The sequence below is a fragment of the Euphorbia lathyris genome, chromosome 10, assembly GCF_963576675.1.
Source record: "Euphorbia lathyris chromosome 10, ddEupLath1.1, whole genome shotgun sequence".
Classification (NCBI taxonomy): domain Eukaryota; kingdom Viridiplantae; phylum Streptophyta; class Magnoliopsida; order Malpighiales; family Euphorbiaceae; genus Euphorbia; species Euphorbia lathyris.
In genome coordinates, this window is record NC_088919.1 from 67,353,723 (window position 1) to 67,425,811 (window position 72,089).

The following is a 72,089-nucleotide window of genomic DNA, read 5'->3' on the forward strand; positions in this document are numbered from 1 at the left end:
TAGCAGGGAGTTACGCCATAAGACGAACAATATAGGTACAGATAATCAGGCATCTGGACTGTTTGCTAGCGGCAGTAAGAAAAGGGTAACGGTGGAAAGAAGAAGTCTAAGAAGTCGTTCTCAAAGGCTCCCAAGCCAGACGACACATTTAACTACTGTAAAGAGAATAGACATGGGAAAACTGATTGTCCAAAGAAGAAGAAGAAATCAGAAAATCAACCAGGTTCTGCTGTTGTAGCAGATGGTGACACCAGCTCTGAAAACGATATTGCTCTAGTTGCTGATGGACACACTCATCACTCTAATGTGTGGGTTCTTGATTCTGGAGCATCTTATCATATTTTTCCAAGTAGAGAGTGGTTTTCAACTTATAAGCAGGTAGATGGAGGTAGCATTTCAATGGCTAATAGTCATGTTTGTAAGGCAGCTGGAATAAGCTCGATCAAGTTAAGGACACATGATGGCAAGTTCTGCACGTTGAACAAAGTCAGGCATGTTCCTTTGATGATGAAAAATCTGATATCTCTAAGTCTGCTAGACAGCAGGGGTATCAATTGGTCAAGAAAAGATGGAGTTTTACATGTCTGTAAAGGTTCTGATGTGATTCTGAAAGGTGTGAAGCATGGTACTTTGTATTTTTTGCAAGGTTCCACTGTTACAGGTTCAGCTGATGTTGCATCGTTAGAGATTCACCAGGAAGATATGACAAAGCTATGGCATATAAGACTTGGTCATATGGGTGAAAAAGGGATGCAAATTCTATCAAAGGATGATCTTCTTGGTGGTCATAAGGTCAAGAGTCTGGAGTTCTGTGAACACTGTGTCTTTGGGAAACTACATCGCAGCAAGTTTCCCAAGGCTATTCACATAACAAAAGGCACTCTTGATTACATCCACTCTGATTATTGGGGTCCATCTCGAGTTGAGTCTTTAGGAGGTCACATGTATTTTGTGTCTCTGATTGATGATTATTCAAGGATGACTTGGGTCATCATGATGAAGCATAAAAGTGAAGCTTTCAAGCATTTCAAGCAGTGGAAAACATTGGTGGAAAACCAAATAGGAAAGAAGATAAAGAGGCTGCGAACTGATAATGGTCTAGAATTCTGCTCGTTTGAGTTTGATCAGTTCTGTAAGGATGAAGGGATTGCTCGGCATCACACAGTTAGGAATACACCGCAACAGAATGGTGTAGCTGAACTAATGAACCAGACATTACTAGAGAGAGCGAGGTGCATGTTCTCTAACGTTGGGTTAGATAGAAGATTTTGAGCTGAAGCGGTGAACACAACATGTTATCTGATTAATCGCGGATCACACACCGACATACAGCTCAAGACGCCTACAGAAATGTGGTTAGGAAAGGTTGCTGATTACTCAAATTTGAAAGCTTTTGGGTGCACAGTTTACTATCATGTTAATGAGGGTAAGCTAGAGCCAAGAGCCAAGAAGGGAGTGTTCCTAGTTGGATTGAGATCATGGGTTCCTAGTTGGATTGGGATCATCGGTTCCTAGTGGGATTAGGTTAGATTGGGTATTATAAATATCCCATTATGTAAACCTAATCATGTAATCTGTTTTTTCTGCCTCCTAATAAATACTATTCTCCTTCTGCCCGTGGACTAGCCAACACAACGTTGGTGAACCACGTAAATCTATATTTTTCGATTGTTTATTATTTATCTTTCATTAATTTCGCACAACAAATTGAATTTATATACGAGAGGCGCCAAACAAATATAGTGACACATAATTTAGCGGTTTGGCCTATTTCTCTTTCTCAGATAGAAACTTTAATTGAAGATTCCCCGACATTTATTTTATTTTTGTTCGGTCAGATTGTGTGTTTTTTTTTAAATATAAGTGGCTTGTTTAAAAAAAAAAAACAAACAAATACGAAGTTAATGTACCACACGAGCATAATTTAACAAAATTGGTGGAATTTATTGTTTACATTAATGGTATAACATAGTTTTATTTTGTGAATGACAAAAAAAGAAAAAGACCAAAAAGCAATAAGTTTTGCTTTGTAATAAAACATATCACATTTCTATATATAAACAAGCAGAATCACATTTTCTTTCCACTTTTTATTGGTGCTTCTATTAATGGCCCTGTTTGGTAAAGAGCGTTTTAGGATAAAAAGAGCGGTTTTGACCAACTTTAGAGGTTTGACCACTGAAACCGCTAATTTGAGTGTTTGGTGGAGAGAGGTTTGGGAGAGAGTTTTGGGATGAAAACGCTAATTTAGAAAAAGCTCTTAAAATGAGTTTTTTCAATTAGCGTTTTGTAATATTAAAATTAATGGACTTCTTTAACCCTAATAGATAGACTCCCTCTTCTCCTGCGCCAAAATTAATGCCCTTATTCGTCTTTTTGCACAAACCGCTATTATCAATCAACTAATTTTTACCAAACAGGTCTACACAAATAGCTAATCAAATCAGCTAGTCAAATCAGCTAATGTAATTAGCTAACAGCTAACAGCTAATGTAATCAGCTAACAGCTAACAACTAACAGCTAATTCCCAAACAGGGCCAATATCATATCTATTTTATAGCCTTGAACGAATAAGAAATAGTGGACCTTTAATAATAATAAAAAAAATTATACTTAAAAGTTTAAAATAGAAATTTAAATCTATTTTATATCTAAAATATTATATTATTTAGTTCTTTTTAGGATATAATGTGTATTATAACTACATTTATAATAAAAAAAATTACTATATATATATATAGTTAAAAGAAAATTGGACCCCTTTTCGTCCTGACGGCACTCGTTGCCTATACCCAGGGCCGGCCATGTATCATATATTATTATAAGGATTGGATACAGTGCAAAATACTCTCAACATTCATAGTCAAGAGTAATTTTTACCTATAACGTCTAAAACGATATAATTTTATTCTTAACATTGATAATTAAAAGCAATTTTACCTCTAACGTTAGAAAATTGGGTCAATTTCGGATATCATTCCATATATTTTGTTCCTATATTCTATATCAGTTGTATATTAATTGTAACTAGTTTTTTTTTTAATTTCATAATATAATTGGAGATTAATATTTTTAATTTCGACAAAATATATTATGTCTAACTTGTACATAATAAAATATAATTTTTTTTAATTTTTTTTTCATGTGTATACATATGTTTGTGATTTGTTACTGATGAATGATAAAATGATGTACATATGCAGTGGAGATAATAAAATTCATGACTGAGAAGACATATTTTGATGAATTATTTATCGAATTGATCCAACTTGACAATGTTAGTTGCTCTTGGTTGCTAACATTAGGAGTAAAATTGTTTCAATTTAAGCGTTAGGAGTAAAATTGCTCTTTATTGTCAATGTTAGGGATATTTTGCATCTTATCCTACAAGTATTCATCCAAAAATAAAATAAGGGTTAATTTGGTCATTGAAATTGGTAGAGTTAGGCATTAATTCAGTCCTGAAGTTGATAATATTTGACAAATTAGCTAAAATTTGATAAATTTTTAGGTATTAAAATTGATTGTATTTGGATTAATTTGTGAAATATTGAGTTGACATCTAAACATCAATTTGGGCTAAACTGGCCTAGTTTATCAGTTTCGGAAGCCAAATTGACCCTTAATTCAAAAATTGAACAAGTAAATATTATGGCTTAATACATCATTTTCCACTCAACTTGTTTAAAAAGCTTGATTGACTTCTGAATTTTCAAAATTCTGATAGCCCCTTCAACCAGCTTAAAATGTCCCAATAACAATTTCAACTTACTTAAAATATAGACAATTAATCACTCGATTATAAATAAGTAAACTACATATGAAGTTTTTACTTACTCAACTGTAAAACTTGTCCTCCTGATTTAGAACTCCAAACCCTAACCTTCGTTGTTTTACTTTTCTAAGACACTTTTAATATATCTTCAATATGCAGTTTATTTTTTTGCAACTCATTGATTAATTAATTACATTTTAAGCAAGTTGAGGAGGTATCAGCATATTTTACAAGTTTGAGGGGGCAAATGATGTATTAAGCCAAATGTTATTCATTTTTAACTTTCTTTAATATTTAAAGCAAATAATACTTCCCACTTCCTTATCACTCAGCTTGTCTGCTTTCTGAAGCTTTATGTCGGAAAGACAAAAGTACCCTTTACAGGTAATGTGAAATGAATCTAGTCATGGATTTTGTGTAAATTACACCAATGACCGCTGTGCTTACTTATTTTTACGATATAGCCACTGAAATTTAAAATATAAAAATAAAATATTAATTAATTTTTACAATTTCTAATATTGTGACTACTAAATTTTAACTAATGTCTCTAATTTAAGAGCTAAAGTTATTTATAACGACATTTACTATTAAACTACATTTTTTATATTTCAAAATTACAATTTCTGAAGCTTTATCTGATTAAAAATTCAGCTTCTCACATAACTAAACAACAACTAAATGATCTCCAACAATTAAAGTTACTTAGAATATCATTTTTTTTTATTTTGAGGTTGAAAATATAATTTTAAAGCGTTAATTAAAGTTTATTAATTATAATATTAAAAAGTGTAAAATTATTACTTTTTGTTAATAAACATGGATGTTAGAGAAGGGTTTAAGAGCATCTCCAATGCAAGAATCGTTCAAAGTTGTCAAAATTTAACGCATAATCTTAAAATATATTATTTTATTTTCTCTCTTATCCACATAACCTTTGGCAACTTTTTCTTAAAAGAGTCCTCAATATTAAGCAACTCTAAAAGTTATTAATATAGTCATGCAAATCATTATTTTATATATAATTTATAATAAACATTTTCATAAAATTACATCAAATTGTAGGCAACTAAATCATTTTTTATATTAAAAAATAAAAAGTGCCAAAGTGGTGCTAAAAAAAATTGTCATAATCATTTAAACAACATTTGTTACTATAACACACTGACACTTTTTCAAGCATTATTGCATTGCAGATGCTCTAATACATCATTTGTCTTCTGAATTGCATTATTACTATAACACACTGATACATTTGTTACTATAACACCCTTCTAAACACATTGCATTGCAGATGCTCTAATACATCATTTGTCTTCTGAATTGTCCAAAAAACTTGATTAGCCATGAACTTTCAATGTGTTTGATAGTCTCATCAACTTGTTTAAAATGTCCCGATAGCCCATCAATTTACTTAAAATTTATCAATTAACTACCAATTGTAAAAAAAAATAATCTGCATATGCAAAAGGTGTACTGTAAGTACCTTAGAATGAAGCTTACTTTTTTTTACAACCGAGTAATTAATTGACTACATTTTAAACAAGTTGATAGGTTATTATGATATTTTAAGCAAGTTAGGAAGACTATCCTTTTTTTTAAGTTGTGCGCAATGCACTTATATTAAACAAAAAAAAATTACATTAACAATAAAAAAAACCTTCAACCCACCTCACTCATGACTTCTGGGATCATAGGTAAGCTCTCAACCAACAGACTAAAAGTTTCACCGCAACTATCCGAACACTCTGAAAGTTTAGGTCTCAATCAAGCTTTTGTGGACAATGATGTATTAGGGAAACTAGCAAGTAGCAGTGATATATTGCAGAATACTACATCTATATACACTATCCATTAATTACCTTTTCTTTTGGTTGGTTGTTGTGGATTTTGGCCTAAAATTCCCCACATTTCCATCTTCTAAAACTGTTCAAAATTCAATGCTTCACTCCATTTTTCAAGGTTCTACCTTTGTTTTCCTTCTCTGAACATTCCTTTTCTTCTCCATTACCCATTATTGCCCACAAGCTCCATGATAATTCCACCTAAAAATTTCAGATGGGTGTTTCTAAAAAACTCCATTGATGCTAAAAGGAAGCTCCTTTACTGATATGAAGAGAAATGCAACTCCACAGATCTACTTCCATGATAAAGCTTCTTCCTTTAACTCTTCTTTATGTTCTTACTCTGGTTTGGAGTGAAACAAATCCAAGTGATTTTGCAATTCTCAAAGCATTCAGAGATGGGTTAGAAAATCCAGAGCTCTTAGACTGGCCATCATCATCTGATGATCCATGTGGGGAGCTATGGAAACATGTTCATTGTGTTAAATCTAGGGTTACTCAGATTCAAGTTCAAAACATGAACTTGAAAGGCCCTTTACCCCCAAATCTCAATCAATTAACCATGCTTGAAAACTTAGGGTTTCAGAGGAATCAATTCAATGGGGTTTTACCTTCATTCAAGGGCTTATCTAGACTTCAATATGCTTATTTGGATTACAATCTTTTCAATTCAATCCCATTTGATTTCTTTGATGGATTAACAAGTTTACAAGTTTTAGCATTGGATAATAACCCTTTTAATGCTTCTACTGGATGGAGATTCCCTCAATCTCTTCAAGATTCTTCTCAATTGACTAATCTTTCTTGTGTTTCTTGCAATTTGGTTGGTTCTTTGCCTGATTTTTTGGGGGAATTCTCATCTCTGCAGAATCTGAAGCTTTCAGGGAATAATTTATCAGGGGAGATTCCAGGGAGTTTTAAAGGAGGTATGTCTTTGCAGAATCTATGGCTAAACAATCAAAATGGAGGTGGATTGAATGGGAGTATTGATTTGGTTTCAACCATGGAATCTTTAAGTGTTCTTTGGCTTCATGGGAATCAATTTACAGGTAAAATTCCTGAGAATATCAGTAATTTGACTCTTTTGAAGGATCTTAATCTGAATGGTAACAAATTAGTTGGATTTGTTCCTCAGAATTTAGCAAATATGGCATTACAACATCTTGATTTGAACAATAATCAGTTTATGGGTCCAATTCCTAAGTTCAAAGCAGTTAAAGTAACCTGTGATTCAAACCCTTTTTGTTCATCAACAATTGGGGGTTTTTGTGCCCCAGAAGTTATGGCTCTTTTAGGGTTTCTTGATGGATTGAATTTTCCCCCAAAACTTAGTTCTTCCTGGATTGGAAATGATCCTTGTTCATCTTGGATTGGAGTCACATGTGAATCTAATAGGGTTTATTCAATTGCTTTACCTAATTATAATCTTACTGGTAATTTGAGTCCTTCAATTGCAAAGTTGGAGTCTTTACATCAAATTAAATTTGGGGGAAATTACCTTTCTGGTTCAGTTCCATCAAATTGGACTAATTTAGCTTCTTTGAAGCTTTTAGATCTTAGTGACAACAACATTTCCCCTCCGTTCCCACGTTTTTCTCCCGCTGTTAAGGTCATTATTTCGGGGAATCCTTTGTTAACCGGTGGAAAATCGAAATCCGCACCTTCCCCACCCTCCTCGGATGATAATGCTTCATCTGGGACTACTCCAAACGCACCCGAAAACCCATCTTCGGACTCGCAAAACATAGGGGTTACTTCTAGTGAACAAAAGAGTCCGAAGAGGTTCACTCTAGTTGCGATTGTGGCTCCGATTGCGAGTATTGCGGTTGTGGCTCTTCTGATCATTCCTTTATCTGTTTACTATTGTAAAAAGAAGAAAGAGGTTGTTCAAGCTCCGAGTTCCGTGGTGATTCATCCGAGGGATCCATCTGATTCAGATACTACAGTTAAGGTTGTTGTTGCGAATCCTGGTTCGGTAACTGGGACTGCGAGTGGGAGTGGTTCTGCAAGCAGAAACAGTAGTGGCATTGGTGAGTCTCATGTAATTGAAGCAGGGAATCTAGTGATATCAGTTCAAGTACTTCGTAACGTTACGAACAATTTCGCCCCAGAGAATGAGCTGGGACGGGGTGGGTTTGGAGTCGTTTATAAAGGGGAACTTGATGATGGAACGAAAATAGCAGTAAAAAGAATGGAAGCTGGTGTGATTAGTAGCAAAGCTGTGGATGAATTTGAAGCGGAGATTGCTGTTCTTTCGAAGGTTAGACACCGACATTTAGTTACGCTTTTAGGGTATTCGATTGGAGGCAACGAGAGAATTCTTGTTTACGAGTATATGCCTCAAGGAGCTCTCAGTAGGCATCTTTTTCACTGGAAAAAATTCAACTTGGAACCTCTTAGTTTAAAGAGGAGATTAAATATCGCGTTGGACGTTGCTCGGGGAATGGATTATCTTCATAATCTAGCTCATAGAAGCTTCATTCACAGAGATCTTAAATCATCAAATATCTTGCTTGGTGATGATTTCCGGGCTAAAATTTCAGACTTCGGATTGGTGAAACTTGCTCCGGATGGTGACAAAAAGTCCGTGGTAACCCGGCTCGCTGGCACTTTCGGATACTTGGCTCCGGAATACGCTGGTAAACATCCTTTTCTCATTCTTCCAATTTCGGATTTCGTATCAAAATCGTGTTATCTCGTATATATGTTTCATATGGTTATATGATATAAATGCTAGAAAAATGATAATCTTGTCAATCATGTCGTGTCAGTCGGGTCTTCTCTGTAAATCGTGTAAGAAATTGTTATCTTTTGGTAAACATGCTTTTCTCATTTGGTAATTTTGAGTTTCGTTTCAAAATCGTGTTCTTTCGTATATATGTTTCATATGGTTATTTGATATAAATGCTAGAAAAATGATAATCGTGTCAATCATGTCGTGTCAGTCGGGTCTTCTCTGTAAATCGTGTAAGAAATTGCCTCCCCTAATTGTTATACTTGGCTCCGGAATACGCTAGTAAACATGCTTTTCTCATTTGGTAATTTCGGATTTCGTATCAAAATTGTGTTATCTCGTATATATGTTCCATATGGTTATATGATATAAATGCTAGAAAAATGATAATCGTGTCAGTCGGGTCTTCTCTGTAAATCGTGTAAGAAATTGCATTCTCTAACTATTATAGTTTGGGGTAAATTACACCTATGGCCACTGAACTTTATCTATTTTAACATTGTGGTCACTAAACTTCAATTCTTAACGGTATGATCACTGAATTTTACACTTTTTAACACCAGTGGCCACTCAACTTTAACTAACTCCTCAAAATGACCATTAAAGACCTCGAAATGAACATATTCAAGAATTGAAGTTATTGAGAACAACATTTACCATGAAACCACATTTAACGAAAATTTTAAAAAATTAAAGTTACTTAGAATATAATTAACTCTTCGAATTTTTTATTTTGAGACTGTCAACGGCCATTTTGAGGCGTTGAGTGACCTCTGGTGTTAAAAAGTGTAAAGTTCAGTGGCCATACCGTTAAGAATTGAAGTTCAGTGGCCACAATATTAAAATGTATAAAGTTTGGTGGCCATGGGTGTAATTTACCCTTATAGTTTGCAAAAACGCAATCTTTTATTCTCTTTTTTCTCTTCTTAAATCTCTAATTACATATGTTGCACGGACTCTTCGTTAGTAGTATTTCCGCATTTTGTATCAGTTTCCGTTTCCACTATGGTTTCATAGTGTCCGTTTCCAAACGGAAACAGACAAGAAACAGGGAAATACTATTGAAGAAGAGTTTCCGAGCAACATAGAGCATAAGTTAAACTTATTTGATCATCTTTGATGCTATTTTATAATCCTATTAACACTCACTTCCTCGTGCCACAGTGACCGGAAAAATCACGACCAAGGTCGACGTGTTCAGCTTCGGAGTCGTGCTAATGGAGATATTAACCGGAATGATGGCACTCGATGAAGACAGACCAGAAGAAAGCCAATACTTAGCTTCATGGTTCTGGCACATCAAATCCGATAAACTCAAACTCAGGGCCGCAATAGACCCGTCCCTCGACGCAAAAGACGAAACATTTGATAGTATTTTCACCATTGCTGAACTAGCTGGACACTGCACAGCAAGAGAGCCTAACCAAAGGCCAGATATGAGCCACGCCGTGAATGTACTAGGACCGCTCGTCGAGAAATGGAAACCGTTAAACGACGAAACGGATGAATATTGTGGCATTGATTATAGTCTTCCTCTTAATCAGATGGTGAAAGGCTGGCAAGAAGCGGAAGGGAAAGACTTTAGCTACGCGGATTTAGAAGACAGCAAAGGTAGTATTCCGGCAAGGCCGGCTGGATTCGCGGAGTCTTTTACGTCTGTCGATGGTCGGTAAAAACGAAAAAAGTTGTGTTCTTTTGTAGATAGTTTTTGTTGTATGTTTTGGGGTAAAATTTGATGTTCATATGCTGTATTTTTTACTGTAATTCTGATGTAATGTGTTTAGGGTTTTTTGTTCTTTGATTTGAGGAATTTTTTTTTGGTTAAATTGGTGATGTAGATAGAGAGAAAAAAGATGTTTGTGAACTTCTTGTAGATTATTTTGTTGATTCCTATTGATGAGTTTCTTGTTTCCGAACTGAATTGCTTCTCGCTTAGGAGTCGTTAATGAGACAGGGTAGTTCGTAAACTATTTGAGTTCGGTTCGGTTAAAATTAGGTCAAAGTTGGTTCGGCTTGAGCTCGATCATGCTCGAAACAATTCGAGTGGGCTCGGTCAAAGCTCGGCTCGAGAGAACTCGACTATAGACATTAACAACACATTGTCGAGCATATATAGGTTCGGTACCGGTAGGGTTTGTCAACACTCATATTCAGGCTTGAGCTCGATCAAAGCTCGAAACTATTTGAGCTCTGTTCGGTTAAAGTTTGTTCAAAGCTCAATTCGAGTGGGTTCGGTACCATTTCAGCTCATTAATACTCCTGTTCTAATATATGTTTTCATTAATGGTATTTTTGCACTTTGATAAAACGGGTAAATTACATATGTGGTGCATAACTTTTGCCTTATATCACAATTTGGTGTACAATCTTCAATTTTGCTCATAAAATTGTACAACATTTCAGTGACTTCACACTAAAGTGTATGGCCAGTAATTGTGACCAGTCAACATAAAGTCAATGCGACACGTTAACAATTTGACCTTCTCAAAAGTCAAAAGTTGACAGGTCAACGTGAAGTTAACGCGTCATGTCAATAATTTTGACTTTCAGAGAGGTCAAATTGCTGACGTGGCATGTTGACTTCGTGTTGACCTGCATAATTAACGGTTATACACTTAATGAGAGGTATTCAAAATGTTGTATAGTTTTATATGCAAAATTGAAAGTTTATTTCTGATGTGAGATTCACTCAATTCCTGCCCTATCGACACCTCTTAGGACCACTCCTTACTCAGATCTTCTACCTCGACGCCATCCGCACCAGGGCGGGTTGTTACAGGCCCACCAGCTTCCATCTTGTTCATCTCCTAATCACAAATCGTACTTGGAGAGTCAGTCGGACTCTGATACCAATTGTAACTGATAAACCATGTAGATATTTGCGTGTCAGTTTCGTGTCAACCCAAAAATAACACATTACCTACTAAGCTAAACCCAAACACTAAAATTACGTGTCGATTTCGTGTTGTGTAATCGGGTTGTATGTACTTTTACCACCTGGAGCCCCCGAGCTCTGAGCTGGTTCTGCCACTACATGTAGATATTGTCCGTTTTGGTCTAAATTCAATATCTTGCAACTCACGGCTTTAAAACGCGTTTGTATACATTGAATTCTCACCTTATTAATAAGTTTCAGTCCCTCTCTATCTATTTCATTCATGCTCTATCCTCGTCTATTAGGGCCATTCCTTACTCAAATCTTGTATTCCAGCGCCACCCCACTTCAGATTGTATCGTTCTAGATGTAATCTTGTGTTCCCACTGAATAATTGAAAAAACAGAGTGGCCATTTCTCAAGCACTTGGCAAAGCAGAGGAGACAATAAAGAGTAACGTGGAAATCAGAAACCTTCATTTTAAAGTGGAACCCACAAACTCCTATATCCTTCCAAGTTTATGGGTCAATTCAATTCAATGTAATGTTTAAATCCATGAACTGCCAAAATGGTAATAAAAGCTATTGAAGTTATCCATAAAAACAAAACCCCAAGAAGTCCCTAAATTGTGGGACAATGTCCTTCTAATTGGGGAAATGGAGGAATCACATGAATTTCTTGTCTTTTTCTACTAGATTAATGGCTGTCCATGTGCTCATTTGTTGTCCTTGAGAATGATATTTGAAATCCACCGATCATCAAATTAGATTTATAGTTGAATTACGAGTCATTTAGTGTAATAAAATAATTCGAATTAATGGTAGTAAATGATATATATGATGTGGTTGAATTCTGTAGATCATTTTAAAGGTCTCTAATAAGACAGAAACAAGATTAAAGGAGGGGTCGAAGTCCGGTTAATCTGTTCCTAGGGATGTAAATGGGGTGGGGATTCTCCATCTCTATTGGTGACCCGCCCCGACGAGGATGGAAAATTCCCGATATGGATCTCCATGGCACATGGATAGAGATAATTTTTCTCCCCGCGACGTCGATGGGGAATGGTATCCTCGCTCCATTAATCTCCGATGGGATCCCTGATTATTCCCTGTGACAATTGATTTTTTAGATGATTTAAGTACATTTCAATTAGGTGATTGGTTGTTTTCGATTTTTAGTTTTTTATGAATTGGAAAATTTGAGAATGATGGTTACTACTTGACATTATTAGCTACTATTTCTTAAACACTTTTGTCCTTGCTGGTTTTTTTCAATGTAAAGGTTGATTCCCCGTGGAGAATGGAGAACATGGATAGCATTTTTGGAACATCTGTAAATGGGAATGGGGTCCCGGTGGGAATGGAAAATGCATTCCCCCTCCCGCTCCGTTTACATCCCTGCATGTTCCGATGCCTGGGAAGAGGTAAGGATGATCATAACAGTTATCGAAGCTGTAATTTAATCTTAGTGAATGAATGAAGTAATGTACCTTTGGGAGTGTCTTATTCTATTTACAAGTAAAACCTCTATAAATTAATAATGTTGGGACCATGAAATTTTATTAATTTATAGAGGTTATTAATTTATCGAGTATAATATCAGTGGTCTGGCCCAAGTCGGGACCAGAAGAAATTATTATTTTAAAGAGGTTATTAATTTATCGAGTATTAATTTATGAAGGTTTGACTGTATATTGTGGTCTAACTATAAGAGGTAGTTATAAGCTTTAAAGTGTGTTATGTTATGTGTCACATGTTGATAGGTGAACGTGTACCCGTATATCGAGACTCAATATTCCACATGCCCATCTGATACGTGATTTATGGGATCGGACGTGATTATTGTAACGGGATGATCCTTGATGGGGTTTATGGAGAGTACCCGAGCCAAGACCCTATGACCCAGTCATACCGAGTAGGTTCTCTATGATGACTCCATGTGTTCTCTTTCTCATATGGTGATTCAGACTTCATATGTGCCACGTGAACGTGTTTAAAGGTTTAATACATATGTTATTCTGTGAACTTGAACTTCAACTGCCCCCTAAACTTTTAAAAGTTTTAAATGATCTCATATTCTTGGAGATAAGGTGTAAAAATACTTATAACGTTGATATCTAGGAGTAATTTTACTCCCGCATATAAAATGGTACAATTTTACCCCTAGCAGCCAAAAGCGATTTGACCTGTAACATTGACAAATTGCGTCAATTTCAGACATCATTATAAAATACAGATATTTTGTTCCTTATTATGCACAGGGGCGGATGTAGGGGGGTCAAAGGGGGGCCCCCTTCATCCCATTAAAAAAAAATTAAGTCCAAAAATAAGGGTTAAAGTGCAAAAATACCCCTAATGTTTTGGGTCAGGAGCAATTTTATCTCTAACGTCTAAAATGGTACAATTTTATCCCTAATGTTGGAAGCCAAGAGCAATTTTACCCCTAACGTTGATAAATTGGGTCAATTTGAGAAATAATTCATCAAACTGTCTTCTCGGTCATGAATAATAGTGTCTGAAATTGATCCAATTTATCAACGTTAGAGGTAAAATTGGTGCAAAATTGCAAAATTGAAATGCAATTGGTGCAAAATAAAGAAAAAAATGACTGTATTTTATAATAGTGTCTGAAATTGATCAAATTTATCAACGTTAGAGATAAAATTGCTCTTGGCTACAAACATTAGGGGTAAAATTGCACCATTTTAGATGTTAGGAGTAAAATTACACCTGACCCAAAACGTTAGGCATATTTGATGCGTAACAACCCGAGAATCCTGGAAATGGATGATTACGAGTCGGAAACATTATAATTTACTTTTTTTATCAAAAAAAATCATGAAAATAATGCATTACAATTGAACGATTTTGCATTTTTCGTCACTAAAAATTGAACAATTTTGCATTTTTTGTCATAAAAAATTGAACAATTTTACATTTTTTGTCTAAAAATTTTTTACGTAGAATTTTGCCCCCTGCTCCCTCAAATCCTGGATTCGCCACTGATTATGCACACCAGTTGCATATCATTTATGATTTAATAATAGAATTAGAGATTAATATTTTAAATTCGATGAACTATTTAGATTATTTTTGTCCAACTCGTACAAAATTACAGTATAATTTTTTACTTATTTTTATATTTTTTTCACGCCTATTCATATGTTTGTATCTGTTACGAATGAGTGATAAAATGATACGCATGTGAAATGTTGATAACAATCTTCATAATTGAAAACACAGTTTGATAATATTTCTCAAATTGACCTAATTTACCAAGGTTACGAGTAAATTTCCCTTTTGTTATTAATATTAGAGTAAAATTGTATCATTTTAGATGTTAATAGTAAAATTGTTGTTAGCTGTCAACATCAATGTATTTTTACACCTTATTTTTCCTTAATAGATTAATGGTTGTCTGTCTAGTGATTTCTTGTTTTTGTCAGGATAAACACTAAATTTAATCCTAACCTTTTAAGTGAATTACAAATTTAGCCCTAACATATAAAATAGTGCAGATTTAACTCTAACGTTTCTAAACAAGATCAATTTTAGCCATGCGCTATCGAAAATTTAAAAAGCACTTCAAACAAGTTTGTCGGTAAATTGAAGAAGTTTCGTACATTTTTTGTCACTATATCAATAACACAATAAATATTTTAGACAGTTTGACAAAAAAAAAATCTGATTAACTTATATATAGCAGCTTTAGGTTTTATAATTTTAACAGAATTTTTGTAATTTTATTAGTAATAAATTAAATATCTTAGACATCATTAATATTTGAAATGTCTGAAGTGACGGTTAAATACCAATCAAATCAGATTTTTTTTTTTTGCTTAATACATCAGTTGCCCCCATGAATTTTTTCAAAAAAGGTTGATTGACCCCTTAACTTATATGGTATTTTATTAGTCTTCTAAACTTGCTTAAAGTGTTATAATTAAGGTGTTGTTTGATAAAACTGAAAATTAAGTGCTGAAAAAATAAGTACTGAATTTTAAGTTGCTGAATATTATAAGTGATGAAAATATTGAATGATTTAATTTTTAGAAAAATATTAGTTGATAATATTTAACTTAAAATGTTAAGTTAAATATTTTGACTTATCAAAAGTGATTTTTAACTAAATTAACTAATTTAAGTGGTGAATAAACAATCATTATCAAACGCACTTAAATTAAATAAGTGCTTAATATTTTTAATTTAAGTGATTTAATTGGTTATCAAACAAGGCCTAAGTCTCAAATTATGTCTATAAAAACGCCATAAAAATATACAAATTAAAAAATTAATTTGTTTTAAAGATTTAAAATCACGAATTAAGCATTTACTTTTTTAAGTTTTGAATTTTTTTACGCACTTAGATAAATTGCAATGGAGGTTACTTTAAACGAGTTCAAGGGGCAAATGGATCACTATAAGCAAGTTAGGGAGCCAATATATCATTTTAAACAAATTCGGGTGGCCAATAGATTATTTTAAGCAAGTTGAGGGGGCTAACGAGACATTATGTAAGTTCAATGGGCCAATTAATTTTTTTGACAAGTTCAGAGGACTTTTGATGTATTAAGCTTTTTTTACAGCTCATAGTGTTAAGAATAAGACCGCTTGAACCATTTAGATGTTCAAAATCAAGATTCTGTTTCGATCTTTCCCAACTAGACCCTTTGGCTGTTTTTTAATCCCCTAACCGTTTAAGGTGCCTAGGTCGTATAGAAGCCACTTTGAGATCGTCTGGATGGCGATTTTTTTTTTCATTATTATTTGGGTAAAAAATTTATTAGTGCCATCATTTTTAGCTAACACATTGTTTAGTCTTTTTATTTTGAAAAACACATTGTAAGGTCTCTAGCATTTGTCATTATTTTGATTTTTTGGTTTCTACATATATAATATACTAAATTATGGGCTATTATATATATATTAGTTTGTTAAATGATCTAATTTTGTTTATGGGTCTAAGATATATATAATGTGTATGAGTTTATTTATGTGTAGATACTGAGTTGTAATATACTGATTTTATCAATTAGGTTTTCTCTATAACTAGAAGGTTATGGTCCCTAAGGCATGAGCATTCTAAATCTACAACCCCCCCATCAAGTGTAAATATGCTAGTTTTTTCTAGCCCTAAAAGACCAATCACCTAAAGTGTTTCTGATTCTCTTCAATCCGTTGCGACATGGATTTGGGTACATTTCCGCTTCAGATCTTTATGGATTAATATGAGTTTATGATCTTGTGGTTTGTAAATCTAATTCCAATAAGTAATTCCAACACTCAAATAAATTGAATTATCTTTATTCAAATTAGATATTCAGATGAAAACATATCCCATATTTAATTATTTTGTGATATATTTGGGATTTAACTGAGAATGGTTTATTAAAGACATTAACTCAGCTATCAATTAAGGTTAATTTGAGTGGTTAAAAGTTTCAAACCGCTTAAGCTAGATCTCGAGTTCAAGTCCTAACACCTAAAAGGTGCATTAACTCAACTATTGATCTCTATTATATTATTCTATAAAAAGAAAAAACAAATCTTTTGTATTAAAAGTGTTTTTTTAAGTAACAAATAATTTGGTCAATAAATTAAATTACATTTTAAAATGATTTTTTTTATGAAAATTGTGATTCTCTCAAGTTGAGTTTAAGTTAGATCTCGAGTTCAAATCCTAACACCTAAAAGGTGCATTAACTCAACTATTGATCTCTATTATATTATTCTATAAAAAGAAAAAACAAATCTTTTGTATTAAAAGTGTTTTTTTAAGTAACAAATAATTTGGTCAATAAATTAATTACATTTTAAAATGATTTTTTTTATGAAAATTGTGATTCTCTCAAGTTGAGTTTTAATTTGAGAAGTCGTGTTTAAAAAAAAAGTAAAACCTAATTGCCCTCACGCAGGATCGAACTACGGACCTTCAGTTTACAAGACTGACGCTCTACCACTGAGCTATAAGGGCAATTTTTATTATTTAATTATTAATTTTGAAATTAATGATTGAGATATATTAAATATAACTTCTTAAATGGAAATCGAGTTTGAGAGGATATGAAAATCCAATTATTTTAAACAAGCTAATAATTAGAATGTCTTCCATTCATTTATTATTAATGGATTGATTAAAATGATAGTATTAATATAATGAATATTCTTTAAAAAATATATAATGAATAAATGCTAATAATTTTTTTTTGAGAGAAAAGTTTAGGTAAAGATAGGTCTATTCATTATTAAAATAAGACAAATTACAGACCTTTAATAAAGATTCATAGTTAGTTTTTATAAACTTGTATTCTGTTTTATAAAAAAAAACAATTTATTATTCAAAGTTGGAAAACTTGTTGTGGTTTATAAATTGGAAAAATAAAGCAACGTTTACTGCTCGAGTATTGTGGTTTATAAATTGCCGACTCATTATCACAAAATAATAAGACTGCTTGAGTATGTTGTATGCCAATGAAATCCAACATATAGAGAACCATTGAATTTCGCAGGTTGCTAAGACAAGAGCCATATACTCTACCTCGTTGGAACTTCGTGCAATTGTTTGTTGTTTCTTACTCTTCTATGAGGCGAAGGAGACACCAAGGAACACTATAAATGCAATCTATAATCTCCTTGCATCTACACATCTAGCCCAATCAAAGTTAACGAGAGTTTATAGTTGCAAAATTGAAGAAGCTAGATAAAATAGTCCTTGTGCTGGATATTTCTTCAGATAACGCATAATATGATGAACTATTTAAAGATGGACATTTGTAGGATAGTTAAGGAATTGACTAAGATTATATACAACATACGATCCATATGGTCTGGTGTTTGTCACATTCAGATGGATCTGCTTCCCAATGAACTTCATATATTCCAATGCTAATGTGCATTAGACTTCTTAGAAGAAACATGTTATCTTGGATGCAAGCCTCCAGATACTCCAATGAATCAAATAGTCAGACTTGGCGCAATCTGACGGGTACTATAAATCGCTGACATGCTCGTAATTTTATTTTTGCTTCAAAAGGCTACAACCATATATTTTTTACAATTACATATACAAGTAAAAACGGAAAATAAACTTTAATATGTGTGGAAAATTGATTAATGCCATGAAGAGATATTGCATTATTGATTATGCCATGAAGAGATATTATAATGAAATCTGGTCTGAAGACAATTAGAAATCTATTTAAGAAAACTTATGACACAACCACCATATAATTTTCTCGGACGTATCGATCCAGTCACATGTGTCTATATTCACAACTGACTTAACAAATACTATGGCTAGTATGAATTATTACTATTAGAGTATAGTAGAGTTACTTTATATGTAAGGGCACTCTTGTAATTACTTGTAAATAATATAGGATCATTTGATAATTATCTCACTCTCATATAATAGTATAAATAGATTTAAATACTTATTAATAAATAAGAGAGTATTATTTTATATTTTATATTTTGTTCTCCTTCCTCACATGGTATCAGAGCAAAAATATTTTACTCTCTCACTCCTATTAAAGTTTTACTATCTTTAGAGGATCTATTCTGAAATTTTACTTACCTACACAATAATTACAGTATCTAGTGTATTGGAAACACGTGATACCTTACCTCTCACAACTGTATGCCTAAATCGATTTTCTAGCGCCTACACGCCTGGGAAATCGTTTTCTTATCTCTACAATTGCAGTTTTCTTCCCGCTTTCCTTATGATTTGCGACTTCTTTACTTTCAGAACAGTCGACCTTCAGTTTTATTTCCTTGCGATTTGTGTTTTCTTCCTTTCTCAAATTAATCGACCTTCAGTGCTTATGCTTCCTGCGATTTCCATTTTATGTTCTTTACCAGTGATTTCGATGGTCATGGTGATGTCTCTGGTTCTTCGTCATGGTGATGTCTCTGGTTCTTCTCTAAGTCCGACTGTTCGTTCTCTTCTCCACTTTCGCATGCGCGTCTTCTCCTCTGTTTTCGACTATTCATTTTCTCCAATTTAGACGGTTTTGTTCTTCTTAGTTATCATATGGACTTCGACTTCGATCGGTATTGTAGTGTTTGGTTATCTCTTCATCCAATTTATCATTTGGAATTCGATCGGTGTTTATTGCAACCAGGTTCTCTCTTAATCTGGATTCTGTTCTGATTTATATGTTAATTCTGATGATGTTCAATCTAACTATTTTTACTATTTGGATTATAGATACTGGTGCATTACACATGACTAATCAGTTTAGTCTTTTTATATTTGTTAATGCCATTAATTCAAATAATTGGGTTGATTTGCCAGATGGTTCTAAAAATGAAATTCCACATGTTGGATCTATTAACATACATTCTGATTTTATACTTCAGAACGTTTTACATATTCCTATCTTTACTCACAACTTGTTATCAGTTGGGAGATTAATTTATGACTCTAATTTTGTGCTTAATTTTTTTTCCTAATTTTTGCCTATTTCAGGACTCATGTTCTGATCATACTATTGTTATTGGCTTATTTCAAAGCGGCTTATATTACCTTACTTCTCAATCTCTTGATAAATATGTTTGTCATAAGATTGCTAATGTTCCTTCTATTTCACATGCTTTATGATAATTTTTCACCCAATGCTATCTCAACTACTTTACCTTTTCGGATGATACATATGAATATTTGGGGACCTTATAAATTTGCTACTCTCATGACTATTGTTGATGATTATAAATGTACTATTGAACATCTTGTTTCAATTAATGTAGGACCTAATTTTACACTTCAGAATGTTCTTCATATTCCTACTTTTACACATAATTTGTTGTCGGTTGGTAAATTAATACATGATTCTAAATTGGTGATTAAGTTTCTCTCTAATATCTGCTTATTCCAAGACTCGTTTTCTAATTGCCTTATTGCCATTGATTTTTTACATTCCATTCATTTTCTCATACAATCAAATTCAAGGTATTGACTATACTGAGAGTTTTTCTCTCGTTGCTAAGGTTGTTAACGTTCGGTTAATGATCGCTTTTGCTTCTGCCCATACTTGGCCTATTCACCAACTTGATATTAATAATACATGGTCTTACCTTGGATCCGGATCTTGGCACTCTGATAGCTTCTCCTGATCAATATCGTCGCTTAATCGGCTGATTATTATACTTAAATTTTGCTCGTCCTGATATCGGTTTCGCGGTTCAATAACTCAATCAGTTCATGACCACACCTTGTACTCATCATCTCGATGCCGTGTTTTGTCTTCGGTATCTTAAGGGTACCCTTCATTCTGTTTTGTTTTATGGTGCTTCCACTAATCTTCACCTTACCGCCTATTGTGATACTAACTGGGGTCGGTGTAAAACATCTCGTCGTTCTGTTAGTGGTTTTTGCATTTTTTCTTGGCACTTCATTGATATCTTGGAAGGCTAAAAGGCAACTCACTCACATTTCCACTAAACTTCAACTTGTTGATTTTTTTTTTTACTAAACCGCTATCCGCTCATTCTCTTCAATTTTTTCTTCTCAAGATGGGTCTTGTTTCATCACAACCTCCATCTTGAAGGGGGGGGGGGGGGGGGGGGGTGGGGTATTAGAGTACAGTAGAGTTACGTTGTATGTAAGGGCACTCTTGTAATTACTTGTAAATAATATAGGATCATTTGGTAACTATCCCACTCTCATGTAATAGTATAAATAGATGTAAATACTTATTAATAAATAAGAGAGTATTACTTTATATTTTATATTTTGTTCTCCTTCCTCACAATTACCATACAGTCATCGAATATACATGTTTGTGGTTATATTCATTCTCATGATTAGAATAAACTTGGGATATAGTTTTACGATTGTCAATCAATGAATTCTCTAATCATATTATATCACAAGATATAAATGAACTAGATTAATACCTTTAGTAATGTGACACAAATTGTGTATATATACAAAATGAATCAAAGTATAAAAACCAATATCTATGAACTAGGGCACACCAATAAGTGTTCGTCACATAGATTAGCTTCCCAATTAACTTCATGTATTGCAAGGCAAATATGTATTAGATTTCTTAAAAGAAACATGTTATCTTGGATACAAACCTCTAGATACTCTAATGAATCAAATAGTCTGGTTTGACGCAATCCAAAATTTACAGGTATTATAAATCGCTGACACGCACCTAATTTTATTTTTGCTTCAACAATATTTTTTTCATAATTACATGTGTATGCAAGAAGAAAAAAAAAAAGAAACTTCAATATGTGTGAAAAATTGAAAAATTGATTAATGCCATGAAGAAATGTTGCATTATTGATAAAGACATGATGATGTAAGAAATGTAAGTGTATCAAACCATATCATAAACTAATTATTGGATTTCCACACAAATATGGAAAATGACTTGTTTGTTGTTACCAAAACAAATCTTCTATTTATATATATATTTATTACTAACTAATTAGGATTCTCAATTATATATGGTGTTAAGATAAATTAATTAAATTAAAATTTGTCGGTGGTGGAGACAAGGAATATACTAAAAATAATTAAACAATGGATGATGCACTAATTAAATTATAATTTGGATGTCATGAAACCCACCAAATCCAATCTATTTTACATCACTAATTAATCAATGATTTTTTTTTTTTGAAAATGTTTATATTATCCATTAGATTAGATGGAAAAAATATAATAGCTTAAGAAATAAAACATCACATAAATACTGACTAAAGTTAATATAAGATCTATAAAAAGAAGAAAAAGACTATAAAAAAAGAAAAAAAAAACTCATAAAAGGTACAACTAATACAAACAAACGATAAAAGGTCTAGTTGCACCTATGGTTGAATCTTTAAGTGGTCAAGAAAACTCTCAAATTCATCATCCATATTTTGGAGTTTTCTTTCGGCTTTTAGCTCGATAATCCACTTCTTTATTCTGCTTTATTTTTTTCTTCATTAAATAATTTTTTTTATCAATCTACTATTATGATAGGTTTAATAGTTTCTCTTTTATTTGATTTTTTTTCTTTCTTGTATTCTCCATATATAAGTTGTAACGACTCGGTCAGAAGTGGGTGACGTCGGGATAGAAGGCCTGGGCAAGGGGCGTTCCTAAGGGATGACGATGGGGCAGGAATGAACTGAATCTCACATTAGAAATAGAGAGAGAATGACTGAGGCTTATTAGTAAGATGAGAATCTAATACATGCAAACGAGTTTTAAAGTCGAGAGGCCCAAAAGGTTGAATTTGGACCAAAGCAGACAATGTCTACATGGTATTGAACCAAGATGTTACAATTTGTATCAGAGCCAACTCTACACGTACGATATATGGTTCGGGGATGAACTATGCGGAAGCTGGTGGGTCTGTAACGATCCAATCCAGAGTGGGTGGCATCGGGGTAGAAGGCCTGAACAAGAAGCGGTCCCAAAGGATGACGATGAGGGCAGGAATGAATTGAATCCCACGTCGAAAATGGAGACAGAGTGATTGGGGTTTATTAGTAAGATGAGAATCCAATATATGGATACGTGTTTTAAAGCCGTAAGGCCCAAGTGGTTAGATTTGGACCAAAGCGGATAATATCTACATGGTATTGGACCAGGATGTTATATGAGTAGTCGTGGTCTGTCTTTCTATATGAGTGATTATAATTTGTCTCCTTATATGAGGGTTATCATATTTTTTTGCATGAAAAAATAGAAGTGCTTTGTCTACCATCACATAGATATGCCTCATTGAAAGATTATAAAATCATTCTTTGAGAAAAAGACTCTAAATTCTATTATGGGTGGAGTTTGTTTCCCGATGTTGTGCCAAAAATAGTTTCAAACACTGTCTATTATTGCTTTATCATGATCCATGATATTGAAGCAGCAGATTCAAGCTCATCAACTGTACTTTTGGATTGTAATTTTTAATTACTTATGTCGAGATGTAGTATTTTTTCTATGAATAAAACAATTATTTTTTCCAAAAAAAACACAAACGAATGATAAATCATATAACCCTCGTAAATCCAAATCCATAGAAAAATAGCTGCAATACAATCTTCATCATTTGAGTCATTCCGAATATTCGATCTGAATTATTTCTTTTACAATCACGTAGATCTAGTGATCTACACATCAACTATTTCAATTCTTGTTAAATCCAAAAAATGTATAAATGAAGGAATTGTAGCTGACAGTTGCGATGGGGCAAAAAAAAAAAAAAAAAAAATCTAATGAAGTATATGAATTTCAAACCAATAGAAATCACAAACAAAGAAAAAATAATCATCTTGTAGTTTAAGAGATTTTAATCAATAACTTTCTAATCAAAGAAAAATCTTAAAAAAAAAAAAAAAACTTCCCATTCCGTAGAAAGAAAGTTATTTTCTAATATGATAATGTAACTCAATTTGAAAAAGAAATTTCTGTTTCGGTTTATAAATAAAAGTAAAAGATCATAATCTTTTTTTTTTTATAAAATGCCACATATCATCTCATTAACTTAATAATATAAATACAGCATGAAATAAAAAGGAATAAAACCTCCATCTCATATAGGCAAAAACCCACAAAGGGAAGAAATAGACTATATAGAGCAATACATAGACTACAAAGAGCAATAAAAACTAGAAAAGATACAAATACAACAGACATAGAAATCATATCCTTCTCGTAAATCGAATCCCGTTGAAAAATCGTTGTAATCCATACTTCATCCTTTAGGCTCTTCCGGACGTTCGGATCTAAGTCCTTTCTGTTTGTGCATCCACGCAGATCTATAGATCTACGGACAAGATAAACCTTTTCCGCTCTTGCTAAGACCGAAAAAAGAATAAAAGAAAAAAGTATAGTTCACAAGTGTAGATATGACGAAAAAAGAAGTTCAAGAAGGAATATGGACTTCAAACTAACAAGAAAACTGTAAATCTAAAACTAAAAACAAAAACGAAAACTAAAATATAACCTGCAAAGTGGTGGTGGTAGTAGCGGAAAAAATTGATAAAAAGGGAAGAAGAAGCTTGAGGTGAGGAGATGAAGAGATTGAGAGGCGGTGAAAAGAACGGCTAGGGAAGAAGTGGCGGTGGTGGGTGTTGGATGAAGGAAGGAAGGAGATTTTTAGAGAGAAGTGAGAGCTTCTCTCACTTTGAAAATGGGGCCCACTTATCAACATTACACAGAAACAAAGTCAAATGGGTCTGTTATCCGGCTAACCCGCTCCGATACCTAAATCAATTTATGAAAGATTTGGATGATAATTACAATCGATAAACAAAAGTTGTAATGTAAGCTCAGGGGCGGAGCCGGAGCCCCCCGGCCACCGGCTCCGTCCTTGAATATTTGTCATTTTGTCTCGTATAGTCCCCTTTAAAATTGGTATACATTGATTTTTTTTTTTTTTGAAACATATACATTGATTTTATTTAGTATTATATTAATGTTTAAAGGTGGATGAGATGGTTAAAGATGTATTCAAAATGTCCTAAGTTCAACTCTCCCCGCTCTCATTTTACTTTAGAAAGTTTTTATTTATTTTAACTTTATTTTTCAATAATTATAAAAACACGTTACCATTATTAATTAATTTAAATGGACTATTTATTTTGATAACATTTTTGAATTCATTTTTATCATGTCTTTACCATTAAAAAAATTAATTTTTTATTTTTGAGATTCAGATAACTTAGTTTTTAAATTAAATTTTACTTTTATGAAAAATATAAAAATAAAAACGGTAAAAATGTTATAATTTTTCAGAAACTAGCATTGAACTAATAGAAAATTAAATATATTTACTATTTTCACATTGGACACTTTTAATATTTTAGCGAACACATAGTTGGGCACTTTTAACATTTTAGCGAACACACCAAAACGACGGTGTGTTTGCTAAAATATTAAAAGTGTCCAACGTGAAAAGAGTAAACATATTTAATTTTCTATTAGTTTAATGCTAGTTTCTAAAAAATTATAACATTTTTTACAGTTTTAACGAGCTGGAGGCTAAAAAAAATTTGCCCAGCCCTAACGGGTTGGACTTTGAAAATTTACCTTTAACCCCACGGCTAAATTTAGCCCCCCAAGTCTAAATTCATGGCTCTGCCACTGTGTAAGTTTAATAGAATGAATGAACTTGTGTATTTTGAGCTGAGTTTACTCTATTTATACTGATGTCGAGCTATAGAAGACAGTTATGAGTTGAGGAACAAGGTGGACTATGCGTCTCTTGTTGATAAGAGGATGTGTGCACAGATATCCCTCAAGCCCACTAGGCTCATGATTCTCGGGATCATGTGTCATCATGGTAACGACTAGATCCTTGACTGGGTCTAGTGAGGCTTCCCGAATCAAGGTTCTTGATACGCAATCGTCAAGGTTGTAAAAAATGCTAGCCGCTAGTCTGGCGGATATGACCCTCGAGGATTAATCGGGAACTAGTCGGGAATTAATCGGAGATTAATCAGATTTGTATTTTTTATATTTTTTATTTATTAATAAACAAATCGTTATATAAATTCAATTAAAATATGTATTATACTATCTAAAAATAATAATATAAAATTATTTAACATAGAAAAACACGTATATTTGTAATATATATCTTTAAAAATTAGTAAATATCAATATCATTGAAATAACTCAAAAGTGAATTATAATAAAGTTATTTTTTTATCTAAAAAACAAATTGTAATAAAAAAATAAATTCATAATAAACAATACTTTTGTTCGTCGTCGCTTAGGTGGTTCCTAGACAGTCTAAGTGGCGTTGAGGCGGTATAGGCAGAGCCCAAGCAGCTAAAAATCGCTTAGGGACCACAAAAACGCGTAGAGGGACTAATCGGAGAAAGTCGCGGTGGATTCTCGATTTCGAGCGCCTAAACGGTCCAGGCAGCCTTGGTTTTAAACAGTGGCAATCATATTACTCTATTTTACTGAAGAGATACCACGTGTTCTCTATCTCCGAGAATTAGTCTAAGCCTTTAAACGTCGCGTGACAAAGCGGAGTTATATTCGTCTGATAGCAGGAAAACTCCTACCATCATTGGAGACAAAATAATGAATGAGCTGAAAAAATAGGAACATTTCATATTGAATTTGGCATAAGATAGCATGTGCTTTGATTATTCAAAAATCAAAATCCAAATAATTGTTTTTATAATTACAAATAAATTCCAAAATTCCAATGGGTTTCCACACTAACATATTCCCTCTCATTATTTCTTGCTCATGGAAACACATGCACTGATTTTCAAGCCTTTTCAATTTTTCGATAAGCGGAACATGAACAGACTACAACTCAACTCGATTACAACTGTATTCAAAATTCAACATATCATAATTATATATGCTAAACAAAAAAGCAAATAATATTTGTACCTTTTGATTCAACTATTGTGATTTGCAGTAATATTATGATTTACTATTGTGTTTTAGATGAATCAACGTATTAATATATAAATATAATTATACTAAATAATTTATAAAAATAACATAAACTTTATTTTATCATAAATATTTATATATTAAAATTTACATAGCTATAAAAAATTATATAGTTTTGTCACTTTTTAAATTCAATTTTTATTTCTAAACGGAAGAAACCTGATCTCTTAAAATATTTATATCAGCAGCTCAACTCATGATGTTCATTTATATCAATATCATTTGAATAACTCAATGAATCGTATGATACAAAATTGAAATTTGTATGTAAACGTTTAAATGTTGAATCTTCTAATGTATTTCTTCAAATATAATTGTGCAGTGTAATTGAAGCTACGCTCCTAAAATTCTCCATTAATCATTCTAAACACCAAACATGTAAGTCCTTTTGCGATCACATATAACACTTAATCATATCATATATTTTTCAACCATAAAAACACATTTATTCATTAAACTCCATAATAAAGATAAATACCATAAATTTTATATCATACTAAAAACTAAAACATCTAAAACATCATCAAAGAGACCCGAACTTTCAGATCACAACGTGATAAAAATCTGAAAATTCATTACTCCAATTTTAAAGTAAAATATACTTGTCTGAACCTGAAGGCTACAAATCCACTAGACCAACATGATAATATCCCAAACCTAGAAAAGATTTATGAAAACAACTAATGTATACGCCATGGAAATTAATGCTTAACGTGCCTGGCCAACCTAATGCAATATCAACGAAAAACTCTCTGTTGAATCAAACTTCAATCTGAAAATCATTGAACTTTCATTTTTATTTCAATAATCACTCAAGTTTGGAGTCAATTTTAAGAAAGTCACTAAACTTTATTTTCTTTCAGTAAAATCATTAGATTTTCATTTTTATTTCAATAAAATCATTCTAACCAATTTAGACAGAAAAAATCACTACAATAATAACGTGACAACCACGTGTATGCCATGTGACAACTTAAAAATTATATTTTTTTGATAAACGTAACAGTTCCAAACATTTGAATTACGTAAATAATAAATATAATTTTTTTTTATCTTTTTTACTGTCATCTGATTACTTTGTCATACGTAAATTTAATCATTTTGAACGTAACTGTCATGCCACTGAATAGTGATTTTTTTTATCTCAAATGACTAGAATGAATTTTTTGAAAAACAAAATAAAATTGGGAAAATTACATAGAAATTTATCTTTTAAAAACTATTTACAAATAGGGCAAGTCATAATTTTGGATTATGTCAAACTAGTAAAATCAGTACTTGTAATATATTTTAAGGATTAGAATTTATAAATTAGAAGTCTCTAATATATTTTCTAGGGTTTTATCATTTATGAATTGGAGTCTAGAATTTTTAAATTATAGTGTAAAATCATTATATATAAATAATAATGACATATTAAAAATTAAATTTGGTTATATGACTTTTTTTTTTTGAAACAAACAGAAGAAAATTTATTAACCAATATCAACCAAAGAATACAGGAAATCTGGCGGCACAGAAAACCACTCGCCAATACAACTCAAGTTGGATGCTTTCCTAGCTAACATATGGGCAACGGTATTAGCGGAACGTTTAACAAATGAAATAGAGCCATAAGAAAGCTCGTTAAGAAGGTAACAACAATCTTTGACTATGACGTTATAAGGAGAAGGAGCCTCTAACGGGCGAGCCATTGATTGAACAAGAATTAAAGAATCGGTTTCGATCAACACTTTAGACCAACCACAAGACTTTATCCAACTAAGAGCTTCCCGGATGGATAAAGCTTCCACTAACGCCGGATCAGCACAAAATTCAACCCCCCTAATTTTAGCAGCGACAAATAAACCTCTATCATTCCTGACAATCACCCCGAACCTCGCCGATTCTGATGCCGGGAAAAGTGCAGCATCAACGTTGATCTTCAGAAAGTCCGCCGGGGGCCGAACCCAATGAACAGCAGCAGCCGCGACAACGGAACTCAGAGGATGAACTTCCGCCTTCGCCTTCCTCCAAGCCTCCAAAACAGCCTTTGCGTTGTTAACGAGCACCGCAGCCGGGGAATCGCGGTTATTCCAAATCACGTTATTTCTGTTATTCCAAATACTCCAACACAGAACAGCCACAAGTTCCTGTAAATCCCTTGATTTAGAACACAACCACTTCCAAAAATCCACCATGGAATGAAATTGATTACCTATATCTCCGATAGGGGATAGGCACCAAACCGACCTAGCCGTGTTGCAATGGAGGAAAGCATGAGAAGTATCTTCAGCAGCAACATTACAAATCCCACATAATTCTGATATTTGAACCAGCCTACTAACCAAAGCAACCTTGGAAGGAAGACTATGAGAGAGGATTCGCCATAGCAAGTCTTTCACCTTTGGGGGAATAGAAAGATTCCATAGTGAATTCCACATAGGGAGAGGAGGATGGGCCACCATGTCGAATGAGTTTCTCATCAATCTTTTGTAGCCGCTTTTTACAGAATAGCGCCCATTTCTCTCATCCGTCCAGTACCAAAAGTCATCATCACATCGACGACTTAAAGGAATTTTAAGAATAAGCCCAATATCTCTAGGCACAAGAAAACCTTCCATAAATTCCTTATCCCAACACCGAGATCCCTCCTTCATTAAATCAGCCACCAATTCAACCCCTAACCCAGCCAATTTATCACTTTCAATGTAAGGAAAGGTGTCATCCGGCAGCCAAGGGTCCTCCCAAATTCGTGTATTTTCTCCCGATCCCACACAACGTCGAACACCATCCTTCAACACTTGCTGCCCGCTCATAATGCTGCGCCAAATAAAACTATTTCCAGGTTCAAACGTTGCTTCCAAAAATAAGCAATTTGGGTAATAACAAGCTTTAAACACACGAGCAACGAGTGAATTTGGATTAGAGAGTAATCGCCATCCCTGTTTTGCTAATAAAGCCACATTAAACTTATGGAGTTTGCGAAAACCCATTCTACCAAATTTTTTTGGAATACAAAGTCTATCCCAAGATTTCCAATGAATACCACCCTTACCGATTCCGTTCGATTCCCACCAAAAGGCATTAAACATCTTTTCCAACCGATCACAGACCCCTTCCGGAAATTCAAACAGACTCATCGCGTAAGAAGGGATATCTTGAAGGACTGATTTAATCATCACTTCCTTACCCGCCCTGGACAGGAATCTCGCTTTCTAGCTTCTCAGTCTAACCCGTACTCGATCCTCCACATAACCAAATACCTCAGATTTGTTTCTACCAATGACCGTCGGCAATCCAAGATAGGATTCCGGTTCAGACACAACAGACACCCCTAGCGTCGAACATGTAGCTTGCTTATCGACCTCTGGACAGTGCTTACTGAATGATATTGATGATTTAGAAAAATTAACTTGTTGCCCAGAAGCAAGCTCGTAGTCATAGAGACACCTCTTGATCGCAAGGGCCTCCGCCTGGTTAGCACGAAAAAACAAATAGCTATCATCAGCGAAAAACAAATGTGAAATAGAGGGGGCCTGTCTAGCAATTACACAACCATGTATAATACCCTGCTCCTCCAACTTTGTCAAGTATAGAGATAAACCCTCCGCACAAATAATGAATAAGTACGGAGAAAGTGGATCGCCCTGGCGTAAACCCCTTTGAGGAACAATAGGACCAACCACATGTCCACCGTTCACCACTGAGTATCGAACCTTTGTAACACATTGCATAATAATCGAAACCCAAGGAGCCGGGAAACCCAATTTAAGCATCATCTGTTCCAAAAAACACCATTCCACCCTGTCATAAGCTTTAGCCATATCAATTTTTAGAGCCACAATACCTTTGACCCTTCTTTCAGATTTCTGATGAATGTAATGATTAATCTCAAATGCAAGCATAACATTATCAGTAATCAACCTGTCAGGGATAAAAGCACTTTGGGAAGGAGAAATGATATTATTCATGATATGCTTCATACGGTTAGCCAAAGCTTTCGCCACAATTTTGTAAATTACATTACACAAAGCAATAGGGCGCATGTCAGCAACAGTTTCCGATTTACCTTTTTTAGGAATCAACACAATATTCGTATCGTGAATGTTATCAGGTAATAAGCCGGAGTTCAGCCACTCCAAACAAGCCTCAGATACCTGTACACCCATAATATCCCAGAACTTTTGATAAAAGCCGGGATTAAAACCATCCGGTCCTGAACTCTTATCAGGATGCATAGAAAACAGTGCCTCCTTAATTTCTTTCCCCGAAAAAGGCTCAGATAAGAAACTACAGTGATCAGCAGAAAGTTTAGGTGAAACATTGACCAGGACATCATCCATAATGCAAACATTAGACGAAAAAAGTTTAGAAAAATAGTCCTGAATAAGGGAATCCAAACCTGAGGACCAGGACTGCCAGACTCCATTTGCATCTTTTAGCCGCTCAAAACAATTTTTCTTTCGCCTAGTGTTAGCCGCTGTATGAAAGAATTTTGAATTTACATCACCACCTTGGAGCCAGAGTTTCTTAGCTCTTTGTCTCCAATAGTCTTCCTGCTGTAACAAAGCCGTTTCAAGCTTACCCCTAAGCTCAATCATCATACCTTGGGAATGAGGATCCCCCCGCCATTTTAAACGTTTAAGCTCAGCCCTAAATTCAGCAATCTGAGCCGAAAATTTCCTCCGTAGCTCCTCCCCCCATTCATACAAAATCATTCCACATTTAGTTTGCCTAGACACAATGGTCAAGCTACCCACAGAATTCTAGGCCGATACCACTCTGTCACGACACTCCGCCTCCCGACACCAAGAGTTTTCAAAACGGAACTTACGCCGCCCCACCTGACTCATCACAACCGGCATCAGAACAAGAGCTAAATGATCAGAACACGGAGTATCTTCATTCAGAATTATTGCATCAGGGAACACCTGCAACCAACTAGCCGAGGCAAAACCATGGTCCAATTTTTCCTCAACAAAATTATTAGTACCCCGACTTTTCTCCCAGGTAAATTTAAAACCGGCCATTGGCAGCTCAATCAGATTACAGAAAGTTATGGTATCCGCAAAGCCCTGAAGTAAACTAGGTGGGTGACGTCTACCCCCCCCCCCCCTCTTATCCGATTGAAGAGTCATATCATTAAAATCTCCAATTATTATCCAAGGAAGACTATGATCGAGAGAGAGATCCTTCAACATCCTCCAAGAATCCGCACGGCGATTCCGCTCCGGGAACCCGTAGAAACCGGTTAATCGATACTCCGGCAAACCTGGCAAAGATACACGAACGTCAATGAAATTACGCGAAGAACCCAAGAGGTTTAACATACCATTTTTCTTCCAAAGAATAGCAAGACCACCCCCGTTATTAATAGCATCAATAGAAAACAGCCCATCATAAGAAATCTTTCTCCTAACAGCTTCCAACTTTTTACGATTACATTTAATCTCCATAAGAAAAATGAACACAGGATTGAATTTGGACACAAGATCACAGAAGAAACGAACTGTACGGGGGTTGCCCATGCCGCGACAGTTCCAGCTTAGAGTACTCATGCTCCCGGGCGGGTCTGAGAACCAGAACCCGCCAAAACCACGTTTTTTGATCCGCTATCACATTCCATATGCTCATTACTGTCCTGTCTACGTCTTTTAGTATCCGCAATCAACAATATATCGTTACTATTCAGATCCACTTCTACATTCCGAGCCTTAGGACCAGCCTCAACCTCCGGATGAGAAGCCAGAAGAAAACAAGACTGTGGGGGGGCAGCACTCCTACGATTCGGTGCCCGCAGCCAGCTGCCGTAAATACTTGATGCCGAATAAGCATCTTCCAGCTCAAGCAAAGCCGGGCAAGATCTCTCAGTGTGACCAAGAATGCCACAATAAAAGCAAAGGGAAGGTAATCTCTCATACTGGAATTTTAACCATGAAAATTCGCCACCAGCACGCCCAACCTTCATCTTCCTCTTGAGCGGGAACGTGATATCAATTCCCACATGAATCCGCATATAAACCCTACCAGGCCCATTGAAATTGTTCGCATCGGCCTCCAAATAATCCCCCAAATACGCTCCAATCCTAGCCGCCACAGCTTCCGACATAAAACCTCCTGGTAAATCATAAATTTGTACCCAAAAAGCGGCTTTATTCAACTGTACAGAATTGTGATCCTGTTCTGGCCAGCAAATTCTGATCAAAGGACCATGGTCCGCCCTGGATAACTCTATCCCTTTCCAATGGATGAAAGAAATCAAAACGAAATCGATTAGGACCAAGAAATTCCACACACATACCCCTAGATGGCATCCATAAATCAGCGAATTTGGCCTTCATTAGCGCCACACGGATCGGACGGCCAGTTAGTAATCTACCAATTAAACTCCATGCCGCAAATTTTGGCTGTGCATTTATTTCTCCTTGTTCAAAGACCAGTCCCGACTCTTGTTCCTCCTCCAAAATCACATCATCAAGAATCGCCTGCTCCCTTTCCATGATTAACCAGAGGAACCCCAAACCAGCATAAACAGATGAAAAGCGAAAACAAACGATGGCAAATCCCTGAGTCAGAATTAAAAATCACGTACCAAACAGGATCGAGGGCCAAACAATAACAAGAATTCCACAACCTCTCACGTACCAAACAGGATCGAGGGCCAAACAATAACAAGAATTCCACAACCTCTCATCGGACGAGCCAGAACCCCAAACAGCAAACTCGCAGACGAACAGCAAGAGCAACGGCGATTAACACAAGACCAGAGATGAAACCGAGAGTCAAGAGACAAACAGAACCAAAACAAGGACCAGAATTAAACCGCAGGCAGCCGCAGAGGATGGCGAGATCGCAAGAACCGCAGATCGCAAAGAGAAAACCCCAAAACTTTCTTAGAAAAAAACAAAAAGCGTCGCAAATGCAAGACTAACTCTTAATTTGGTTATATGACTTAGTTGTAAATTTGTACTTAATTATGATATTCATGTATTTGACCCAAAAACCAATAGAACCAAGCCCAAAGCCCACCAATGGGCTAAAAGCAGTGGCTTTTTATGGGCCTGGCTCGATATAAAACAACCCGACCCGTATAAAGAAACATTCCGACCCGAATAACCATTGATAACCCCTTCTCTCTCCTCTCAACAAGGGTTTCCATTTGCTTCTCTCTACTTTCGTCTCTGTAAAACTCTAGCTCCAAAAACTGATTCCGCCATGGTTAGTGCTTAACCTAAATCAATTTTTAACAATCATTCATTGATTTTCCGTTGATTTTGTTTTGTTTTCTTATCTGTTGTTGATTGATTATACTGTGATTATAGCCGCAAGGAGATTACATAGAGCTTCACAGGAAGAGGAATGGCTACCGCCTTGACCACTTCGAACGCAAGCGCAAGAAGGAGGCTCGTGAAGTTCACAAGCGCTCCGAAAGAGCTCAGAAGGTCTGTATCTTTTGATTATTGTTAGATTTTTAGTTTTTTGGGGTTTTTGGATTTTAATTGTTTGTTTTTCTTCTATGGTAACAGGCTTTGGGTATTAAGGGTAAGATGCTTGCCAAGAAAAACTATGCTGAGAAGGCCCTCATGAAGAAAACGTCAGTATTTCTACTCTTTTAAATACTACTGTCAGTTTTTACTGTGCTTATTATAACTATTGAGAGTTTGCAAGAGTGATTATCCATTGATGTCCTTTTAATTAGAGTCCAAATATGCTTGCTTTAATGATATTTTTTGTCTGCAAGTATGTATGTATAGGGCTGTAATCCAAAATTGACCTGCACATACTCTGCGCATTAGAAAATTGACGAGCTCAAGCTCAAATTCCTCTTCCTCGGCTCATTAGAAAATTGAGGGGCTCGAACTCAAAATCCTCTTCGCGAGCTTGTTCATAAGTTTTTGCTCGCGAGCAACTCGTTAATTTTGTTCATGAACTTCGCTCGCGAAAGTTGGTTAATTATGTTTATTTGAAATTTATTTAACACAAAACTACATATTTTTGAAACTTGCAAACCAAAGTTTTTTTGAAACTTGCAAACTAAAGTTTCCAGAAAATGACGTTTTTTTACATTTCCGCCTTTATACAAGTACTATTATTAAAACAATAATTGTACCAAGCTTGACATTTCCCCCTTTATACAAGTACTATTAAAAAGGGCGGCCCGGTCGCATTACGCGTCCCCGCTGAGCGAGGGTCCGGGGAGGGGTCCCACCACAAGGGTGTATTGGGGGCAAGCCTTCCCTTGCCAATTTAATTGGCAAGAGGCCGCTCCTAAGACTCGAACCCGTGACCTCTGGTCACACGGCAACAACGTTTTACCGTTGCTTTATTCAAAAAATAATCGAACCAAGCTTGCTCATGAACATTATAATCGAGTTTGTTCATGAGTCTGCACATGAGCTTTCTAGCCGAGTTTCGCCGTGTTCAAGCTCGGCTCATTTATAAATCGAGTCTAATATGATTGAGCTTTTATCGAGCCAAAAGCCGAGCAGCTCATGAGCAGCTCATAATGTTCATGTTATGATCTAGTTGCTTATTCTCAATTGCACAATCTGAAGCATAGTATTCAAAGGCGCGCCTGATGCAAGCTTAGCGCCTCTGTAGGTGTGACGCGGGCGATGTCAGCCAGGCGTGCGTCTTGGCTAGCCTCGCGCCTAGGCACTGTTGAAGGCGTTTTGAGCTTTTTCAGCTTCTAATGACAGTCATAGGAAATGTTTAGGATTAAGGGTTCAGATTAAATTAGAAAAAGATGGTGGTGGTGATGGTGATGAGATTGAGAACCTTGAAGAAGAATATGATGATGTGTGATGACTTTGATGATGAACTATAATGACTAAAGAGTTCACTAGTCTTGCTTGAGGAGGAGTAGTTATTATTAGACTATTAGTTAATAACTTAGTGTTTAGTTGAAGTTGAACTTTGGTCTTTAGTTTAGATTTAAATTTTATTATGAATTATAATTCTATCTTAGTAGTTAATTAGAATTTATCTCATACATTGTATGATTAAAAATGTTCTTATTTGACTATTTGTGTCATTTTAGAAATGTTAAGTGTTGTTATTTATAATTTTATATGTTATTTTGTTTTGGTGTGTCTTGTGTCGCTTGGGCACGTGTCTGAGCCTAGGCTCCAGAACCCCTCTGTACCTTAGTTCGCCTTGTGTCGCTCTGGCGCCCGCCTTTCACACCTATGATCTGCAGTGTCTTTACAGTGTGTTTAGTTTAGGTGATTTGTAAAGAGTTTACTAGTCTTGCTTGAGGAAGAGTGTTTATTATTAAACTATTAGTTAGTAACTTAGTGTTTTGTTGAAGTTGAACTTTGGTCTTTAGTTTAGATTTAAATTTTATTATGAATTATAATTCTGTCTTTCTAGTTAATTAGAATGTATCTCATACATTTTATGATTAAAATTGTTGTTATTTGACTATTTGTGTCATTCTAGAAATGTTAAGTGTTGTTATTTATAATTTTATAGGCCTAAACCATATGGAGCCCCCATAAAGTTGTCCATTTTGGTCACTTTGCCCCCCGAACTTAAGCGACAACCCATTAGCCGCTCCAACTCCCTGAAAGTGACACAACGCGCCCCCTAATGCGTTGTCCCTTAAGTTCGGGGAGCGACGTGAAAAACATGGACAACTTTAGGGGGCTCCGTATGGTTTACGCCTAATTTTATATGTTATTTTGTTTTGGTGCGCCTTGTGTATCTCAGGCACACGCCTCAGCCTTCGCCTAGGCTCCAGGACCCCTTGCGTATTTCACAACTATGATCTGCAGCGTCTTTATTTATCTGATAGGGTGTTTAGTTTAGGTGATTGGTACTTATGTGTATATGTGCTCCAATATCTAGTGTTTTCATCTTTCTGGTTACAAATTAATATCCAACTATTAGCATGCAGGAATGTCGCTGTGTTGCATTCGAAACTTACTATTATAGTATTATTTTCTTGATAAATGATCAGTACTGACCATGTAACTTTATATTATGTCAATAGATTGGCCATGCATGAAGAGTCATCATCGAGGCGCAAGGTGGATGATGATGTTCAGGAAGGAGCTGTTCCTGCTTATCTACTAGATCGTGAAAACACAACACGAGCAAAGGTTAATTGTGGTGCATATTTGCTCATACGAGTTGAGTTTTTAATAGACATGTAGAATATGAATATATGTTTGCCATCCTGCTATTTGCAGATCTTAAGTAATACCGTAAAGCAAAAGAGGAAAGAAAAAGCTGGGAAATGGGAGGTCCCGCTGCCCAAGGTTAGTTGGCATTCACAACTTTTTGGCATTCTATTATCTACATGATTTTTAATTATTGGCTTCTCATTTACTGTTATTCTTATCATTCCTGCGCAATACGACTCAATGGCATTATACTTCTTCTAATGATACTGAATGTAACTGGACTTAGGTGAGGCCTGTTGCAGAAGACGAAATGTTTAAAGTGATGAGATCTGGCAAGCGCAAGAGTAAGCATTTTGATAATTTTTCATTTGATTAAAGATAGGCCTAATAAGTATAAGAAAACACCAACTCTGATCCTTTCTTTAAAATAACAAAAGATCGAAAATCTTATTACTTCTGAATGTGAACTTCAATTTTTGTGACAATCATATCACAAGATATCGAAGTGCATATTTCATAGTTAAACTAGTTTAGTGGTATTTTACGGAGGAAACATCAAATTTGCTTTTTCTGGATTGTCAAAAGTAATTATAGTATTAATTAGGTTCCTAATTTCTCAACATTGAATCTAAATTTTTTCGCATTTTGTCACCATTTCATTACTGCTAATGATTAGGAGTATAATAGAATTTTTGTTTGAAATGTCCTTTGAAAATTTGATTGGCGACTGTGACAAATGTCGAGATTTCTGTGTGAAGTTTTAAGTATTAGTGTTTAATGGTGATGTGCTAAAAATGTAGTAAACGTTGAAATTCTTGTATGCAATTGATAAATTAAAAGTTCATGGTTGATTTGAGAAATGGTTAAAGAAAAATATGTTCGGTCATTAGGCTTACCCTAGGAAGCAGCGAAACTTCTAGGAGGTTCAAGTACTGACACTCCAAAACAAGTGTCCCCTCTTTTTCTTTTCTTTTTTAGTGGGGACACCTCGCGGACACGGATCCTAAGTTAATTAAATAGAGTATAGGGGTATTTTTTAATAATTTTACAAAAAAAGTGGGGTTGACTTGACATGTACAAAAATATATAAAAAAAGAAATATCAAAATCTAATGGAGTATTAAATAGTTTGAAGTATTAAATGTTTCTTTTTGATGAATTAATGACTTATTATGGATGTTATTTATGGTGTGTATATATATTTGGCGTGTCCCCGCTGTATCCATGTCTCATATTTTTTTAAAAATGCCGTTTGCCGCACCTGTACCCGTAGGAATACCTGTGTCGGTGCTTCCTATGGCTTACCACATGAACACGCTGTTAAGTAATTGAAATGAATGCATACTAGATTTTCTTCTTTCGGCGAGTTTTTTGATCGTGTGTATGTATTACTATTTCCTTCAGCTTTCCGTTAGCATATTATAACAAGAAAAATCAATGGAAGTATAAGCTGCAAACTGCATTTACTGTTGTTTCTCATCACACATTTATTCTCTTCCATTTTGCAGCCAAGCAGTGGAAAAGAATGGTCACTAAAGCCACATTCGTTGGACCGGGGTTTACAAGAAAACCTCCCAAGTATGAGCGCTTCATTCGTCCTTCAGGATTGCGTTTTACAAAGGCCCATGTCACACACCCCGAACTGAAATGCACATTCAATCTTGAGATCATTGGAGTGAAGAAAAATCCGAATGGTCAAATGTATACATCTCTTGGTGTGATGACCAAGGGAACGATCATTGAGGTAATATATGTATATGGTCATACACATTTACAATTCTCATTTTCAATTATCCGTGTTGAACTTTAAGTTCTTTGTGAAATTCAGGTGAATGTTAGCGAATTAGGTCTGGTGACACCGGCTGGAAAAGTTGTATGGGGTAAGTTTGTGCCTTCGAAATTTTGTTGCACATTCCGTTTAGACGTTTTATTGATTATTTCTTTGGGTTGGTGCAGGGAAATATGCTCAAGTAACAAATAATCCAGAGAACGATGGGTGTATAAACGCGGTTCTTCTAGTGTAGGAGACGAGAGAAAGAGAGAAACCGAACCATATGGATCGATGCGGATTACAAACCTGTTTAGCTTAATTTCATTAGTGTAGTTCTTTTGTGTCATTTTTTTGGGTCATTTGTGGTGATGTTTGAAGTTTGGCCATCTCATGAAATATATCCTTGTATGAAAACGTCAATTTTGCCGAGGTTATTTAGTCGTGGACAACTTTTGCGCAAGCTTTTCAAGTGTCGTTGTTAGGGATGTAATCGAGCCAAGCTTTGGCCTACTTAGCTAATTAGAAAATTGACGAGCATGATCTTCATGAGTTGTTCATGAGTAATTTGTTAATTCTGTTTATGAATTATCATCGCGAACAACTCATTAATATTTAAGATTTCTTTAATATAAAACTATATAGTTTTGAAGGTTATAAAACTGAAATTTACATAAAGTTGCATTGTTTTACATAAATATTAGGATAATTAATTTATTAGTCCCTATATTTTGATAAAAACTATTGTTTAGTTTCTGTATTTTTAAAAACACATGATAAAGTTCCTAACTTTTTTCTCGATGAACTGTTTAGTCTCTAACGTTTTTTTCGGTCAATTGTTTAGTCATTGCCATTAGAATTTTATGAAGATTTTGTTAGTCAATTTGAATTTGCGTTCTTCTTTTCTTTTATTTTCCTTTCATTTAAACTCTAATCATCTGAAATCAACTTTGAGTGTTCTTCTTTTTTATTTTCTTCTTAATCGTTCAAATTTGTAAGCATTGGGTCTGTTCTTTTTCTTGTTCTCCATACAAATAGTTTCTTCTTCTAAATTGGATTTCCTCTTCTAAAGTTTGAAGGTAAATAGTAAAGGATAATTTAGTCATTTCCAAAGTCATAAACGGTAAAAAATCTAACAAACAGACGGAATGACTAAACAATTCATTGAGAAAAAGCTTAGGGACCTTATCATGTGTTTTTGAAAATACATGGACTAAACAGAGTGTTTTGTCAAAGTATAGGGACTAATAAATTAATCACCCTAAATATTATTATCGAAAAAGATAAGTGAATCAACATGTTCATAAACATGAATTTATAAAGGAATTCACTGTGTATCATTCTCCTTCAAGAACGAATACAAGCGGACAGAGTAATTTAGAATCATGAACAATTACAAGCAAACGGAGTAATTCAACATCCATCCATTTCCTTTTTGTATCGTCTTTTGGATTCATTTCCGTTATCTCTACCCGAACCAAACTGTCTCGAAATTAACTTTTCATATAAACGAATTCATGTGGGATTATGATGATTAACACTTAAACTATTGTTTTTGTTAAAATTTAGATAAATTTAGATATAAATTCATATTTAAAAAAGCATAACACTCATTTTGACGGTTAAGCTAGAACTTCAAAATCAATTAGAACTTTAAACTATCAAAATCATCAATTAAGTTCCTGAACTAAACAAAAATCATCAATTGAGTCATTATTCTATTCTAAAATAAAAAAATGTGACTATTTGACGTGGATTGTAATGATATATGCGTTGCCTCAAAATAGATTTGGGGAAATGACTCTGAAATTGTTGAACCGAATGATTTTCGATGAGGACTCAATTGATGATTTTTGCTTAGGATGAAGACTCAATTGATAATTTTTATTTAGTTCAAGGACCTGATTGATTCAATAAAAAAAAAGGACCTGATTGATGATTTTGATAGTTTAAAGTCCTAAACTTTTAAAAGTGTCTTGATAGCCCTCTGAACTTACATAAAATGTTCAGTTTAAAGTCCTAAACTTACATAAAATGTTCAGTTAGCCCCCTGAACTTGCATAAAATGTAATCAATTGATTATTTGGTTGCAAAAAAGTAAGTTAAATTCGGAAGATTTATTTCACATGTCTTAGAATGTCATTACATAATTTAAAAAAAGAGTAAAAATGAAGTTATTATTTGCTTAACTATAAACCTTTTATTCTCTAATATTACAACCGCAATACTCCAATCTTGATTGTTTTACTTTTTTTTTTAAAATCACATGCAGTATATTTTCCGCATTTAACTTACTTTTTTTTTGCAACTGAGTGATCAATCGATCACATTTTATTCAAGTTTAGGGGACTAACTGAACATTTTATGCAAGTTCAAGAGGCTATTAGGACACTTTGAAAGTTTAAGAGGCCAATCAAACTTTTTGGACAAGTATAGAGAGCAAATGATGTATTAATCCTTATTTTATTATAAGTTTTCATTCTGGATTGATTCTGTTGTAAATTACATCGGTCACTAAAATTTAAAGTCAGTTTCAAAAGAGGCACTTAAATAAATAAATTTTACTTTTTATTTTAATAAAGTCAGTAAATTTTTATTTTTATTTCAATAAGATCATTCTAACCAATTCAGACAGAAAAAAAATCACTGAAATAATGACGTTACGACCGTGTTAGAAATAACTCTACTACGTATAACAACATCCACTTAGCAACAACGTATATGCCACATAAAAATAAATAAATGATGACACCCTTCTCATTCATCGCATTCCTTCTTTCCAGTGGCGAATACAGGATTACTAGGTTGGGGGGGCCGATTTTACATGTGCATTCGGGAAAAAAAAGTTTTTGCTAAATCGAACTTGCTTTTTTTTTTTTTTTTTTTTTGTATATATGCATGTTATAATTTGAATGGTCAAGAACCAATGTTAAGTATTAATGTACAATTTCTCAAAATTAAGCTAGATTTCAGTAAAAAAAATGGATTTAGGGAGGGCTGAACATGTAAAAAAATTAAAAAATTTGATTTCAGATGGCCTACCAGGCCAAAAAAATTAATAATTTAGATTTAAGAAGGTCTAAGAGGCAAAAAAAAAAAAAAAAAAACAGTGAAAGCCTACCAGGCAAAAAAAATTAGAAATTTGGATTTAAGGAGTACCTAATAGGTCCGAAATATTGAAATTTTGAATTTTAGACAAGCTTAACATGTAATGGGATATATTTAAATTTTTTATTAGCTCAATGCTAGTTTCTAAAAAAATTATAACATTTTTACATTTTTTTAGTTTTAGCTTTAAAATTTTAAAATTTAATTTAGATATTCAGCTGTTGGAGTCTCAAAAATAAGAAATTATTTTTTTTAATGGAAAAGACATAATAAAAATGAGTTCAAAAGTGTTATAAAAATAAATAAATAAATTAATAATGGTAACATATTTTTATAATTATTGAAAAATAAAATTTAAATAAATAAACACTTTCTAAAATAAATTGAGGTTGTGAGGAATTAAACCTAGGACCTTTAAAAAAAACAAGTGTTTTAACCATCTCATCTACCTTTAAACAATGAAATATTACTACATAGAGTCTATATAGACTATTACTAATATTAGGGAGAGCCGAAACTACCCCCCTGACCGAAAGTCGAAATGAAAGAACCATATATATATAGGGGAGGGATCAAGTGAGAACCCTCCCTTAGTTGAGGACACTTTGTTATGTGAGAACAGGATGAAACGACATAGTTTTGGTGCTTTTAATTAAAGATTAAATAAGAAAATGAGGGTGGAGGGATTTGAACCTGAGATTGGGGCATAGAAAAAGAAACATGCGCACACCATCTGCTGATGGGTCACTTATTTAGTTTGTTTATTATATAATTCCTTTATTTATATTATTAAGTGGCTCTGATACTAAAAAAATCAAATACTATATTTTTTAAATAAAAATACACTTGCTTTAATTTGTTCATTATACAATTCTTTTATTTATATATTATTAAGTGCTTTTGATGCTAAAAAAATCTAATACTATAATTTTTAAATAAAAATACGTTTGCTTTAGTTTGTTCGTTATACAATTCTTATTTATATATTATTAAGTGCATCTGATGCTAAAAAAAATCCAATACTATATTTTTTAAATAAAAATATATTATATATTTTAATAAAATTTAATATTAATATTTTATTTATATAAGAAAATATATTTTTTAAAACATACGTTATAACATATATTTTAACTTTTAAAACACGAACTATGAAGTTTAGAACATACGACATATTTTTTAGAACATACGTTATGTTTTTTAGAACATGCGTTATGTTTTTTCGAACATGAGTTATAAATTATATTATAGAACAAATGCAAAAATGATCCAGATATCTACTGATTTTTTTAGAACATTATACTTAATTTTTAAAACACAAACTATAAACTTTAGAACATACGCTATGTTATTTAGAATATGAGTTATAAATTATATTATAGAACAAATGCAAAAATGGTCCATATAATATTTTTTAAGTAAAAATATATTATATATTTTAATAAAATTTCATGTTAATATTTTATTTATATAAGAAAATATATTTTTTTAAACATACGTTAGAACATATATTTTAACTTTTAAAACACGAACTATTAAGTTTAGAACATACGACATATTTTTTAGAACATACGTTATGTTTTTTAGAACATGCGTTATGTTTTTTCGAACATGAGTTATAAATTATATTATAGAACAAATGCAAAAATGATCCAGATATCTACTGATTTTTTTAGAACATTATACTTAATTTTTAAAACACAAACTATAAACTTTAGAACATACGCTAATTTTATTTAGAATATGAGTTATAAATTATATTATAGAACAAATGCAAAAATGGTCCATATAATATTTTTTAAGTAAAAATATATTATATATTTTAATAAAATTTCATGTTAATATTTTATTTATATAAGAAAATATATTTTTTTAAACATACGTTAGAACATATATTTTAACTTTTAAAACACGAACTATTAAGTTTAGAACATACGACATATTTTTTAGAACATACGTTATATATTTTAGAACATGCGTCATGTTTTTTCGAACATTAGTTATAAATTATATTATAAAACAAATGCAAAAATGATCCAGATATCTACTGATTTTTTTAGAACATTATACTTAATTTTTAGAACACAAACTATAAACTTTAGAACATACGTTATGTTATTTAGAATACGAGTTATAAATTATATTATAGAACAAATGTAAAAATGGTCCATATATTTACTGATTTTTTTAAAACATTATACTTATTTTTTAGAACACAAATTATAAAGGTTAGAACGTATGTAACAATATTTAGAACATCGTCCTTAACATTTAAAAACATAAATTACAAAAAATATAGAGGAATTAAATAAATAAAAAATTGGAGCATGTTTTTGGATTTTTTGTTCTATTAATAATTCATTATTATGCACATTTCTTTTTTCTATTAATAATTTATTATTATGCACATTTAATCGATATTAATAAATGCATGTGTCAAATATTAAACAATAGAAGCTACATGGATAATGGTATATTAATCAGCGCGCTCCATAATAAACAAGGGAAATAATTAACTCAGTGGTAAGTAGCATGGAGTATATGTGAAGTGGTCAGAGTTCGAACCCCATGCGACAACTTGAAACAATTGGATTAAGTGAATAATAAATATCATGTTTTTCCGATATTCGTCACATACGTAACAAATCAAATCATTTTCAACTTGTCACGTCTTAGAAGCATCATTACAATTCCAGTGGATTAAATTCTTCATCTTTTACAATCAACTAGTAAACAACTGTTTTAAGCTTAGATATACTCACTTTGTTACTAAATTAAAACATACCTTATAAAAAGTTGCAGATGCCATATTAAAATTGAATCCGCAACCTTCAGCAATCCACCCGATCAATTAATTTGACCTATTGAGTCGCTTGTATCGGTGTAGCCACAACAATTTGCTGATCAGCAACCCGAAGTGACCCAATGGCCAGCCTTCTTGTCAAATCCTCCACAGAAACCTTCACTACGTCTTTCCTCCGGCCAATATCAGTAGCATACCGGCTGACACAGTACACGCCAACAGCTGTTACCGCCATCCCGTAAACATTAGTGGTGACAAGACGCAACGGTGTAGATAAAACAGCTGCGAGAGGGCCTCCTATAATGGATGCAGCTTGTCCACTCTGTCCCATTGTTCGTTGATCAACAACAAGAAGTCCGGTTTTGCAATAGATAGCGAAGTCTTCACAGTTGTTTTTAAACACGTTGTAACATCCGAACCCGTTTTCAAGTATGTATTTTGCTCGATGAACTGTTACATCGTTCCGGTCTGCGACTGCAAGTGTACAAGTTCCACCGCGTGCTTTTGCAAGGAAGAGAGCCGGGTTAACATCATATTCAAAACGATATAAGATACCACCAGCAAGGAAGCACCTCAGGCATGAGAGCATAACTCCAGTTCCGGCTTCCTGCATTGTGCAAGTGGGGCAGGGGATATGAGACCTGGAGGGTCCCGAGCTAACCAAGAGGACATCCAGTACTGTCCCTGTTGCTACTTCTTGACCACGTCGGGTGAAATGAATTACTTTATCATCCCCAATATAGATTCCTAATTTCGCGTTGAACGTTTAGAAAGCTAAACATTAAAGAACTCAATAAAACTGGGTATTTCTACATGTAACAGAAAAGCAATCTTATAACATAAAGTGCAATTAGCAAGGCAAATAGCCATAGATAAGTTCTCAATCTCAATCGACGGATTGCACCTATGTTAAACGGATACGGACATGGACATGGACATGGAAACAGACACTGGAAACGTTCTTTCTAAAACATTACCTTTATAAAACAGCCTTCAAAGTAAAACAGACACGGATAACCGCTACTAAAGAGAAGTGTCCGTGCAACAACGCTGACATAGACCCATCTAAAGAATAACAACTGGGCCAAATGTTTCTCCTAGAAAAAAAAGTTGCTTACCCTTTAAGCTATATAATAGTTTAACACTTCCCTATACTTGGTCAAATAATCCAATTGGTCTCCCGAACTTTGAAGAAGTACCATTAGCCAATTGAACTTGCTTAAAGTCACATAATTATCCGATAGGTCTCCCGAGCTTTGAAGATGTACCATTAGCCAATTGAACTTGCTTAAAGTGACACGATTAACCACTTAAAGTGAGGAAAATTGGACAAATTCAGGGATAGTTTAAGCAAATTCAAGGAATCAATAGATCACTCTAAGAAAGTCCAGAAGTTAATGAGATATTTCCAAAGGTTAAGATTAAGAGGAGCAATCAGATTATTTGGAAAATCTCAAGGGCCTTGATGTTTTAACCGATATATAATCATCAACTAGTCAGTTATTTTCACATTAAAGGCACAAGAACCTAGCACATAATATGATAACTTAGTCGCTCATAACCATAGTTGTCAAAACGAGATTCGACTCGTGAATCGAATTGTAAGATTCAGCTCAAACTCATAATACTTTAAAAAATAAAATATTTACCATGTTGAACTCAAAATATTATCAAATATTAGTCTAGGAATGCAATTTTAATGTCAAAAAAGAAATCATATCAACGATGTACTTACAATTCAAATCTAATGCAAATGCAATCCTAATAAAACTAATTCACAAGTCGGACTCTGTTTAATAACTTAGTGGAGATGGAGAGTTTGAGCTTCTTACTCTCTTTTTTGCCCTTGATAATAATAGAATGAAACTAGTTTGAGTTTGAGTTGATAACTTGCTAAATAACAATCGGACTAGAGTATAGTGGAATTAGTAGTTAGTAAGTTTTTGATGAACATTGATGAAGATCCGACTCAAGAGCTGAATCGAATCATCCGAATCGCCTAAGATTCTAACAACAGTGCTCATAACACAGTGCTCGATTAGCATATAATGGAAAATGGCCATCCTCCAACCCACTGCTTGAATCCTAACAGATCACAGTTCTTTCACATCCATATAAAAACAAAAGCAACAAGGAATCAATCAAAAACAGAGAACTACTATACTATTTACTATGATTCAGTTTATCTGTACATACATTTAGATTTATCCTCGATCCAATTGAATCCACACCCCAAAAAAAGCATAAGAATCACCAATTCACCAAATTCAAAACAAAATATCCAGAAATGAAAATGAAAGAGCAAAAGATAAAAAAAAATTACCGTGATGCGCGTATATATAAGCAGCTCTCCATGAATATATATGATCTCCTGGACTCAAGCTCTCCTTGGTGATCCTGTTTAAACGAGAACAAAATTGGCTGAAAATTTCGAAAACTAACAATTGGTATGAAATCAAATTTTGCAAAAAATAAAAAACCTGTTAGAAAGCAGCCCCATTCCCTTTCTTCTTCTTCTTCTTCTTCTTTGTCGATGTTAGTTCTGCTCTGCAACTCGGGGAGATCGGAAATTGAATTTAGTCTGAAGCAATGGAAATGGAATCGGGAAAGAAGAAAAGGCGGGGTTCATTTTGTCAGTATGACGATTTTGCCCTCGGCTTTAAAACCTTCCTGCTAAGGAAACAGAGGGATGGGACAGCTAACTTACGCGTTTTTACACGCGGCGCATCATCTTATCCCTGCGCATGGTATGGGCCTCCCCAGTAATGATGTAAAGTTTTTGAGGATATAAAAAGTTTTTTTTACGAGGAAAGCAAACAACAAAAGCAAAAGAAAAAGACAAACTAAACAGACACCCGACGAGGGAAGGACACTCCAATAAGACCGTCTCTTAAGATTTGGACAATATTTCTAGGGGGTCCATTAGGACTGTGAGGCCGGGAGGGGAAAGATGAGCCGCTCTGGCCATAAGATCAGCACACCGATTCTGCTCGCGGAAGACGTGAGTAAACTTGCAAGAAATACCCCTTGAACTAAGGTTCCTGATGGCAGAAATCAAATTTCTAGCCGGATGGTGCATAGGAGAGGGCCCTATAATTAGAGAGATTGCCTCTTTGCAGTCACTTTCAATAATTAGGTTCGGGATATCCAGCCGACGGGAGACAATGATTCCCGAATAGATTCCCTAAAGCTCGGCTATGAAGGAGTCAGCAGTAGCAAGATTGTGAACAAAACCCCGCATCCAGCTCCTCTGGTCATTCCGGATGACCCCAGCCGCCCCAGCAGTTCCTTTTTCTTTGCAGAAGGAGCCGTCAGAGTTCAGTTTAAACCAGTTTGGAGGTGGACGGTCCCAGGCCAGAAGGATATCCAATTTCCGCCGAGGAGGCAGCAAAACAGCTAAAGGGGTTCCAGAAGAGTCAAACTCCATAAACCGAAGATGAAGAAAGCGTACCTTATCATGTGGAATGTCAGCGGCTTTCTCAAAACAAAAAGAGTTTCTCCACTTCCAGAGATAGTAGCAGGTGGTGAGGAAGATAGAATTCCAATCTTGTATAGCCGCCTCCAAGGATTTGTTGTTAAACCCCCACTCAAACCAATAAAACATGTCCACATTAAAAAAGGAAGCGTGTAGGGATGGAGGGATTAGTTTAACCCAAACCTGGCTACTGGAGATGCAGTCACGGAGAGCATGAGTAGAGTTTTCCATAGGTCCAAGGCAACGACTGCTGTTAGACGAGGTGCCGCGGCCTAATCTCCCGGGCGGACCGGGGGGTGGACACCTCATGGCGACGTAAGCGGTGATTGGCGCCGAAAGCAACCAATCGTGGAATCAAGCTGCTCGGTAGGACCGGAGCTCGGAGATATGGAAGAGTCGCCACCCATGAATGGGAAAATGAAGACCGATCCCTTGCGGGAGACCGGTGTGGGTTCGGGAAACTTGGGTACGAGCCGAGAAGGCTAGCTCCTTTCCGGAGAAAGGCTACTAGGCACCCCGACATCGCCCGGTTATGAACCACCGGCCTCCTACTCAGCATGTTAGGCGATAACGGACTAATCGTATACTTCTTTAAGTTTAAAATTCATTTGAAACCTTTTCTTTCTCATTTTGGAAACCGTTTTGAGCATATATTATTGAAAAGCCACTTTAGTAAAGAATCACTCATTTACATCAGTTTAATATACATATAAAAGAGAGGGGAAGAAGGAAGAATTGATTTATTTACAACGTGATTTACATTTCGTGTTGCGTGTTAATTCTATACTAACTCATTTCCCCCAAAACGAGTTCATTTACATGGTTCGCACCTTAATCGCCGTTGGAACGATTTAGGTACGTTTCAAAACCCCGTTTGATGAAGTCCGTCTGAATCGCCGTTGGAACGACTCAAGTGTTTGAAAACATTAAGGTAAAAACCTTTAATAAGAAAACGTGGTTAAGCATATAAGTCAATTTATTTTGTACAAATCATTTAAGAAAACGATTCAAAACTCTATTATTTATAATGAAAACGATTTTAATTACAAGGTTCGTTTAATCCGTCGTTGGAACGAACTAAGGTTTTAAAACGTGATGTTTTAAGAAATGATTTAAAATGTCAAGAAGACACTATTTATCTACATTAGGCACCTCTAAAAAACCTTTAGTTTAGATAATTAAATTGAAAACTCTTTTTGTGATTTATTTTCCCCTTTTCACTCAATAGACTCTTTACTTGTCATAATTACCACAATGAACATATTAAATCAAAATTCACTTCAAATAAAACCCATTTAAAATATGGACCAATAAATGTCCAAAGAGAATAAGGGAAAAGCATATACATATATATACACATGTATTTGAAAATAATGATATACATATAACTTTAGAAAACCAAGTAAAGGATGCTACTCAATAGCTAAATATATACATAATAATGAAAATAAAAGATACTAAATATACTAAAAAAACATGTAAAATGATAAACAAAATTCATTGTTAATAAGAAAATAAACTTTATATCCCAAAATGACTATAGAAAATGACTTTCCCAAATATACATTAAACATTAAAATAATGCCTATTTATCCTCAAAATATCTAGTAATTAATTACCTCAAAATACCCAAGTAAATAACATTTTAAAATAAAACCCAATATAATTTAAATGAATGAAAAAAAGAAAATAAATATACATATAATTTATCAAATCCAATTAATAAAAAATAATTTATAAACACATTAAATAACTATATGTATAAGGTATTTAAAAATAACTTGAAAGTAAATGTTACATAATAATACATATATATACAAAGGATCAAAAGCTTAAAAGTTGAGAAAAATTGACCAAAACAGCATTTTTTACATTCTGGCAGATTTACACGGAAAATCCGTCGGTAAACAGCAATTAGTGACAGAAACGGTAAATTACAGCAGCACTCCAATTATTTCCAGATTTATTCAAAAGCTTTAAATTAAGTCTAATTCAATCGTTTTGGATTTCCGAACTACCAAAAATGGATCATAGTCAATAACGGAAGTTCCTAAAACGACGTTTTTATTTTAAAACGTTATTTGAAAATTTCTTTTTTAAGAAACTTATAATTACAACGTCTTTTAATACCCGAACTACCTTTTTATCGGATCACGGTTCGTATTGGGATATCAAAACGAGGTTTTTATTTTAAAACAAAACCAAATTTTATTCACCATGAGACGAAAATTAAATAAATACGCAAAATTAAATAAAACGTGGTAAATAAATAAATAGCTAAATAAATAAAATTATAACATAAAAATAAATAAAGGAAAAGAAATAAATTAAATAAAATAAAACGAGTCTAGTCCTCGGATAATACCTTAAATTCGGTATTGACGATTGAAGTCGGTTGATTCCACGAATCGTGCTTTTCCGATGTTTTTGGTAAAATTTTAACTTTTAGGAGATTTGGAATTTTTAGGGAAAAAAAATGTTTTTTCCCAAAAAATCAATTTTCTCTCTCTAAAAATGTTTAGAGTGAGAAAATCTTTCCCAAAAAGCCTCCTCCCCCCCCAAATGCATGGGGATCCGTGCCTTTTATAGGAAATCGGATCCCCGGAAGAATGGGCGACGCCCGAGCAAAATCGGGCGTCGCCCAAGAGGGTTGGCGGCCGCCCAAGGCATGTTGGGCGGCCGCCCAACATTTATTGGGCGAGCGCCCAATGAAAGGTTGGGCACGTGCCCAACTGCCGTTGGGCGTTCGCCCAACGATCGTTGGGCGTTCGCCCGACGTTGTTGGGCGCTCGCCCAACGGCCGCCGGGGCGCGTCTCGCACCGTCGGACGCGCACGTCCCGTGGCCGTCGAGCTCGCGTTTCATGCCGTCGGGCGCCCACGCGTCGTGGCCGCCGAACGCGCGTTCCGCGCTGCCGGGCGCACACGCCCCGTGACCGACGAGCGCGCGCTCCGCGCCGCCGGGCCCGTGCATCGCTCGGACGTCGAGCGTGTGCCATTCGTGGTTGGACGCGTGCGTCCGACGAACGTCGAGCGCGCGCTTCGTGCTGTCGAGCGGGCGTCCGACTGTCGTCGAACGCGCGTCGGCTGCCGCTAAGCACTCGCACCATGCCGCTAAGCATTCGCGAGCCATCCGATCGACAACAGCGACCCGCCGTAACTTTTCTTCCTTATTATGTACTTATTATTTTTTTTCAAAACTTCCGGAATCAACCGCTTCAACCGTCTTGTTTTCAGGTTTTCGTCACAGGTCCTCCGACTCGGTGTCTACAACTGCAGTGCTCAAAATCAGTCAGATGACGCCTTTTGCGCTCCAGGTTCGTAAGAAGGCCGTTCTTTGCACACATCCACCCAAACATGCGGATTCGATAAGGGACTTTTAGCTTCCATATGGTATTCAGAATCTTGGAATTTGTGTCTGGATCCTCGGTTCCCCGAACTAGAGTATAGGCTGAACGAGTAGAGAAATTGCCATTGCTACTCCCCACCCAGTTGATAGCATCACGGGAATATTCCCTAGTGTCTACTTTGACGCTAAGAAGTTTTAGCTTCCACTCCAAACTGAGGAAAGGATCTAATAGGTGCCACTTCCAACAGCCATCCTCATCCACATAATCTGCAACCGTTTTATGCCAAACATTTTGAGGGGGGCGGTTGTTAGTCAATTCCACAATCGGGGAGTTTGAGAGCCACTTGTCAGACCAAAAAAGAGTGTTCCTCTCATTCCCTATGTTGATGACTATAACTTCACGAAAAATCTCCATCACAGGTATGAGAACGTTGACTGCATTTTTTTAGAATATCCTTGAGGTCTCTCGTCTGCCAATACTTAGCCTTAAGAGCACGGACCCAGAGTTTGTTTGGTTCTTGGATAAGCTGCCAGATGATCTTCAGAAGTAATGCTTTGTTATTATCAATGGCTTTCCTCACTCCAACCCCACCAAGCCGTTTAGGCTTGCAAAAATCAGACCAGGGAACAGTATGAATTTTTTTTTATCGCTCCGATGACCCCAAATGAACTGGCGATTAGCTTTATCAATGTTCTTTAACATGCCAACCGGGAGCAGGTTAGTTTGCATAACGTGGTTTGGAATGGCATTAGTTACAGATTGAACCAAAGTGATTCTGCCCGCTATAGAAAGGGTGTTCGCTTTCCAGCCCGAGAGCTTTCCAAGAATACCATTCAAGGTGCTTGAGAAGGTAAGCTTTCCGACTCTATTATGGAGGAGGGGAACCCCGAGGTATTTTCCAAGGTCAGAAGACAGGGGGGTGCCACAAGTTTGGCTAAAGTGACGAGCCAAGCTTGGCGAGATGTTCTTAGAGCAAAACATTCTTGATTTGGAGAGATTCACTTTCTGACCCGAGACATTGCATAAGGACTGGAGGATCTGCTGGAGAGCCTTAATCTTCTCAATATTGCCCTCCAGAAAAAAGAGAACATCATCAGCAAAAAACAAATGGGAAATACATGGGCCTCCCCGACAAATTCTGACAAGGTTTAGAAGCCCTTTGTCCTTGGCTTCATTAATTAGGTGCCCCAATCTTTCCATGCAGAGAATAAATAAGTACGGAGATATCGAGCCCCCTTGTCGAACTCCCCTAGACGGAGAGAAAGGGTCAGAGATCTCACTGTTGATTAAGACTCTCATTTGACTAGAGGAGATGCAACTCTTGATGATTCTGATCCAACTTTGGGGAACTTTAGCATCCTGCAGGGTTTTTAAAATGAAGTCCCAATTCAGAGGATCAAAGGCTTTCTCTAAATCCAGCTTTAAAGCAACGATCCCTTTTTTGCCTTTTCTAGTTCTCATCGTGTGGATCATCTCTTGAGCTAAAATGATGTTATCTTGGATTTGTCTACCCGGAACAAAACTGCATTGATTCTCAGCAATGATGGTGGGGAGGATGAGTTGGAGACGTGAAACGATTACCTTAGTGATGATTTTGTAGATCACATTGCAAAGGCTGATAGACCTCATCTGAGTGAACGAGGTTGGGTCTGAGACTTTTGGGATCAGAACAAGAAGAGTCTCATTGATTGGGGCAATGTCCACTGAACCAGAAAAAACTGAGTGAATAAAATGAGTGACAGAAGCCTTTACCGTTTCCCAGTGATTTTGGAAGAAAGCAGTCGGGAGACCGTCGATACTTGGAGCCTTGGAAGGACCCATACTGAAGATAGCCTTTTGGATGTCCAAGTCTGTGATTGGCCTGAAAGCGTGAGTCGACAAAAAGACATCCAACAGAGGGAAGGCAGGGCAGTCAACAAGCGGCTGTCGGGGATCAGTGTCTGAGCTAAACAGGTTTTTGTAGAACTCAACAGCAGCAAGTTTTATCTCATTCGGATCTGTAAGAGTCGTGCCATGAAGGTCCTGGATCGTTTCAATTTTATTTCTCTTCCGACGAATAATAGTGGACAAATGATAGAATCTGGTGTTTAAGTCACCTTGAGAAATCCAAGAAGCCTGAGATTTTTGGTACCAGAGCATCTCTTCTTGCCTGAGAGTGCTGGTAAGCTCAATTTGCAGCTTCCTTTCAAGAAGAATTAGGCTGTGCGAAGCATTAGACTCAATGCATTTTTGAATCCCTGCCAGCCTCTGAATAAGATGGTTTTTCCTGTGATGGACATTACCAAAGACATGCTTGTTCCACGAACGGGCTGCCTTGGTGAAGTTTACAATGTTGGAGCCGATGTCAGTTGAAGGGCCCCAAGAATGCTTGACAAAATCAGCAAAAGAGTCATGGGAGTCCCAAGCAATTTGATACCTGAAGGGGCGGCTATTCCTATTTGGTACCATTTAGTACTTTTAAGAAGTATAAGGCTATGGTCAGAAGTGCAGAAAGGCAAATTTATGATGGTTGCTTCCGGTAGGAAAAGTCTAGCTTCAGCATTTCCATAAACTTTATCAAGTCTGACAAATGTACGATTTCTACGCCAAGTGAAGCGATGACCCGACCACCCAAAATCAATCAACTTACAGGCTTCAATTCTGTTTTTCTGAATTCTACACCGACGGACATAATGGTCGCCACCCCCTTTTTGGTCTTCTAGCGACCCAATGTCATTAAAGTCCCCCCAAAGAGCCAAGGCCATTGTATAGTATCCTGGATATTCTTCAATTTATCCCATAACAACTGACGCATAGAACTGTTAGGAGAAGCATAAACAAAAGTAAAGAAACCAATAGACTTACCATTTCTGAAGAGCTGACAATGAATGAATTGCTGGTGGATCTCACGAGTGACAACCTGAATTTCTGAAGGCTTCCAAAAGACACAAATACCTCCAGCCAGCCCAATTGGATCCGAGCGAATACAAGACCAGCCTCTAAAGCTAGCGATGATTTTGTCAGAATGTAAACCGCTGACTTTAGTTTCAAAGAGCGCAAAACAAGAAACGGAGAAGAAGGTTTTCAAGGTGCAACCGAGCGTCTCTACTCACTGCCCCTCTGATATTCCACAAAAGACAATCCATTAAATAAACAAAATAGAGCAGGCCTCACAGGCGATTATCAAGTGGTTTGGCCCTTCAGGACCTCCAGTGAATGAAGCTCATTCTCAGTCTCCATAGCAGTCTCAGAGGTTGCCCTAGAGCGTTTACTTCTTGAATAGGTGCCCTCTGAGCTTGAATCAATACACATAATAAGGCCTTTACCTCTTGCTGAACTGTCTGGTTCTAGCCCATCCGATTCCAGGGAAGCAAATCTGTTATGAGTGTTAGAGATGTCACTGAGCACTCTAGAGTTCCGGATATTTCGCTGGGAAGGGCTGCTCCCTCCCCTGCCTCCTTTGGCTCCAAATGTGAATTTTGTGTGATCAAGTTGGGGGGTGACCCAACTAGCGCCCCAAGAAACACCTTTGGAGAATTTCGAGTTCCCAGTAGGATTGTTGTCGAATTAGTTGTTAGTATTTTAATAAGTTTTTTTTTAACTGTATTCACGAATCCGGGTACTCGTCCATTCACCCAGATCTGTGTCACTTGGACCGGGATTGGATAAGAAAAACTGATTTTAGGTTCAGATCCATTAAATCCCGTCTATCTTTTAGACGAACTTAGAATTTATAAAAATAGGACGGACTAGTCCGATCCGCATATTAATATTAATTAATAAATTTATATATTAATATTTATTTTTAAGTATACAGTTTATTTTTTCTCTTAAAAAAAGTATACAGTTTATTTTTTATTTTTAAAAATTATATATTTATATATATAGGTTTATATGGGCTGAATTTAAGATTTGATTTTTAAGTTCTAACCCTATCCACCAAAATTAATAATACACTAGATTTAAATTGAAACATTTTTAGATAAAAACTCGTGAGTCTGGGCCATGAACAAAACGCAGAATTTATTAAGCGGATATTAAAAGATTAATTTTCTTTTTGCGTTTTATATAAATTGTAGTGTATTTCGTTTATATCCCATTGAGTGACAAATTCTTTGCGTCTTGCTTCATAAGTTGTAAAACTACTGTCATTAATAATTAGATCTGTCCAAGAGTCCGGATATCTGCCCGAGTCGTCAAGATATGTGTTTCGGATTTGGATAAATAAAAATTGATTTGAAGTCCATTTCTGCTAAAGCCTATCTATTTTTGGACGAGTTTTGGATTGATAAAATAATACGGACATGTCCGCCTTATTAAAATTATTAGTAAATTTATATATTTATATGATTTATTTTTAAGTATAGATTTTATTTTTTATAATTAAACATTATGTATATTATTTTTAGGTGAGTTTATATGAGTTGAGTTTGGGATTTGATATTTAGGTCCAAACCCAGACCGGCCCAAGCCTGCCTAAATTAATAGCGGATTGGGTCGTGGTTGAACTTAGTATTTTGAGGAAATTACATCAAAAATCAAGTTTAAATTTTATTTTACACTTAAGTAATTTCTATATTTGTGTTTTATCATTTCATACTTTTATTTCTAATTTTGTGAGTTATTTTTTATTATTCAAAAACCATAATTTTGGAAAAAAGGAAAAGAAAAGTGAGATACGGATGTGAGAGAAAACTGAAAGAATATGACATAATAAGAAATTCTTTTATTTCTAGTATTTTCCTATAAAAGCCCGTTAGGCCCAACCCATCACATGGGCAGATTTAATAATAATAGTATAAATAATTTATTAGTCCCTATATTTTACTTAACATACCGTTTAGTCCTTATATTTTAATAATATATTATTTAGTTTTTAACTTTTGTTATTTTTAATAATTTAGTCCTTCAAATATTTGAATTATTAAACAGTAATCTACTCTCTAAATAATTAAACTATTAAATAGAACAACAGTTAAAGATTAAATAATATTATTAAAATATAAGCACTAAACAATATACTAGATAAAAGTATAAGAATTATTAAAAATTATTTACTTCAATTTTAATCTAGTAGCCCTAACTTGTAATCTGTATTTTTTTCATGGTCTAATATCTTATTTTTTTTGGTAAGAAGGGAAGAAAAAAAAACAAACAAACAAAAACCTAACCCGGGATCAGTCTAGGAAGACTGACCCCAATCCTATCCTCAAGAAGAGAAGGTAACAGAAAAGAAGGAGGAACGGAAAGGGTAGAAACACCTAACATCCCCCCATGCCCAGCAGCTGCCAAGCGATCCGCCACGCGGTTTTGCTCCCTATAAATATGGGAGAAGGTAAGAGAATCGAAGGCAGGACGAAGCCTCAAGATGGCTTTAATGAGATTCTGACTCTTAAGACAAACAGCCTCTCTATCCGAAATCCTGTTGATAGCCTCCAAATTGTCAGACTCCACCGAAAGTCTTTTAACACCCATGCGAATGGCGAGTTTAATGCCAGACAAGATCCCCCAGAGCTCTGCAGTAAAGGAGGAGCCCGTACCTAAGTTATGGGTAAACCCAGCCAGCCAGGCGCCACCAGCATCCCGAAGAACTCCACCAGCAGCAATTCTGCCATTACTAAGGCAGGAGCCATCCGTATTCAACTTGACAACCCCTTCCCTGGGCTTCCTCCAACCAACTAACTGGACCTCTTTAACCGGGGAGGGGTGAACCAGGGGCTCTCCTTCAAAACTCTTTGTAATAACAGAGAGTTTTTTCGAGAAGTAAAACTGGAGGTCAGGAATAAAGACAGTCTTCTCAGCAAATAACTCTTCATTCCTCCATTTCCACATTTGGTGACAAATAATAGCGAAGAGAATAGCCCCGTGCTCCATACTGGCCAACAAATTCCCATTAACGCCTTCAGAGAACCAGTCAATATCAGAGAACCCCATAAAGGAAGGAAGGATGTGGTGAGGAAGGATGGTCTAATATCTTATAAGTTAAAGAATTGGTGAGATTTCCTATTTTTTGTGATTTAATAATAAAATTAAAAATTAATATTTATAAATTCGGCGAAATATTTGAAATTTTTTTGTCCAACTCGTACAAAAGACAATATTTTTTTATTTTCTTAAAAAAAATCATGTCTAATCATATGTTTGTGATCTGTTACTAACGATGATAAAATGGTATGTGAAGTGTAGTTGACAATATTCATGACCAAGAAGACAGTTTGATAAATTATTTCTCAAATTGACCAAACTTGTCAATGTCAGAGGTAAAATTGATTTTGGCTGCCAACAATAGGAGTATAATTGCACTATTTTAGACGTTAAAGGTAAAATTGCTCCTAGCTATAAATGTTAGGGGGTATTTTTACACCTTATCCTATTATAAAATAAAAAATATGTTACACAAATTAATAAAAATAATCTATATAAAAAATAAAAAAATTTATTGAACGCAACAAAACATTGTTCTTCCGGTAATTATTTCGTAGAAATATAAATAATATTAAAGAATAAACATATTTTGTAGAAATAAAAAGGATAATTTTGTTAATAACAAATAACTACTGTTAGACGAGGTGCCGCGGCCTAATCTCCCGGGCGGACCGGGGGGTGGACAACCTCATGGCGACGTAAGCGGTGATTGGCGCCGAAAGCAACCAATCATGGAATCAAGCTGCTCGGCAGGACCGGAGCTCGGAGATATGGAAGAGTCGCCACCCACGAATGGGAAAATGAACACCGATCCCTTGCGGGAGACCGGTGTGGGTTCGGGAAACTTAGGTACGAGCCGAGAAGGCTAGCTCCTTTCCGGAGAAAGGCTACTAGGCACCCCGACATCGCCCGGTTATGAACCACCGGTCTCCTACTCAGCATGTTAGGCGATAACGGACTAATCGTATACTTCTTTAAGTTTAAAATTCATTTGAAACCCTTTTCTTTCTCTTTTTGGAAACCGTTTTGAGCATATGATATTGAAAAGCCACATCAGTAAAGAATCACCCATTTATGTTTATACATACACAGAGAGGGGGAAGAAAGAAGTGATTTATTTACAACCGTATTTAAATGTTATGTTGTGTATCTATTCTACATTAACTTATTTCCCCAAAACGATGTTTATTACATGGTTCGCACCTTAATCGCCGTTGGAACGATTTAGGTGCGTTTTAAAACCCCGTTTGATGAAGCTTACCCGAATCGCCGTTGGAACGACTCGAGTAATTGAAAACGTTAAAGTAAAAGCCTTTTAATAAGAAAACGTGGTTAAACATATAAGTCAATTTTATTTTGTACAAATTCATTAAGAAAGCGATTCAAAATCTCCATTATTAACAAAGAAAACGATTTTGATTACAATGTTCGCTTAATCCGTCGTTGGAACGGACTAAGGTTTTAAAACGTGGTATTTTGAAGACGATTTGAAATATCAACCAAAATGACTCTATTTATCTACATTAGAGATCTAAGAAAGCTCATTAGCTTAAATAATTTAATTGAAAACTCTCTTTTTGTGACTTATTTTCCCCACTTATTTAATGGATTCTCTAACTATTATAATTACATCAATAAACACATTTAGGCCCAAAAATTAATTTTTCCAAGTGAAGCCCATTTGAAACATGGACTTATAAATGACCAAAAGAAATAAAGAAAATAATATAGATATATATTTACACATTTTAGCCCAAAAGACATAAAATAAGAGTAAAAGAAAATATACTATCTAATACATATATAAGAAAGAATAATGAAAATAATATATTTATACTTTAAACATAAGAAAATAGTGAATGAAATTCATAAATAAGAAAATAGCATTTATCACTTAAAATAATTTTATTTAACAATAATTAAGATAACCCAAATATACCCCAAAACTATATATATACATAACTAATATAATCCTAATGTCAAAAAGACTATATGTTCATCCCCCAATATCTACTAATTATCTCCCAAAATGCCCAAGTAAATAACATTTAAAATAGAATTTAATGTAATTTAAATGAATAATAATAAAAAGAAAGTAATATGTACATATACAAAAAAAATTAGAATAAAAATGGAATACCAATCTCCTAAAATAATTATATATGTTAAAGTTTTAAAACAATTTGAAAAGAATATATTACATAATTATATATATATATACTAAGGATAAAAAGTCTAAAAGTTAAGAAAAAGGGACCGAAATGGCATTTTTTACATTTTGGCAGATTTACCGATGGAAACTCCGTCGGTAAACAGCATTTAGTGACAGAATTGGCAAATTACAGCGGCACTCCAATATTTTTCAGATTTATTCAAAAGCTTTAAATTAAATCTAATTCAATCGTTTTGGACTTCCGAACTACCAAAGATGGATCATAGTCGAACACGGAAGTTCCTAAAACGATGTTTTTATTTTAAAACGTTATTTGGAAACCTTTTTTAAATAAAAAACTTATAATTACAACATTTTCGATACCCGAACTACCTTTTTATCGGATCACGGTTCGCATTGGGATATCCAAAACGAGGTTTTTATTTTAAAACAAAACCGAATTTTATTTAACACGAAACGAAAATTAAATAAATACGTTAATTACATAAAACGTGACAAAATAAATAAATAACTAAAGGAATAAAAACTATAGCATAAAAAAAATAAATAGAAGGAGAGAATAAATTAAAGAGTCTAGTCCTCGGATAATACCTTTAATTCGGTATCTGACAGTCGAAGCCGATTGATTCCACGAACCGCGAGCTCCCGATTTTAATAAAAATTTAGTAAAAATTGAACTTAGGAAATTTGGAATTTTTGAGAAAAAAAAATATATTTTTCTCAAAAAAAATCCACTCTCTCTCTCTCTAAAAATGTTTAGAGTGAGAAAGTTTTTCCCCCCCAAAAAGTCTCCCCTTTCACCTTGGGATCCGTGCCCTTATATAGGGAAACGGATCCCGGAACAATGGGCGACGCCCAAAAAAAATTGGGCGTCACCCATTGTGGTTGGGCAGCCGCCCAACCTAGTGTTGGGCTACCGCCCAACAATGTTGGGCGATCGCCCAACTTTCGTTGGGCGAGCGCCCAACGGCGTTGGGCGAGCGCCCAACGCGAGGTTGGGCGCCCGCGCCCAACCCTCGTCGGGCGTCCGCTCGACGCGTTGGGCGTTCGCCCGACGTGGTTGGGTGCCCGCCCGGCGACCCTCGGGGCGTGCCCCGCGCCGTCGGACGCGTGCACCCCGTGGCCGCCGAGGGCGCGTTCCGTGCAGCTAGACGCTCGCACGTCGCGGCCGCCGAACGCGCGCCTCGCGCTGCCAGGCACGTGTGCTCAACGGCCCACGAGGGCGCGCACCGCCAGCGGTCCCAGGCATTGCTCGGGCATCGAGAGCGTGCCACTCACGGTGCGTCCGACGGACGCCGCGCGCACGTCTCGAGCCGTCAAGCGGGCGTTCGACCATCATCGTCCGCGTACGGGATGCCGTTGTGTGTCCGCGCCGTGCCGTTAATTTTTCTCAGCTTATTATTCTTTATATATTTTTCAAAACTTCCGGAATCAATCGCTTCGACCGTCTTGTTTCAGGTTTTCGTCACAGGTCCTCCGACTCGGTGTCTACAGTTGCCCTTACTTTTCTATTTTGATAGTGATGTGTGTGGTTCGAAAACGTTTTTGCTAACGTAACACATGCAATGTAAAACATATAAAAGTAAAAGACACGTAACGAGTAGGAGGAAACATACCTGACCTTTGCGCTGCGCGCTCCGGCGTTGCTCTCTGACTGCATCAGACTCTGCTTCGGGCTGCACCCTAGTTCACGACCGCGGGGATAATGGCTAAATAGCTACCCTAGTTTATGACCGCGGGGATAATGGCTAAACAGCTACCCTATTTCAAGATTGCGGGGATAATGGCTAAATAGCTACCCTGATTTACGACTGCGGGGATAATGGCTAAATAGCTAAACCATTTTAAGATTGCGGGGATGATGGCTAAACAGCTACCCTGGTTTACGACTGCGGGGATGATGGCTAAACAGCTACCCTGGTTTACGACTGCGGGGATAATGGCTAAACAGCTACCGTATTTCAAGATTGCGGGGATAATGGCTAAACAGCTACCCTATTTCAAGATTGCGGGGATAATGGCTAAACAGCTACCCTATTTCAAGATTGCGGGGATAATGGCTAAACAGCTACCCTGATTTACGACTGTGGGGATAATGGCTAAACAGCTACCCTATTTCAAGATTGCGGGGATAATGGCTAAACAGCTACCCTATTTCAAGATCACGGGGATAATGGCTAAACAGCTACCCTGATTTACGACTGTGGGGATAATGGCTAAACAGCTACCCTATTTCAAGATTGCAGGGATAATGGCTAAACAGCTACCCTATTTCAAGATCACGGGGATAATGGCTAAACAGCTACCCTATTTCAAGATCGCGGGGATAATGGCTAAATAGCTACCCTGGTTTACGACTGCGGGGATAATGGCTAAACAGCTACCCCATTTCAAGATTGCGGTGAAGATGGCTAAAAAGCAACTCCGGTCAACGATCGTGAGTCAGATGGCTCAAAAGCAACTTCGGTCCACGACCGAGAGTCAAATGGCTCAAAAGCAACTTCGGTCCGCGATCGAGAGTCAAATGGCTAAAAAGCAACTCCGGTCTGCGACCGTGAGTCAAATGGCTCAAAAGCAACTTCGGTCTGTGACCGTGAGTCAAATGGCTAAAAAGCAACTTCGGTCTGTGACCGAGAGTCAAATGGCTCAAAAGCAACTCCGGTCTGCGACCGTGAGTCAAATGGCTAAAAAGCAACTTCGGTCTGCGACCGAGAGTCAAATGGCTAAAAAGCGGGGGTTGTTTCTGGATTTTCTCACTGGAGCTATCATCTCGACGATTCGATGGGCACACATCTGAGTCCGAAATGAAATAGACTACTGATTGTTTTTCTGTTGACTATCGTCTGTATTTTGACTGGTGTCACTGCTCTGTAAAAATTAGCTGTTGTCTGGAATTGATGTTTTGACAATGTTAGTCACTGTCTGGGAGAAATGCAGGCTGAAACGGACTGCAAATCGGAGGTCTGTGCACCTGGTAATTAATTATTTACTTTTTACCTTTATGTCAAATCGTACTTTTTTTCCTATTTACGGGAATGACATTCCCTTTTCCTATATAAGGTGGTGAGGTTTCATTTCAACCCCACACCTTCTCTCTCCTCTTTCTCTCACTAGACTTCAATTTGGATTATTCTCGGGATGGATTTAGATGAATGGGATGGCACCAGAGGCATGGACGAGGTTTACGTAAACCTGGATAGAGTGGATATCTTCCACGACCCTACGACACACTTGAGCAGGACACGCTGCAATGAGGTAAGTGGTTTCTCACTTTTATTTGATTTGAACTCTAGGCTTTAGCACTCCTATACGAACATGATTTGCATGCTAACTCTTAGGCTGCCTTAGAGGACTTTAGCTAGAAAATGTGAATTCCTTTATTTACACGTAACACCTGTTTGTTTTTGTAAGAATGCGCGCTATATGCATGTGAATAGTACACTACGAATTTATGCATGTTAACAGTAAAAACGATGTGAATAGTAAAAACGTGAATAGTGCACGTGAATAGTAAAAACTTAGCTAAAAACGTGAATAGTACACGTGAATAGTGACAACGTGAATAGTAAAAACTTAGCTAACGCACGTGAATAGTAGAACGTGAATAGTGCACGTGAATAGTAAAAACTTAGCTAATGCACGTGAATAGTAAAAACGTGAATAGTGCACATGAATAGTAAAACGTGAATAGTAAAAACTTAGCTAATGCACGTGAATAGTAGAACCTAATCTATGCTCCTCGTCACCGCAGACGAGGGTGGATTAAAGAATTGACTAAACCTTACGTGAATGACCCTATAGGAGAGATTTTTACAGAAAATTGGTCCTAACTGACCGGATGTCTCTAGGTTAGATAATGAAAGAATACACGTTCTTGACGCGTTCTTATCAAATGCATGCTTTAGGAGCCGTATTTAAATTTTTTTGTCTTGTTCTTTTTAGTTCATTGAGATTTCGGGGACCACCGCCGAGATTCACTCATGGTACGATAGGCTAGGCGCCGCGGCGAGAGCCCGCATGCGCGAGTTGGGCTTCGAGCCCTTTATTGCAGCGCTGCCCCGCACCAACGGGGTATGCGATCCTTTTGGCCTACGGGCCTTATGCGAGCGGTGGGTTGACTCGACCCACACCTTCCACCTTTCCTTTGGGGAGATGACCATCTCGCCTCGAGATTTTTCGCTGTTGACAGGATTGCGAGGGAGCAACACTCCCGTCCCTTTCCACTTTGGTATGATGCGACCACGGGTCGACCCTGCTAGGCTTGCTACCTTGATTGGACCGGGAGTTCGTCTATGCGCCAAGTCTACTCCGGCGAAGTTTGTCTCTACCGCGAGCCTCTTGAGTAGACGTGATTTCTGCGAGACTGACGCTACCGACCTGGCGGTTCGTAGTTTCTTAGTATATGCTCTGAGTGAGACGATTTTCTGCACGAAGGGTGGGAAGGTACACGCAGGTCTCATTCAGGCACTTAGCGATCTGGATGCAGCGGCTTCTTATGATTGGGCAGGGGCAGGCTTAGCCTTTCTTTACAAGTTCTTGGATCTGACTTGCCGGAAGCGCAAGGACTTCGGCGGTTACACCTTTGCCCTGCTGGTACGTGACGCCTTCTTGACTCATCCGTCTTGTCTTTTTCGCATTTTTCACACTCCTAGTCCTTATTTTACCGCAGGTGTGGGCGTACGAGAGACACATCCTTCCCAGCCGGTCTCGATCTCGACCGAGAGTACCGAGGCCGCCCTTCATGACCCGATGGAGGGATTTTGACTTGAGCGCCGAGAGGAGTCGGACAGTGTCGCGGCTTCTGGATTGGATCGACTCGCTGACCCTGAGACAGGTAGATTTTGCCTAATCATGCTAGATTTTTGTTTGAGTCCCTCTGACTTTCTCTTTGTGCATTTTTCTTTAGATTAAGTTCAGGTGGGATGATCTTGACTTCGGCCCTGATTATGCATACGCATCGATGATCCAGGAGCAGCAGTGCGTGCTCACCGGCCCTTGTGTGCGGGCGTGGTATTTGGGAGATCGAGGCATCACCGGAGTGAGTGATGTTCACTGGACGCCGGGGGAGATTCCCATTTCCATGTTTGCTGTGCGGACTCTGCCCTTATCGACCATTCGTCGAGATCTGACCCGTCGTTTTGTCGGTAGAGTAGTCTGGGTTCACGCCGGGGGCCGCGAGCCTTATTTGTCTACTTTACTGAGCGCGAGGGATGCCCCGGCGGCAGCGATGGAGGTAGATCCGGTAGCGGACGTGTTTTCGAGAGAGGCGGTCGAGGCCGTCTTTGGTCAGGCGGAGGTTCCGGTAAGTGATTCCGCCCTCTTTTCATTTTATTCATGATATGCTCGGAGGTTTTATTGTGTGTTTTTTTTGCTTTTTTGCAGGAGGGATCCTGGCGGAGTGCCCACCTATTTGATTTTTTCGACGATACTCGGGCTCAAACACCGGTGTGCGAGCAGCCTTATTTTGTCGGCGAGTCCTCCAGTGCAGCTCGACTGGAGAGGTCGTCCATAGGCGTGCCTATACTAGACTATGGGAGAGATTATGCTACGATCTGCTATGACGAGTCCGGGGCACCTTACGCGGGATTTGAGGCGGTCCCTCCTATCTTCTCCTCGAGGGTCCCGTTTGATCCCTCGGACGCTTCTCTGACCACGAGAGAGACTTGTACTGATTACGTAGGGCTGTCTAGTTATCTCCGAGACCGCCTCAGCTTGCGCTGCACCGATCACCTGGTATGTATCATTACTGTATTTTAGTGTAGTGAAATGTATGCATGTATGTATGATTTATGTTTTTTTTTTTTTTTGCCTATGCTGCCTTTTATCTGTTCTTTTTCCTTTTCTGTAGAGTGATCTACATGCCCACGAGCGGAGACAGAGCGAGCTAGTGCGGGAGGCCGATGCCCGAGTTGGTCACGTGTATCAAGAGAGGAACGACCACTGGTCGAGGATGATGCGACGGGAGACTGAAGGTCGCCTTACCGTCGAGGAGAGGGCGCGTGATGAGTCGATCAGCCGCCTTGCTGCCGAGGAGAGAGCACGAGCTGCTGATGAGAGAGCACGTGTTTCTGATGAGAGAGCGCGAGTTTCTGATGAGAGAGCGCGTGCTGCCGAGGAGGCACTATCTGCGGAGCGGGCATCTCACCTGAGAGATTTTGAGAACTATTGGGACTTCCCTCCGTATTAGGCTCGTAGCTTTCATTGTTGCTTTGTAGCTTTCATTGTTGCTTTTTAGCTTTTATTAGGGTTTCTCCGATGTATAGCCGATGTATAGGGAGTGGGGTGGATAGTAGGTAGGCTTTTTGTGAAAAGTAGGATAGGAAATGTATAACTCGTGATTCATATTACCATGCATTCAGTAGATTATAATGATTCCAATCATTCTCGTCAAATATATTCGTGCCTTTATTTATTTACAAACAACAGAAATACTTAGTCTCTTATACATTGTTTTTGTAATTGCTCGAGTCATAACTATTGTTACCAGGACCCGCCTTTCGGTTTTCGGATCCCGGCGATTTTTCTCCTCTCCTTTTACTATCCCGGAATTTTTAAATGAGTGCCCTTTCGGGTTTTCACCCATTGGGATTTCCCTTATTGTTGCATAGGTCGCCCTTTGCGGGTTTTCAACCTATCGGGAATTTTCTTTATTTATTTATTTTTTTTTTTTTTTTACGAAAAGTATTTCTTAAGCCTATCCAGATTGGTAGGTTCGGAGAATTCCATGCCGTCCATTGTGGTTAACTTCACCGCTCCTTTGCTTAGTATCTTCTTTACGACGAATGGTCCTTCCCAGTTAGGCCTGAACTTCCCCCTCGGGTCGGTGTGCGTCACACAGATCTGTTTCAGCACCAAATCTCCTTCTTTGATAGGGCTGGTCTTGACTTTTTTATTGAAAGCCCGAGCCATCCTTCTTTGATATAACTATACATAGTAAAGGGCTTCCATCCTTTTCTCATCAACTAAAGCCAACTGCTCACATCGCCTCTTCACCCATTCCGTTTCGAGAATTTCTGCTTCCCTTGCGATTCTCAACGATCGCTTTTCGATCTCAATCGGCAGGACTGCTTCTGTTCCGTATACCAAGGAGAATGGCGTTGCCCCAGTCGAGGTTCTGACTGTCATACGATAAGCCCACAACGCGAGTGGGAGGTGCTCATGCCAATTCCGATGTGATTCCACCGTCTTTACGAGGATCCTTTTAAGGTTCTTATTAGCTGCTTCTACTACCCCATTAGCCTGTGGACGGTACGGAGAAGACCTGTGATGTTCAATGCCATATTCTCAGAAAAGATTCCTTACTTCCCCCTGAAACTGGACCCCGTTATCCGTGATCATGTGATGAGGCACTCCGAACCTGGTGATCAAGTGTTTTTCAATGAACTTTCTCATCTGCTTGGATCCCAGTTTGCTAAACGACTCTGCTTCTACCCATTTGGTGAAATAATCGATGGCGACTGCAATAAACTTATGTCCACTTGAAGCATTAGGCCTTACTTCGCCGATGATGTCAATGCCCCAGGCAGCGAATGGCCAAATAGGCGCTAGCACATGTAGTTCCATGGCCGGAAGATGACTGCAATCGCCGTGGATTTGACAATCGTGACATTTCTTCGCATACTCGTTACAATCTCTTTCCATGGTGAGCCAATAGAAGCCTTGCCTAATAATTTTCTTAGCTAGTACTGCTCCTCCCATATGGGCTCCATAAATTCCCGAATGTACTGATTCCATTGCCTCGCGGGCTTCCCCCGCATCCAAGCATCTTAGTTGTAATCCGTCAATGTGCCTTTTGTAAAGCAAGTCGTTATGGATGACGAACTGACGAGCTAGCCTTCTAATCACAGCTTGATCCCTAGGTTCTGACTCTGCCAGATATGTTCCATCTTTCATGAAGTTCACGATATCGAAATACCATGGTTTTTCATCTGCCCCTAACAGCATTACGTCTTCGTAGCACGGTTTGTGAGATCTTCTCAATACCAATGGTTTCGAAGCAAGGTTCCGGGGGTTGTCCAAAACTGACACCAAAGTGGCCAAGGCATCCGCGGCCTGATTCTGAGCTCGAGGAATGTGATAGAAGCGACATTCTTAGAATCTCAATGCCAACCCTTCTAGCTGATCTAGATACGGACGTAGCCTTTCTTCTCTCACTTCCCAGTTTCCTTGTGCCTGTTCGATGATCAACTTGGAGTCACCCCAAATTTCGACATATGACGCTCCCAGTGCTGCTAATGACTCCAAACCATAAATGCATGCTTCGTATTCGGCCATATTGTTGGTAAGGGGGAAGGATAACTTCTTCGCCATCGGGATTCTTTCTCCTTCCGGGGAGACAAGTAGTACTCCTACTCCGGCTCCATTCGAATTAACTGCTCCGTCGAAGAACATTTTCCACGGTATAACTTCGATTGCATTCAAATGTTCATCGGGGAAATCATAGCTTATCTCTTCTTCTTCTGTATTCAGGGGTTGATTAGCCAAAAATTTTGCCACGGCTCTTCCTTTGATAACCTTCTTCGTCACATATTCAATGTCAAACTCGGACAAAAGCAACAACCATCTGGCTAACTTCCCCGTCAAGGATGGAGTTCGGTATAGATACTTCACGGGGTCCATCCGAGAAATAATGATCACTTTATACGATTGGAAATAGTGCCGCAGTTTCTTCGTCAACCACACCACTACCACACATGTCTTTTCGATCATGTTGTATTTGAGCTCATACTCTAGGAACTTCTTACTCAAATAATACACCGCGTGTTCCACATCGGTGTCTCCCTCTTGAGCTAACATTGCTCCGATAGATCGCTCCTCAATTGCTACATAGAGGAGAAGTGGCTTTCCCAGTTTAGGCGGTCTCAACACTGGCGGATTAGACAAGTAACTTCGGACACTCTCCAACGCCTGTTGACACTTATCATTCCAAACGACGGGTTGGTCTTTCCTTAACAACTTAAAGATTGGCTCGCAGATTGTGGTGAGTCTTGCTATGAACCGACTGATATACTGAACTTGCCCCAGAAACCCCCTCACTTCCTTCTCATTTCTCGGCGCTGGCATTTCCTTTATAGCCTTCACTTTATCGGGATCCACCTCAATTCCCTTATTTCCGATTACATAGCCTAAGATTTTCCCCGACGAAACACCGAAAAAGCACTTCTTCGGGTTTAACCTTAGCTTGAATTCTGCAATTCGGGCCAAAAATTCTCGAGTGCGGCAAAATGCCCTTCTCTTGTCTCTGATTTGACCATCATATCATCCACGTAGACTTCTACCTCCTTGTGTATCATGTCATGGAACAGGGTTGTGGCCATTCGCTGGTAGGTTGCCCCGGCATTTTTCAAACCAAATGGCATCACTCTGTAACAGTATGTTCCCCACTCTGTTGTGAACGAGGTTTTCGCTTTGTGCTTTTCGGCCATCTGAACTTGCATGTAGCCCATGAAACCATCCACATTTGTGTGTAAGACGCTTGATGCTGCACTGTCGATCAATACATCGATATGAGGCAAGGCGAACTCATCCTTGGGGCATGCCTTGTTAAGATCTCTGTAATCCACGCACATTCTCACTTTGCCATCCTTTTTCGCAATGGGCACTACATTTGCGACCCAAGGGGGATAGTCGATCACTTCGATGAATCCTGCTTCTAACTGCTTCTTCACCTCCTCTCTGATCTTATCTGCCCATTCGGGTCTCATACGTCGGAGCTTCTGCTTTACGGGCCTCGCCTCGGGATATGTTGGAATACGGTGAGTTACGATTGATTGATCGATTCCAGGCATGTCTTCGTATGTCCACGCGAATACAATTTCGTATTTTTTAATTATTCTCTCAAATTCTTTTCTCTCTTCAATAGTTAATTCTTGAGCAATTTGTATAAGTTTAGGATTTTCATCCGTACCAAGATTGAAAGTTGACATTTCTATTGTATTGATTTCAAATGTAGGCATGTTATATGAATGAGAATGCATGGAATGATCATGATCAACATCAAGCAAGTAAGTAAAATCAGAATTCATTTCATTGATAGCGTGGGTGATTACATCATCGGACTCAAACAAAGCAGTAATACAATTTTCATCCTCAATATCTTCGGACTTCTCATATACTCTCGAGGTACTAGGCTCAATTTCAGCTCCTGTAGCCGCTTCAATGGTAATGACCTGCTCCTCGGCATTTGAATCCAGCATCATGATCTCCTCGACAAAGCAGCTTGCCTTTCCTTTGCCCCAGTCGGCGACATCATTGAAGATTTCAAACCCTGGCAGAATCTTTTCTTCCGTGCTAGTCCACGACTCGGAGGTTCCCGAATATGGCTTTCCATGCCCCTCGCTTACAAAATGCTTCCTCAAGCCTATTTTTCCTTCTGCACTCATGTTGGATGGACTCCCCTGCTCATATCCCAAACCCCTCCGGGTTTTCTGACTTTTAAAATCCGGAAACTCCGAGAACCCTTGATGGTGTGCTCCTAATCCCATTCCCGGGATGAAACCTCCTTTCATCATCTTCACCACATCGGTGGTCATGCTCGACTCGTAAATCCCAGAGACTTGGAATCTGGAGAAGAGTTGAGGCTCAATTCCCAATGCTGCCACCGAGCTCAATTTCTCAGCTCTAATTGTTACTATCTCCTCCCCGAAAGGGAACTTGATCATTTGGTGGAGCGTGGAGGGCACACCTCCCAGCTTGTGGAACCAAGGACGTCCCAACAACACAGCAAAAGTTACCGGGATGTCCAACACTGTGAATTCAGTCTCTTCCTCATGCGGTCCTACTTTCAATTTGGCCTTGAAGACTCCTTCAATATGCCTACGGCTGTCATCATATGCTCTGATCACTGTTTCAGAAGCTGTCAAGTCTCCTCTCTCCACTCCCAACTTCGACAAGAGTTTCAACGGACAAACATTAATGGCCGATCCATCATCGACCATCACACAGCTAGTCTTCTTCCCGTTAATTTCCGCTCGGATATACAATGGCTTGTTGTGAGCCTTCCCCTCTTCTGGGAGATCCTCGTCGGTAAACGTAATCTCAGTCTTCTTTCGGGCCATTATTGCCCCTACTAGTGTTGCCGGCTCAGTGTCGGTGGAGATCACCAAATTCTGCAACTCCTTCATCAGGTTCTCACGATGGTACTTAGAGTGGCATAAAACTTCCCAGACCGTAGACTTAGCTTGCGTCTTCTTCAACTGTTCAAGAACTTGGTCGTCGGGCTTAGGAGCCGAACCTTCTCCAATCTCAGTCTCTACCATTGGTGCCTTTCCCTCGGCCACACGACCTGATCTCGTCATCACCGCAACTTCCGGCTCGTCATCCGACTCGTCCCAAATGTTAATAGGAACCCTTCGATTGGCATCCTCCTCGTCCGAGGAACTCGCCCAAATGTCTACGACCATTAAATCCATGACGTGAGGAACACTCGGATTCAGGAAAAAGGGATCCGCCGATCCATACAAGGCCCAACCTATCAACTCATCATAGTCACGGAGGGACACTCTACTCATCCTTCTTGCGGCCAACGGAATAGCGCCTCGTTGTATGCACATAAGCTGCACCTTATCGCTCATTGTCTCATTACACCGCTCATAACGGTGTCTCCACCTCCTAGCATAATCCACAAAATGTTCCTCGGGGAATTGCCTAATCCTGTCCAAATCATCCAGGGATCCCGTCCACGGAACGTACATTTCGTATCTCGCCACAAAGGCATTTCTGAGCGGTACCCAATGACACATCTCTTCCTCCGACAGACCCTGATGCCACAATAAGGCTTCACCCATCAAGGTTTCCGAAAAATGTTCATGCAACTCACACTGTGTAAATCCAGCGTTATACATATGATCGCGGAATATCCTTGCATGCTCCACAGGATCCTGGTATCCACCATACCTAGGCATCGCTAACACCGCATCAGGTGTTTGGTAAGACGGGGAATCAGGGGTTTGCTCTGCTAACATCCATACCGTATATTCCTTGATAAATCTCTTCGTCATAGCTGCCCAATCGGTCTTAACATACATCGGCAGCGACATGTACCACATCAGCGGTTCACCCATCAATGAATTACAAAACAAGCTAGTGATCTCTTCCTCTTTGAAACTCAAGGCTGTCATAGCCGACAAATAGAAGTGAAGGTGCTCCATAGGGTCCTTATTGCCGTTATACTTGCTCACCCTTGGCAATGGACGCTTGATGGGTCCAATCTGCATTGCAAAGTGCTCCGCGGTTCTATCCTCAGCTCTCTGATACTTTTCAAGAAACAAATCCGACAACCGATCCCAATCGTGCTTGCAAGAGTCGGGCAATGAATGGAACCATTGCAAAGGCTCACCTACCAGCGAATGGTGGAACCACTGAGCAATTTCATCTACCCCGAAGGATTCAATAAACATGTCGTGCATATACTCACGCAAGTGCACTTCGGGATCCCTTCCTCCACTGAACAAACCCAAATTTGGCACGATAGTCCGAGACGCCCCTTCACCGGTCTCTTCGGCACTATCCTCGTCATATGGTGCTCCACCATCTGATCCCTCCTCCATTGGTTCTTCCTCTTGTTCCTCACCCAAGAAGGACACATACAAACCATTTCCCACATTGCTTCTTTCGACGGAGTCCAACAACTCCTCTACATCTTCCTCAAAAGATTCCATCACTACAGTTTCCGTCAAACCAACTCCGATCACGCTCACCCTATGATTAGGCAATGGATTGCGCCTAACGGAAGGGTTTGCTGACGAA

The 72,089-nt window shown here is 36.9% G+C and overlaps 3 protein-coding genes and 1 non-coding gene across 4 annotated transcripts; 2 read left to right on the top strand and 2 right to left on the bottom strand.

Annotated features, from left to right (window-relative positions):
* The first annotated feature begins 5,623 nt into the window (after positions 1–5,623).
* On the top strand, positions 5,624–10,266 carry LOC136208690 (receptor-like kinase TMK3). The gene is made up of 2 exons (XM_065999800.1): positions 5,624–8,259; positions 9,519–10,266. The coding sequence occupies exons 1-2, from the start codon at positions 5,898–5,900 to the stop codon at positions 10,025–10,027; spliced, it is 2,871 nt and encodes a 956-aa protein (XP_065855872.1). The 5' UTR covers positions 5,624–5,897; the 3' UTR covers positions 10,028–10,266.
* A 6,864-nt stretch (positions 10,267–17,130) lies between these two features.
* On the bottom strand, positions 17,131–17,202 carry TRNAT-UGU (transfer RNA threonine (anticodon UGU)). The gene has a single exon. It is a non-coding gene; the product is annotated as a tRNA-Thr (tRNA).
* A 16,542-nt stretch (positions 17,203–33,744) lies between these two features.
* LOC136207993 (uncharacterized) lies at positions 33,745–39,089 on the top strand. The gene is made up of 9 exons (XM_065998849.1): positions 33,745–33,855; positions 33,960–34,079; positions 34,164–34,231; positions 36,632–36,740; positions 36,831–36,899; positions 37,051–37,108; positions 38,272–38,507; positions 38,592–38,643; positions 38,720–39,089. The coding sequence occupies exons 1-9, from the start codon at positions 33,853–33,855 to the stop codon at positions 38,785–38,787; spliced, it is 783 nt and encodes a 260-aa protein (XP_065854921.1). The 5' UTR covers positions 33,745–33,852; the 3' UTR covers positions 38,788–39,089.
* A 5,142-nt stretch (positions 39,090–44,231) lies between these two features.
* LOC136209061 (protein LEAD-SENSITIVE 1) lies at positions 44,232–47,083 on the bottom strand. The gene is made up of 3 exons (XM_066000416.1): positions 46,923–47,083; positions 46,766–46,839; positions 44,232–45,189 (listed from the first exon to the last, which is right to left on the bottom strand). Exons 1-3 carry the CDS (start codon positions 46,940–46,942, stop codon positions 44,501–44,503), a joined length of 783 nt encoding a protein of 260 aa, XP_065856488.1. The 5' UTR covers positions 46,943–47,083; the 3' UTR covers positions 44,232–44,500.
* Positions 47,084–72,089: the final 25,006 nt, after the last annotated feature.

Excerpts from the sequence above, each read along its gene's own strand:
- LOC136208690 (XM_065999800.1), top strand. The coding sequence starts at position 5,898 with ATGCAACTCCACAGATCTACTTCCATGATAAAGCTTCTTCCTTTAACT. Across the intron at positions 8,260-9,518 it reads CTTGGCTCCGGAATACGCTG|TGACCGGAAAAATCACGACC; the intron begins GTAAACATCCTT and ends CTCGTGCCACAG.
- LOC136207993 (XM_065998849.1), top strand. Across the intron at positions 34,232-36,631 it reads AAGGCCCTCATGAAGAAAAC|ATTGGCCATGCATGAAGAGT; the intron begins GTCAGTATTTCT and ends TTATGTCAATAG. Across the intron at positions 36,741-36,830 it reads AAAACACAACACGAGCAAAG|ATCTTAAGTAATACCGTAAA; the intron begins GTTAATTGTGGT and ends TGCTATTTGCAG.
- LOC136209061 (XM_066000416.1), bottom strand. The coding sequence starts at position 46,942 with ATGGGGCTGCTTTCTAACAG. Across the intron at positions 46,840-46,922 it reads ATGGGGCTGCTTTCTAACAG|GATCACCAAGGAGAGCTTGA; the intron begins GTTTTTTATTTT and ends TCGTTTAAACAG. Across the intron at positions 45,190-46,765 it reads TTATATATACGCGCATCACG|GAATCTATATTGGGGATGAT; the intron begins GTAATTTTTTTT and ends ACGCGAAATTAG.